Source organism: Pavona decussata, unplaced genomic scaffold, assembly GCF_977016875.1.
Source record: "Pavona decussata unplaced genomic scaffold, jaPavDecu1.1 SCAFFOLD_468, whole genome shotgun sequence".
Lineage (NCBI taxonomy): Eukaryota > Metazoa > Cnidaria > Anthozoa > Scleractinia > Agariciidae > Pavona > Pavona decussata.
The window spans coordinates 2,471,162-2,533,488 of NW_028145806.1; the positions used below are offsets into that span (position 1 = coordinate 2,471,162).

Sequence of the window (62,327 nt, forward strand, 5' to 3'; positions counted from 1 at the left end):
GTTTGAATTCCGGTGTCTTTCCTTTTGCGGGAGAAGCTCAAACAGGTTCAGTTCAGTTTTCTGATGCCACCCTCACGGCAGACACCATGTGTAGTGGCTGGCAAACCGGACAACATCCCAACTGACTGCAACCTGGACAGCCTTTTCGTTAAAGACCTCCATACTTTGTACAGTCAACTGAGCTCTGTGGTTATCGAACAGCTACAAGCAGCCCGGCCAAATGCACAATCTATTGACACCCCATCCCCTGTTCAAAATGGCAGTGACAACACAGAACTACAGCAACAACTTCAACAGCTTACAGCAACAAATCCAAGACCTGCTAAGCCACAACTCTTTGGACAAAAGAATGATGTCCGAGAGGCAGTCAACCAAGCTGCTGTGAACGCCTTCACTGGTTCTTTGTCTTCTGAGGCTGTTGTGCCAAGGAGAAAAGTGGAAAGTGAGGGCAATGTTTGTTCTATGGTCCAGGAAACCTTAAATTCTTTGGCTGCTGACGGCGCAAGCGAAACTGATACCAACAATATTTCCTCTGTATTCCAGCAGACTTTGGATTCAGTACACGAACTCCCACCCAAGCTTGTGAAGGACATCCTCTTTGGTGAGTTTATGGAACTTTCCAAATTACTGCCAAAGAACTTTAATTTGCTACAGCCTCTCACCCTGACTCTTGAGAACTCTGTTATTAGGGTAAATAAGACCAAGGTCACTTCAATAACTAACATAGAGGAATGGAACTTGGATTTTACATCTGATATGGGTGTTATTATTAGAAAGCACCCAACTTTTGCCGCAGAATTATTAGAATACCTGTCTTTAATTTGTTATGCTGCTTGTGTGTTTATGACGTCAAGTTTCAACAAAGGCTGCTGCTAACAAGTCCATTAGGTGGTCAGTCATAGACAGCTAATTATGGCTTAAAACGTTTACTGTTGCCCCTTCACTTCTAAAGGAAGAGCGTGTTTTTTTTCCAGTCAGGACCCTCATCCATGCCAAGTACAGTTGGGGGGAACAAATTACGTACTTGCCACAACTTCAAGAAGGGTTTCTCATATGGCAGGACCCCCTATTTTACCTAGGGATGGCCCTTTCACAGAACGCTTTTTTTTCACAGAACACTTAGAAAACCTACAGTTCTGACATGTGACTACTTTATCCTTTTTCTCCCAAACAGGACTTGCACCCACTTTTCCCATGAATGAGGATATCTTGATAAATTTTTCGATTTGCATGGCTGGTTCGGTTCAACACAGTACCATCAAAGATGACTTATCAGCCATAACGCATCACCATTCCAGTCACAGCTATGATCTAAACCTATTAGCTTTTCTTTGCCTACAGCTCATTCTCCATGGAATAAATGGATCTCAGGGAGTTAATTCCAAAACTCGGAGACCCATAGCATTGCATATATTAAATTTATTTTACAACTTCTGAAATGTCAAATATACCACCAGCAAAGATTCGTTAATGGTTTGGGCAGCTATGAAACTTGCCTTTTTTCGGTTTTCTTCATATTGGGGAACTTACCCGCGATTCTCACTTCAATTCTGAACGTCACCTTACATTTTCAGACTTGGTGTTCATGCCTAAGTCTTCACCTGTTCCGATTAAGGTTTCCACAACAGATCCCTTTAGGAAAAGACTATAGTAATTGAAGGGCAAATTCCCATTTGTGCCCTTTATCTGCTATGTTGGCTTACTTAGAGTCCCATACTCCATTTCCCACAACAGGGCGCTTATTTACTTTTCAATCTGGTTCCTTCCTTACTTGGGGCAGATTAACAAGTGAGACTAGGCTTTTACTTGCAAAGGGAGCACTTAATTTAAGCAAATTTGCTGACAACAGTTTTCGTATCCCCACGGCTACCACAGCTGCCTTGGAAGCTACATCATATGACATCCTCGAAGTTATGTACAACAGTGATGGGTGATATTGTCTATGTATGGCCAAGGCTTAAGGGGAGTGTAGATATTATATCACAAATAGTGAAACTAGCGGAATTTCACCCTCCCCCTTCAGTTGGGGAATTTTCGTGCCTCAGGCATGTATTTGGTTATCTCCATTGGGAGTACCTTTCTGTGTACAGTCGAATCTTTCCAGTTTAGCGCAAAAGAATTGGATTCCTGCAACGTCTATCTCAAGAGCCTTAGAGTTCTAAAGGGTGCCATCACAAATACTTGAATTTTTGAAATTATGGGATTTGTTTGTATATTCGGAAAGAGCATGATGAAAAATGCCTACTTGCCAAAACTTTGGGGCGAGATACAAGCTCTGTTATGCCCTGATGACTCCATACAAATCCTTTAAGGTAGCTAACTACAGCTTTTGTACTGTTTGAGCTTTGATATGCAAGCGCGCTGCCCAAGGCACGCGAAAGCATCACGCGCGAGCAAAATCATGCGAGCCAGCAGAGGAAATCCCGCAAGCACAAAAACAAAATGGCGGCTCTCGGAAAAATTTCCTGGTATTCCATGGATTGTGTTTGGGCTTGATAACTGGAAAAAACGTGTTGTCTTATGGTTGCCGTTCCTTAACAGCCTTAAAGCCTTTGCAGAGTTGTGATTTTGCGCCAAATGTTTGAACACGAAGGCAGCATGCACTCACCAGTTGGGGCGCGCACGCTGGAACCCGGGTTTTTCCGGGACAAGCGTGCGCAATGGTCTTCTCACCTTAGGTCACAATAACTATTTTTTCTCCCTTAATTTCTCCAAATCTAGCCGTACAATCTATGTTCAAATTTTTGCTGTTGACAGAAAACACTAAAACGGAAACGTGAACATTTCTTAAAGAAAATCTGTCAGAAATTTTTTTAGGAATTTTCAAATCAGGCAAAATTTCCCAAATTTTTCATTTGCCAAATTTCTCCCTGATGGAATTTCGTGTTCTTCCCTGTAAATACTTATTTTTGCCCACATTCCAAATCCTGAAATTTTGAAGTGGGGTTGTATGGCTAGATTTAGAGCCAAACAACTCTAAAAGGTGTAGTTTCCAGGCCCCCACTAAGACTCATTCTTTTGTATTTTAAAAAAACTGTAGTTAGCCACCTTAAAGGATTTGTATGGAGTCACCAAATGTGCAGATCGCTAAATTACAGCATGTACAATATGCAGCAGCAAGACTTGTTCTTGGCATTGGAAAGTTTTCTCACATTACACCGGCACTTTATGAGCTGCACTGGCTGCCAGTTTCTTTGCGTATTGACTATAAGATTTTACTTTTGACTTTCAAATGTATTTATGGCCTAGTGCCAACTTATCTTAGCGATCTTATTAGTATAAAATCGAATTCACTATATAATCTTAGGTCTACTGGTAAGCCCTTATTGGACCATCCCAAGGGAAAGATGCTTACAACATTGGGAGCAAGATCATTCTCAGCAGCAGCTCCTAATCATTCTCAAATGAGCTACCTTTGGAGCTTTGTCAAGCAACATCACGTAACAGTTTTAAATCTCGACTTAAAACCTATCTTTTTAAGAAGTATTTTTATAGTTTGTAACTTAGTTTATTGTATTCTCACCGTAATGTATTTTCGTTTTCTTTTAAACATATGATTGTAAAGCGCTATTGATCAGCACATGTAAATACGCACTATATAAATTGATAAATTATTATTATTATTATCATGATTTAACACTTTTTGAGCATTCCAAATTGAATTTCTGACTCAAAATTATCTCTATTGAATTTATTGTACTAAAAAAAAACTCCACGAAAATTCCTGTTGAGGTTTTTCTGAAGTTTGATTGAAGGCTTTCTTTCACTACAGAAAACTGTAGTAAGCCACCTTATATTTTGTCAGTTCCAAACGTTAAGAACTGAGACAAAATTAGAAGGATTTGTATGGAGTCATCAGGCATAACAGAGCTAACACCTTGCCCCCAAATTGCAAGATGCTGATTTTTGGCAAGTAGGCATTTCTATCATGCTCTTTCCGAATATACTAACAAGTCCCATAATTTCTTAAATTCATAAGTTTATGTGACGTCTTCAAGTTAGAATTCTATTATGGCCGATGAACAACCACCAGCTTTCATTAATCGTTCTGCCGGTAGATATTTCAGAGGCCCTGCCCACGCCTGCTGCTGTCCCTGCCACTAAAGGTGTTGAGAAAAACCCAGCCAACGGTGTAGTGGTCTGCATAGCCTCAGGCAGGTTGAGGGACCAGCAAACTTTAAATTCCTCTTGTTCAGCCTGTTGCCGGCCATTAAAATTTGATTCGTGGTTTGTTTAATTTCTTTTGGATGCTTGTTTTAAGCCTCATAATTCCATTTAATCGGTTGTGGCCAAAAGAACTTTCGTTAGGTGCTCAGTTTAGGTTTAGTATAAATTTTCATTGTAACCGTATTTCATCTTTCTTGTCTTCCACTCGGTGGTAACCGAGAGGTTGTGGTTGGGTAATCTCTATCGTGGACGTGTTTTAATTTGCCTGTCTTTTACACTTGGTTGTGGCTGAGAGAAATTATTTGATGTGCTCGGTTGAGGCTGAGTATAAATTTGTATTGTTGCCGTAATTCATCATTCCTGTCTTTTTCTCAGTGACGGCCCAAAAAAAATTGTTTACGTATTTGCTTGCGGCCGGGTAATTTTCTATTGTGGACTTTTTCCCTGTATTTTTTATTATCATTTGTGGCCATGAGAAATAATTTTTTGTGCCCGGTTGAAGCCGAATAATTTCTCTTGCGGCCAAATTTATCTTTGGTGTCCTTCGGTGTTAGCCAAGAGAAATTATTTAATTCATTTTCTTTTATTACTCTTGGCCGGGTTGAATTCGGTCTTTTCAGTTGTGGCCCCGCTTTGCATGTGTTTTGTTATTTGATTATGCCATGCCTGTGAACTCTTGGATTCTTGCCATTACCAGAAATTCGAGTCATCGATCATATTTCATCCAGAACAGTGTTTAAAGATGGCGGACGAAAATTACACAGGTTTGTATGGGAGGAAAATCAAATTTCGATATAACTGAATGATAAGCAAAGATAATCATTTCGCACCGCTCCTAAATGCAAGTGAACTTCATAAGGCTTCAAAAAATGTTTTTGGCTGGATCGTTTTCGAAATGAAAGTTCGGACAAATTAAGAGACAAAGTTTACCCTAAAAAAGACCCCAGATGTCTCATATCTTCTCAAATGTCTTGAAATATTACTCACCCAAAGCTCTACTTTGGAGCTCAAATCTTGCTTGAACTCATGTTCCACTACTCTCGACATCTTCGTCTGAATATAAAGCTTCAGAAACTGGCCAAAAAATCCCGTAAATCGATCGGCAAGTTTGGACAAATGAGCCGCTTTAAAAGGCAATATTTGCATTTATTTCCCCAAGATGCAGTGATGAGAATAGAGCCATAACCACACAACGAGATGGACGATATGAGAGACGTTTTTACCTCGTTTTCCTTCGTTGTTTTGACAGCCATTTTGTAAAATGTAACCAGGCCTTTTCAGGTGTAAGTACGTTGTTCATGAGCACCGCAGTTGACTGTTGACTCAATAAACAAAGAATTTTTGATCGAATTTTTAACCAGTCCCAAAACTGGAAGTGGGGGTGTACATATTCCATTTTGCAATGAAAATTGAAATATTATGACAGTGCTATAATAGCTGCAACTCCTTTCTTTACTGAATATTTAGGTTCAACCATGTCTGATTTATTCAGCAAACGTGAGCAAAGAAAAGTTGATGCTAAACTTCGAATAAGTAGCCCTGCAAAAAATTAATGTAGCCGGCAGGATGTTGACGAATCTCAGATAGCCTTGTCAATTGAGATCTCTTATTACCTTCTAAAAGAATGGCAAGGGAAAGTTGACAAAAGCGATCCTGAAGCGACTACCCCTGATTACATCAGTCTAGTTAATGAACTGATCCTTGGTCACTGCCCAAATCCACCACGCATCAGGGCAACACATCAGTAGCAACTTGGCCAAAAAGGCAGGAACTGTAAAAGCCAAGTACAGAAATGCCAAGAATAGCAGAGAACGGAATCAACTTGATCAGAAAACTCTGAAAGTCAACATTTTTGAGCATGAGCTTGTCTCAATGGAGGGAATTGAAGATGAACTTATGTGCACAAGACAGGAGATTGAAGAGTAAAAAAGAATGGTTGTGGACCTGGAAGGGAAAAAGAAACAGCTGGTGACAGACAAGAATGAAGCATTGAAAGAAAAGGATACGTACCTGAAGGAAAAAGATGAAGAAATAGCCAAGTTAAAAGAGAAAAATCAAGCATTGATTAACCACATTGAAAACCTGGAGGGGAGACTAGGAGAGGTGGGATGCACAGGGAAGAAATTGGGTGACCTTGGTCCAAGGAAAAGATCCAGGAAACTAGAAGAACGTAAAAGTAGAGCAAAAGTGAAATTATGGTTTGTAAAATCATATGGGTTTGAACTGAATTGCCTTAAGGGTGTGGATACCAATCAGGGAAATCAATACACAATTGAATTGGACAAAGAATACTCCTCCACAGCCAATACAGAGAAAGAAGAAGATGACAAATTGGAACAAGTTCTATATTTACTAGACAAATTCTGTGCCAGTGATGAACTTTATCATGAGTTAACTATGATCTGCGATGACCTACTGAAGTCATATTTAATTGAGGAAAAACGAAATCAACTGAACAACATCTGCAGCACTGAACCTGTTGCTGGACAGTATCCAGGCGCTCAGATCTCCTTCACGGAAACACTGAAAAGCCATGTCAGAGAGCTTCTACAAACAGATCCATCACATGATATGACGGAACCAATCAAGGTTAAGATAAGTGGTGATGGGGCAAAAATGTCCAGAAGTACTAACTTTATGATCCTGTCTTTCTGCCTACTTCAAACTGGAAAAAAAAGTAATGTCCTCAAAAGCCAACAGAACTATTACAATTGTCAACGGTCCAGAGAAGTATGAAACCCTGAAACAATCTTTCTCATCAACCATCAATAAAAAATCAACACTGTCTTGGAAACTGGCTTCATTGAGGTTGATGGGAAAAAAGTGAAAATTGAAATGTTTCTGGGAGGAGATTACAAATTTCTCCTCATGGTTATGGGTCTTAGTGGTGCCACATCTACTCGTGCTTGTCTTTGGTGCCTGATACACAAACTGGATAGATGGGACACCTCAAAGTCCATTGAGCACTACCAATCTGTGGAAATGAAAAGGACCCTGGCTCATATTAAATCCATGCTCCCCTTAACCCTTTTCCATCCAACGTCACACATATGTGACGATAAATACCGCTGGAAAGATTTAAGCCGCAGAGTGCTCATTAAACTCAATTTATCTCTAGAAAAATGTTTACCTCTAGAAAAATGTGTTTTTCGATGTTTTCAGTGCAATTTTGATCGTTTTGAACTGGGTTTTCGCTATTTTCATTGACTAAAATCGCAAAAAACTTTTTGGATTTTCGCGGGAGCTCAAAAATCAGCTGTTCCAATATGGCGGCAAGTTGTGGCAGCGAGGGAGGAGGAAATTTTCGTCCGGAGAACGTTGATTTAGTGTTTGTAGACAATGATGACATGCCTTTGAGAGCCGTAGCTTGTGGAATCAACTATCTAGACAGAGACTCTGATGAAGAAGTGGACTCTGACTTCTACCAGATGGATTCGGAGGAAAGTCAAAGTGAAGAGTCCGAAGATTCTGAACAGGATACTTCAGAACCACATCCAGCTTGTCATCGAAGACTACCGGTACCTGCTCCCGCTGCTCAAAATGATTGGTAAGAAGACATAATTCGTCACGATGAGCTTCCTTTTAACGAGCCGACTGGGCCCAAATGACTAACGCCAGGTAATGAGCGACCAGTTGATTTGTTCCATCATTTTATCAATGATAATGTCCTTGAGCTCATGACAGTACAAACCAACCTTTATGCTGCCCAAGAACGTGCAAAAAAACCCTGACAAACACCATACCTAATGGCATGATGTGACCAAAGATGAGCTTAAAACATTTCTTGCCTTGAATTTGGCTATGGGACTTGTAAACAAGTCAACACTTGTCAGTTATTGGTCAACAGACGAGATTTTTTTGACACCATTTTTCCAGAAAACTTTCCCAAGGATCAGATTTACTCAAACACTGAGATACTTACATTTTGTTGATAACACAACACTTGCTGGTAGAGGCGAGGAAGGCTATGATAAGCTGGGCAAGATACGCTCATTTTTACACCGTGTTATTGGCCGATTTCAAAATGTCTATTCACCAAGTCGTAACTTGTCTGTTGACAAAACGTTGATTAAATTCAAAGGTCGTCTTTCTTGGAGACAATTTATGAAGGATAAACCTGCCAGGTTTGGGCTAAAATAGTTTACTCTAGCGGACTCTGCCACTGGTTATGTCTTGGACATTATAGTTTACACTGGAAAAGAGAATGCCGCAGACTCTAAAGGCTTAGCGGAACGTGTCGTCCTAAGGTTGCTTGAACCATACTATGGATTTGGCTACAACATTTTTATGGACAATTATTATTCATCTGTTGGACTATTTGAGAAATTATTCAACAATGGAGTCCAAGCTTGTGGAACATGTAGGGGTGACAGGATTGGCTTGCCAAGAGATGTCACAAAAACAAATTCAGATAAAGTTAAACAGTTGAAGCGTGGAGAGGCTATTTCTAGGCAAAAAGGGACTGTAACATGTGTTACATGGAAAGACCGGAAGCCAGTAACTCTTTTAACGACACTGCCAGCATCAGTAGACACAGTTTCTGTCAAAAGAGCTATTAGGGAGGCAAATGTGTGGCAAAGAAAGGAGTTTCAGTGTCCTGTACCGATACGGGAATACAACTCACATATGGGTGGGGTCGATTTGGCCGACCAGAGAACCACGGCATATGCTAGACTGATAAAAGGGTGGACTTGGTACTTGAAACTGTTTTACCATCTACTGGAGGTATCAGTTCTTAATGGATATGTTTTACATTGCTGCATTAATGGCAAGGATACATGAATGATGCAATTTCGACTTGACATAATCCAGGGACTCCATGGGGGCAGAACCTACAGGCGTGATTCACAGCAAGTTCCAGCTGACCCAATATTTCGCAGGAATCTTAACTTGGGTCACTTTCCTGTCAAAACAAAGAAGAGATGTGCATGCAAGGTGCATATTCAGAGAGTGTTAACACCATACAAATGTGGATTGTGTGACACTTACATGTGCCCCGCCCCTTGCTTTGAGAAATATCATACTACGGATCAGTATCTCTTTAATGACGAGGAATGTAGCCTAGGTGCTCCAAGACTAAACCCACAAGGAGCTGGTAGGCTTTTAGGTCGAGGTAGACCCAGACAAAGAAGACAATAGCCATGAAATTGAAGCTGCTAAGAACATTAGCTATTTGAGATGTGACTTTGCCTAAAACTGCCTTGCGTACAAGGAATCAATTACTTTTAAGGCATGTCGCAGCAATTGTACTGCATTTTATTCAAGTCATGTCAGTTATTTTTTCTAAATAACATGTTAGCTTAATGCAAACTACTCATTGGCTGCTGTTGGAGTTGTTTTTGGTGTGCGAGCTCAATTTATAGTAAAGTGCCAAATTTTAATCATTTTTTAAAGCAAATTATGCTAATTTGCAGGTCATGTGACCAGTTCATTGTAACTCTGACATTCTCATCTTTCCGATTTTTAGAAAGACATATGCTCGACATTTAATTTGATATATAGCAATTGGAATTTGGTAAAATATAATCAGAGTTGCAACCAAATGAAGATTGTATGCTGTTTTTCAAACAAATTAATTACTACCCCCCTGGATGGAAAAGGGTTAAAGAAATTCTCTGTCATAAACCAGCCCCTTTTTAATATTGAATTGGATCATGTCATTCTGGATGAACTTCACTTGAAGATAAGAGTCACATAATAATTTAAATATGTTCACAACTAGGCCTTGAACATCAATATATAAATTCTCTTTCTCTTTTAGAAATCTGACACTAGCTGCTGCAAGCACATCCTGAATATGACCTCACCAATTAAAAATTTGTTATGTATGAACTTTAAATATGACACCTCTAATTAACAGAAGCCAGCTGTGTTCACGAATATGAAGCACTTATGTAGTTTAATAAACAGATATGTATACAAAGGGTAAAGATAATTTATACCTGATGATTTCAATACGCAGAGCCTAGTCCAAACTTTAGCACTGCATATGTGTTCATCAAAAACCACCACCCCAACCCCCACCCGCAAACACACAGATACCTTACAGAAAAAAAGGGAAGAAAGTGTATGTAATCACATTTATTGATATTTCCAAAAACAATATAACACAAGGCTACATGTTTGTGTTAACCCATTGACCCCTGCGAAAACAAACAAGAACAAAAGCAACATGGGTTGTAGCAAGAACCAATCCCCTTTCACATTGCAGTACTCCTCAGAGGATTTACCTATGCACAATTTGCTCCAGCCTGTGGTAAAAAATGTCATTTACCGCTGAGAAATAAGGTTTTCTTAAAAATTCCTAGGAATCAATGGGATATCATTACATTAAATGGAAGATGTACATGATCTTAACTATCTTCTAAATTATTCGGAACTGACAGATATATTGGAATGTTTTTTTCTATCTGCTTTAGATACTAAATCGGTTGCATGCCTTTCTATTAACAGTGAAAGCAACCTTTTCCATTGGCGACATTGGTGCCTGTGTAATCTCACCATTTGACACAATGAAACGTTTCTTGGACATTTTGAGCGCTGATTTTAATTTTATTGGAAAATTTACAACAACCCCTTCGCCAACCTGGTTTAGATAATAATGCCAGAATTGGGGGAGGCAAAACCTACTAAAATCATCTTTTTCATAAAGCATGGATACCCATCACCTGATAATCTTCCCCGACCGCTAAATACATGTCTTATAATGTCATGATCAATAATAATTTCAGTTGAATACGTGGCTTCCACAGCCTTGCATTAAAGAACACCTAAAATTGCCTCAATGAAAACAACAGCTGCAGCTTCTAGCCTTTCAGTGCTGATCTTTGGATTTGGAAAACCCCTGCGAGATTTAGGTGAAAGAAAAACCAATCAAAAAAATTATTCAATATGTGTTTAATAACCAATTATTAAGGGTATCAGGGCAACATTCTGCAGTATTTTAAACGCCAACTTTCACAATTTTATTTAACCTGATTAACTCATCAGACAAGTGAGCCGCAGGCTCCCAAGAACATGTCCCAACGGGCCAGTTTTTCCATTTGACAAGGTACTCATCTCCCTGTATTAGATTGGAATTAAATAAATTCACTTTAGTACTGATTTCAGCTAAGCCTTGAACTCCAGTTTATACCCACCTCATTCGCTGATTTTCACTTGCTTATAAGTCTCTCTACTTCATACAACTATGCTCCCGGTTTAAACTTCCTTTTTCGTTTAATCACAGGCTGTAGATCCACTGACGAAAGGTTATTAAGCGCAGCGTAATCTATTTGCTTCGATCTCTCTGAGCGCGCCATTTTGTTTTGGCAATCTGACACCACCAAGCATGCTCTGTAGATATTGGACAAAACCGCAGGCATAAAGTATCGCGTGAACGAAATGACTCGGATTTCTGGTAATGTGACTTTTTGCTAAGGACACAAATATTTTCTATTCATCAAACCACCCAGAGCAATTACAAAGAGTTATAAATGAAGAACTTAGAAATGTTTGAAAATACTGTGCAGCAAATAAGCTAACAATTAACTTCAAGAAGACCCATTATATGTTAAAAACTTCGCCAAGGAAGAAAGTTGATGTTCAAGATTTGGCGTGTGACATAGAACAAAAATCTCAAATCAAATACCTGGGCGTCTTTATCGATGATTGTCTAAGATGGGATGCCCAGCTCCAGTACATTAACAACAAAATAACAAAAAACATTGGAATTTTATAAAAACTTAGATACTATGTCTCTATGAATACGCTTAAACAACTATACTATACACTCATATATCCGTATCTAAATTACAGGTTAATGAGCTAGGGTACTTCATGCCAAACAAAATTAATGGACCTTTGGGCAGAGGAAACAATTCCATTTTCTATGGATAATGTTCAAAAAGCTGAAGAGAAAACATCAGTGTAGAAGACGCTAAAAATACAACTTCAACAACAGTTTTTTCCTTTGGCAGTTCCGGCACTAATGAAACGCTCTTTCTTCCTCGATTCCTCGTTTATCTGGTACTTTATTTCACGTTGTTGACATTTCTGCTCTGTTTCTAAGTACAGAGGTTACAAACATCAACAATCCCGTGGACGACATGTTGAATTAGCAAAATGTGCATGCTCACTTACAAATCAAAGCCTTGCCTGGAACAAAATAGCCTTGCCTAGAACAAACCAAGCCAGGGTAAAACGATAAACAATCCTTGCCTAACCAAAATGTTAGCTACCCCTGCTGGTTTTCATCATTGCCTAGCCTTTTGTTTTTGTAGTGTATATGAAGTTTTCCATAGTCCATTGTCCATAGTCTTATTCTCCATTCATGATGTAGTACAACACTACATTTTCAATACTCATCAATTTCAACACAAAGAAACCTTTCCACAATTGCTACTTGTTGGTCACTTTCCAAATCAAGGAGGATGCACTCTCTACTACAATAGAGCAGTGCTTCATTTTTGGTCCCTTGCCATAGATTTAAAAGGCTCTTGAAGGGGAGTGCAACTTCTGAAATGTAATCATCATCTTCCAAATTAGCCACAGCCTTTTCGATAAGTTCCATTTCTTGCCTTGTCAAGAGAAGGTGTTTGTTCTGTAATCCACCAACTAGAATGCCTTTGTTACAATGGTCTGTCTGACCAGCCTGGCAATTGCAACCAGACTCTGAAAGGAAAGTCAAAAGTAGTGAAAGTAGCAGTAGTGGCAGTTCATCAGCTGTAGATCTTTCTGACCAGTCTGGCGATGTGCTGGCAGTACTTGGCGAGGACTCTAGTAATGACGAAGAAGAGGGTAGTTATAAAGGAGACCCCAGCAAGGAAACAGGTTTGATATTTTTGATTCTATACTATATATGTTTTCCATCCATATCTAGTTGAGTTTGTTTTTCTTGGGTGTTCTTTCTGATTATGGCGTTGTGAACTCACAGGAAAAATTTTGGATTCCCAAATTGGGAAATTTCTGTAAATTTTTCCAAATTTGGGAAAATATTGGGATAAAACTGGGAAACAATTTCCCAAATTTGGAAAAATTTTTTAAACTTGTACCAACCAGCTTTTACTTCACAATTAGGGATTTTTTTGGGAAAAAAAATAAACTATCTTTTCACAACTCAACTTTGGGAAAATTATGGGATTTTACCCAATTTTGGAAAATAAATGGAACATGATTTTCCTTCTCTGGGAAAATATTGAACAAAAAATTGGGAATTTTTTTGATGAGAAAAAGTAAAAATTGCTATTTTGGGAAAAGGTTGGGAAATCTTAAGACCATTCAACTTTATCCCATATTTATTTCTATTTGGGACATGATTTTCCAGAAATGGGAAAATATTGGGAAAACGGTTTTGGAAAATTATCAGATTTACCCAAATCTAGGAGAGAATTGGGACATAGCTAGCTCAACAAAATCGGGAATTTTTAGTTCCCGAAAAGGTCAAAGTTACTGTTTTGAAAACAGATCGGGAAAGTCAAAAACTAATTCCAATTTTCCCCTTAGTTATGTATTTGGACATTATTTCCCAAATCTTGGATTTGGAACAGTTGCTAACCGGCTTCAGTTATTTGATATGAAGCTATTGGTACAAGGGTATTAGAGGTGCATTTATGCAGTACAAGAGAGAGGAAAAACAGAAGTAAAAAAATTCAGACACACGTGGTGTTGACTTGTATTATACATTAAATTATAATTATAAATGTTTCATTATGGCATGTGTTTATTCCGTAAAAAGAAAGAACTAGGCATAGTGAATTTATAATGAAATTTATAAGGATATACCCCAAAAGACGAGGTCTATGAAATTTGTTTTGTGAATGGCTCATTATCACGTTCCACATGCTCATGATTCTGTCATGACAGTCACTACTAATGAGACACAAAGATCCTCCTGATTAGTTATTTTCAAACTTGAAGATGCCCATAACTAAATAACCATATATGAGGATTTGGTAACCTAACGTCATTGCATTAAGTCCAGAAAACACTGTGTGTGCCAAGAAACAGTGTTTCTACCACGCCTCCCTTGTGTCTCCCTAACATACAGATTCTTGTGCCTGCTACTTTCAACAAAGAAAAATACATCAACTGTTCTTTGACAGTGGTCAATACTTTGGACATGGCCAAACCAAATATTATGCAAATGTTCCCCTTGAATAGACAGCATATCTCTGCACTCAATATGAACTGCAACAATGATGGTGTATGACAGCTGTCTTGCTTGCCTCTGGTAGTCAGCAACAGAATTTACACCATCATCACAGTTGTAGAGTATAACCTTTCTCTTGACACAGTCAAGTGGGAATAACAACTGCTCAGAACCTGGTTCAGCCCTGACTTTAATAAATCCACTCCAGAAATCACTTGCTTGACTTCCGTCCTCTGTAGTAAGAGGAGGGTAACTTGGCCCAACTGCCAACAGTATTGCACGTTCCGTTCCTTCACATCTGATAGACAAAAAGTTGCATATCAGTAACATCATCTCATGGCCATTGATGTCTGCTATAACATTCTCTCATTTGTAGACAACTGATCCCTGATATCCAACGTCAGACAGGAAGGCTTTACTTGAAACAAAGGCAACTCTCTCACAGAAATACCCAGTGTGTCTGCAATTTTGACCCTCTCACTCAGTGACAGTGATTTGAACTTTGACATTGCACCCAGTAGAAATTGTCTTCGAGTTTGATGTTCCTTTTCTGATTGCACACGGGCAATTTCAGCTGAACTGGCAAATCCCTGAGAACACAAAACAGATTAGTGCAATTTGTAAAATTAATATGTTCTGAAGTGGCAACTTATATATTATCATCATCAAATGTCTTCTGCCAATGGTTAAACGTATTACAGTCGGTTGTAGATATTAAATTTTCAACTTCTACCGTGTACTGTACAAAGCCGTTTTGGTATTCTACATCTTTACTTCCATCTATGCCATTGGAAGAATTGATCAACTGATCATATGAAACTGGTAATCCACAATGATGACAGAGTGCTGGCAAAGTCCAAGTGCTGTTAGGGTCCCAGAACCACTGCAGTTCAGTCCATCGCTCACCATCCCAGAATTCACATTTTTCTGGATTGCTGCTTTGGCAACCAAGCCAGTTATCACGTGCGTTCCAATGGGACATTTTTCTACACATATCAACACTTTTAAACCAATTCTTCACTTTTGTGCTGACGCCTAGGTAGTAGTATTTTAGATAGCCTTTTCTTTTTGCAATAAATGCACAAGTCATCCTTATTCTCCAGGACGCTGTATTTTCCATTGTAAACAAATTTCTTACTAGTTTTTCCATTTCTTGTTTGCTCCTTTTCATTTCGACAGATGCAAATAAACAGTAATTTAGCATCTTCGTATCCCTCTTCCCTTAATAGAGTCTGCACTGAGTTCCAGTTTCTTGGCCACAATGTGAGCAAAATTTCACGATCTATATTTTCTCTATTATGGCTGGCTAATAAAAGAGTTTTGCCATAATTCAAAATGTCCTCAAACGTTTGGCAAGACGATCCACTTTCCTTGACAATTATAAGAGTGTCTACAACGGGATTAACCACTAATTTCCTCAAAGGGTTGGGCTCCCTTTCTTCAGGTTTGTCAGAAGCATGTTGCTGAATTCTTGCTCTCGGCAAGCTGGTACAGCTTTCATCGTCCTCCTCATCGGTACCATTATTGCTGTTGTCAAATTGCATACCTTCAATATGTTCATCGATCTGGGTTTTCTCATCTGAGAGGCAATCTTCAGTAGGGTTGAAACTACATCCAGGTAGAGGTTCGCGAAACATATCCAATATGGACCGAGTTTTGGAAACAATTTGGTTTTCTTTCCAGTGCCTAAGTTCGGTACCTCTATCCACTGCTTGTCCATTGCAGCTTGAACAAGGGCAGTGAACATGACGATATGACTTATCACTTCAGGAGCACTATGTGATGCTACTTCTTGTCCAAATTGGATGACTTTTTTCGCTACTTTCCATATAGTTTGCTGCCATATCCGCCATATTGCCTTTTGTGAAAGATATATCCTGTCCTAATAACACAGTGGGCTCAGAATCACTGTGCTGACACCATTTTTTGGTGGGAACCCATAGCCAACTTTAGCCAATCAGTTAACGCCTTTCAAAAATGGGCCAATCAGGGGCCAGCGTGGCTGGAGGGTTTGTTTGCACGCTTAGAAAATAGGCACCATTTTCTAGAAGTTGCTTTGTGGGGTGTTGACAGGAATTCTTGTTCAAAGATGAATGAGGAAATAAACGTGGAAAATATAACACTAATAAGTTCTGAGGAAATAAATCAAAAGTTAACACAGCTCTTCGACAAAGACATCGCCTAAGCATTTGAAGGTAAGCTTGTGTAAGTCTTCTCGAAAGATGCATGCCAATCCTGTGATCGTTTTGTAGGTTGAATGAATTGTTAATTTCACTTTATCACCCATTATTATCAATATACGTGGCCAAATAGAAAATCGGCCTCTTCAAAACACACGCTCAGCGGGCCGCAAAAGACTGACAGCAGGCTGCTAATGCATTATCAGCCCTACAGCTGATTGGTTCTTGCTTCATCATCCGATGGATTTTAACCAATTAGAGTAAGCCTAGTGTTGACGAGGGAAAACCATTCATTTGTGAAACTCCGGTTTTTAACTGCAGTTTTTTCAGTCGTGGAATCGTCTTCGAGCGAAAACTGAAGGTAATGGAAGAAATTAGCAGTCAAAACTCAGATTTAGGGCTAGAAGATTTGGACAAATTAGAAGCAAAACATCAGGTGGAAAATACAAAGAGAGCCACTGTGTGGGGGGTCAAGAAATTCAAGAAATGGTGCGACAAACGAAAGCTGAAAGTTGACTTTAATTAATTGTGTAACACCGGTTGAGCTAAACGAATTACTGCATAAATTCTACGCTGAAGTTAAATCGGAAAAAGGCCAACCGCTAACACCAAGTACTCTAACTGGTATTTGAGCTGCGATCCACCGACAATTGACTTCAGCTCCGATAAGCAGGAGTATGAACATTATGCAAGACAGCGAATTTCTTTCAGCGAACAAAATGTTTGAAGCCAAGTGCAAGCTTTATACAAAAGAGATGAATCCTAAACCCACGCACAAATCTGGGATAGTAGCTGGAGATATGCTGAAGCTTTGTGGTTACTTTTCTGAAGGTCTTGACTCAAATAATTCTTGGGCAGATCCCAAGCGACTTCCACAGTTTGTGTGGTTTTCACTTTGTTTTCATTTTGGTCGCCGCGGAAGAGAGGGCTGGCGAGAGCTCTCTAAGCAATCATTCAGAATAAAAACAGACAACTCTGGAGCCCGATATGTGACAGAAATACAGACAGAACAAACAAAAACTATCAAGGAGGGTCGAAGCAAAAGGACCAAACTTATTCTGATGTACATATGTACGAGAACTCGGTCCGGTGGGTTCATTCGAATTCTACATTAGTTGTCTTCATCCAAGCTGCCAGGCTCTCTTTCAGACTCCTAACCACCACTTCAAGAAAGCTGAATCAAGATGGTCTCGAAATGAACCGTTTGGCAAAAACACTATTGCTAAGCTCATGGAAAATATTTCTTGAAGAGCTGAGTTGTCAGAGAGATACACGATCACTGCATTCGTGCCTCAACAATAACAGCTTTATATCAACATGGAGTCGATACTAAACAGATTTGTGCGATAACGAAGCACAAAGACGAGAGGAGCTTCAGTCACTATATTTCTCAAACAACGGCAATGGTCCAGGCTTTTGCAAGAAGCGTTTTATGGACATCCGCCCACACAAACCTCTCAAGACTCACGTTCGTCAACACATTACGAAGGCGAAAATACCGGCAGGACTGGAGAAGTCACTTCAGTTTCACAAACACTGCTGAATCATTTTCTCTCTTTAGCCCAGCCATATCCAAACTGCACTCAGCACATTCAAATCGGAACTATGAACGTCTATCATGGGGCAGGCCCTTCTCAACCTACTGATCACTCTGATTGAAAACCTGCCAAGCGCCGTCGGATAATTATCGAAAGTGACAGTGATTACAACTGAGTTTCCGTTAACTTTGTGATGATTCTGTTACCAGCATAGACATTTTTAAGGTTAACTTTGTGATATGCTTATTATTTATAGACGATTTTAAACATTTTTTCGGTAATTTTAAATAAGTTCACTGGACTGAGTTGATTCTTTAATAGCTTGTTCAATCAACACTTACATGATGATTTGTAGTGACTTTGAATTCGTTATTCACTTAGCTTGTATTATTAAAACTTGCATTCTTGATATCATTTGGCCTTGTTTGTTGATAATAATGATAATGAAATGACTTTTTAAGGGAATATTGTTTATTTGCACCCTTGGAGTGTCATTTGCGGCCGTTGCGCGCAAATAAACAATATTCCCTCAAAAAGTCATGTTATTCCCTTTATTATTTGATGACAGAAGAAGAAGCAAACTGCCCTTTAGCCATTGCCGATCTCTTAAACAGAGATGCTGACTCCCCAATCTTCGTGAAGCTGGGGTTAACTTACGGAAAAGCCTTGCGATTCAAACAAGAGTTTGAAAAGCTGATTCCGCCATCACGCGGAAAGAGAAGGAACGTTCTGACTATGCTATCGCCAAGCAGTGCTAAGCCTTCAATGGGTGACATGGCCACATTTTCGCCAGAGCTCAAGCGTTTATACCTTTCAAAGTGAGTGTTTTGTTTTGTTCTCAGATTACCTTGATTTATTGGCAAGTGGAAATGTTATAGGAGTTATTTTTGTAATCCAATGGTGGCCATGTTTGCTAAGTTTTAGTTTCGTTGTGCTGGCATGTAAGCTCATACAGTTTGACTTCTAGCTGTCAGGCCAGGCCAAGGGTTTTATTGGGTGTTTTTCTATCAAGGTATATTCGGTAATTCTATTTACCAAAAATACAGGTGTTCTGCATTCTGTATTTCAATTGAGCATTTTACAGTTGTGTGTTTAGTGACCTGGCCTTGGATTGGAAGCGAGGCTGGGGGTGACCTTGTTTTGATACAAACCTCGCTGCTTTTCATATGTAAATGCAAACTAGTTAGCATAAGAACAGCATGATCTGCATATGAAAAGTAGTGAGGTTTGTATCAAAACAAAGTCAACCCCAGCCTCACTTCCAATCCAACGCTGGGTCACTTAGCACACAACTGTAAAATGGCCTATTATAATTTTAGGTATTTGTATAATTGATTTTGTATTTTTAAGATACACCTGTATTAGTATCCCATACCAGGGGATAGAAATGGGGTATATTGATTGGTATCCATTAATTCCCTTCCCTCCTTTAAGCTGGCTGGGACTGAACCTTTTGTTCACATTCGAGCTATTTTTGTTTCACAGATTACCAATATACTGCAGTGTTATTACATAATTATCCTGTAGGTAGATGAAATTCAGGTTGAGTAATTTCAACCAAATTTTTTTGATTCATTACATTTCATTACCATTTAAAACAGAAACAACGAAATTAAAATAACAAACTAGATTGAAATCATTTTAACCAACTATGTTTATCTGTTGAGTGTGCAACAAGGGAAGTCCTGTGCCCAAGTTTTACCGTTAAAATTACACTGTTGTAAGGGACAGCAGACCCAGTTTCAATTGGAAACAATTTGGTATTAACATCCCAATAAAACACATGAAATAATCACTGAATTAGCAGCAAATGTTCCTTGAGGAATTTTTTAAAGATAATTTCGAAAGTCTTATTTCAGTTTATACAGTATTGGTCAAATGTCTCTTGCATCTTCAACTCCTTTACATTTTTTGTAAATATTTACAGACGTAAACAAGTGGGAGTGCTAGTAAGTGAGAACTGGAAACACAAGTGTCCTAAATTTAACACACCAGAGAAAAAAGCTGAGCTGGATCAGTTTGCTAAGAAGATCTTTGATGAATGTTCCCTGCCTGAGGCTGGCTTCTTAACTGATGGTATTGCTCAGCATATTAAAAGCTTCTTCAGTGAGCAATGGAGATTCCAGAAAAACCAAGAAAAAGGTATCAAATGCACATATACCTAGTGGTAGATATTTCCTTCACTCATCTCATTAGAGTAAAATGCTGTGAATTTCAGGGTTGCTTGGTTGGTATTTAATAAGACATTGCAAGATTTTAATGAGAGTTGTCCAATGACTGATTGTAATTGATTTTGGAGTTTTGGCTGTGCACTCAACAGCTGCATAAATTTGTTTGTTTAGGAATAACTAACAACTATTGCAAACCTTTTTTCAAGTTGTTAGTTAGCAGTAGGTAGCATCATTGCTTTGACGTGCTATTGACTGGTTTTCATTTTGCTAGTTTGCAGTATCGCCATCTCCATCAGAGTCCAGCTCCAGCAGCGAGGTAGAATTCACACCTCGACCCAAACTTCCATCTATGGTAAGCTACGGCAAGAAACCTTCGCAACCATCAATTTTTATTAATTTTAATAATCAGATGCTCTTGGTAAATTCTCAACGAATTTTCCTTGGGTGGCCTTGCTTGAAGTAGTCGCACTGTAATAAAGGGAGCTACCTTATAAAGTAAAACATGGTATTGATACATATGAAAACTTCTGTTAGTAGTATAGGATATGAGGGTCCCAGCGCATTTCCATAAAATTGCGCCATAAAATTGAGCCATAAAATTACGCCATATTTCAGAGCCGTTTTCAAGCCAAAACATAACCAAAACAAGCCCACAAATAGCAAAAGTATTGCATTCGTAAAGCAAACTGGATCAGCGCATTTTGGTTAAAAGAATATTTCCCAAGGTCAAACCCCCAAACTTGCGCCAACGAAATTGCGCCAAATCCTAGAGCCATTTTTTTATAATAATAATATGGCCGCCGCACTCTTGCATCATCAACGTTTGTTTTATCAACAACCCCATAATTGGGATGAGTATTCAATCTGTGAAGCATTTCTGAAAATTGCGCCATATTTTGGATTGTATTTCAGAGCCGGCTTCAAGCCGAAATATGGTCAAAACAAGCCTGCAAATAGTAAAAGTATTGCATTTGTAAAGCAAACTGGATCAGTGCATTTTCCATAAAAGGTTAAAGAAATTGCGCTGATAATTTTCCGCGTAATTAACCATCAAATTATCATCATATGGCTCAGGTGAAGCGATGATGGAGTCACCGCTTTTAATGGCATCGTTTGAATCGTAGATGATTTTTCCATTCATCAAAATATGTCAAAGTCATATTTTTAGTTGTTCCATCACATGTATATGAAATTTTTTTTCCATTTTCATGAATAAGAATGCTTCCATAATGTGCCCTGAAAACAACCAAATAAAAATTTGTTATCACAAAAACATTAGTATCACAAATATCACGTTCTTCTAGTCGAACCGGCTTACCTGAATATATCAGATTAATTGTTTTCGGATCTCGACTGTATAAACAGATTTTACAAACAGAAGTTACTTTACCATCATAATAAAATTGCCGATATGTTCTTCTTTTTTTGCAACTATGACATTTGGTTAACTGATTTATTACTTTGATGCATGGACATATATCCTCCATTGGATAATAGCTTATAACCTTCTTCATGTGTTTTTCGGCTTTAATTGGAAATTTTATGATATATTTATTTTCCATTTCTTTATAATATTATATAGTGATATCTCTTTAAGCTATTTCGGAAAATTTTGTACAATATATTCGTATACATTTATAGTATGATTTTTTCAGCCGATCAGAACTTCCATTTTTCCACCAAAATTGTTTCTTAAATCGATTTGGAAATCAATTTGGTTTCTATTTTGGAAGCGACTTTGGAAGCAACTTTCTCGGAAATGATGTAATGCAGTGGGACTTTCCCGCTCGCGTCTAAATTTAGTCCATTGTGTTTAAGGTCATATGACAGTCGTATGATTTTATCGACCAATCAGGAATTGTCTGATGCATCAGACAAGGAAAAATTATTCGTCATGATAAATTTTGCTGATAAAGTTTACTCACAAAGTTTGTATGACTAAAGCGGCGAATCGGTTGTCTGTTATCGAATATTTTGAAAGTCATCCAGTTGTAGCAATACCTTGGACGCATGAAATAGACTGTGTTTGTTGATATGCAAAATGTGAAACTGTTTAATATTTAAACAAGAAAAACTTCAAAATAACCCCTTCCAGTTTCCGACGCGTCAGAAACAGGGTTTTACCACCAAGCTACAAGAACTTATTATGGACAAGACACGGTTTTTAGCCTTCCGAGGAGATCTTGTAAAGCTATGGGATTTGCTTAAGCAAGGATCTCAAGATGTTGATTCACTTTTCTCAGAGTTGTGTGCGGTTTACCCTGAACTAACAGATAGAGCTGTGTTGCCTGATTTGGTTGTAAAACAAAGAAAGGATCGTTCTGGGGAAAATGTTGAGCATATACGGCAGAAACTGAAAAAAAAGCGTACAAAGTCGAGGGAGATTTATGGATTACAGTAAAGTGAAAATAGTATTAGATAATGAAGAAACATGTATTGACATTAAGAAAGCTTGATGACGCGGCGGCTGATGCAAGAAGACGAATCGTTTATTTTTCATGCTTACAGGGCCAAGTGTTAAAAAGATTGAAAGACATATCAGGAAAAAAGATGTCACAGCTATTGAAGTTGACTAAATATTCACAAAGTCACGCTTATTTTTTGATAAATCTTTTCGAGTTATCTGATAAATATAACAAGTTAATGTATTCTGATTTACCGATTAGGTTCTTCAAGAACAATGTAAAAGAAATTGCAAGCATTTGTGAAAGTGAGAAGGTATTTTTTCAACTGTAGTTTCCGACGCGTCGGAATCATGTAAATAAATCACCTGCCCTCACATCACTTAAGCAATAAATCCTTTCTTTGTCAACTCTCGCCTGATAAATGATTCAAGATCGATTATGAGTTCTTTTAGTTATTTTTCTTACACGTATTAAACAATATTGTGTACAATAATATATTGTATAGTAGAATGAATTGTGATTTATGTTCAGCAGAAATACATGAAGGTTTAAAGGATTTTGAAGAGTCTTGTCCTTTCTGTTATGAGCAGTTTAAAAATCGTCAGCCGAACGAACGCGAACAATGTTGTGATAATGCTCATATAATTCTTGATAGAAGTTATTCAGTTTGTTAAAATTGTGGGCAAGTTGCTGGCTATAAAGTCGTAAACAAATATGTTGATTTCCGAGAAAATCTTTATCGCTTTCGTAAAAAGAGCGTTTACAATCGAAAATATCATCTTGAAAATATAATCGATGATTTATTGGCAGCATCGATTATATGTGTTAATTATCAACAGAGGGTAAAAATACATCGTATTTTCGCCGAAATAAATAAAATCCTTCCCCATATTAATGGAAAAAGGAAACGTATTATCAGTATAAAATTTTTATTAGAACAAATTTTAAGCACCATGGGATTAGAACACAGTCCGCTTGTCCGTATAAAGTCTAAAAGAACCTTAACAAGCTATAAAGAATATTGGAACCAGATATTGGATTCGATTGGTGGTGAAATAGGTCAGTAAAATAACTTATCATACATCCTTGCTTGTTTATCAACAATTGGTGTGTTGTCTAAAATATAATCATCAGCATGTTGTAGTTTTTTCTGGATATCATCATCAAACTCACCACTTCTAAGGATTTCTTTTATGGATATTAACAAGTGCCTGTATTTTTGGTAGGCGTATTGGCATTGGTGTGTTTTTATTTCAACATTTTTATTCTTCATATACATTTGAATGAAAACTGAAACAGCAGTAGCTGCAACGAGAGATACGCCTGAAGTGGGTATACTACTGAATACACCACCACTAGCAATAAGTGCAGAACTAATGTTACCGATTAATTTCCATTTTCTATAGGATTTATAAGGTTTTTTAAAAATCCACATTTTTCTATGATAGGTACGGCAATAAGATTTTAATTCATCAATTTGGTCAGATGTTAATGTGTTGCTGACGTGGTTAAACTCTGTTACATCAATCATAGTCTTTTATAATTATTGTTACACAAAATTTTATGATTTTTTAAGAGCCTCATTGATCGTGCTGATTATTAAAGGTTTTATTTTAGTACGCATCATATTCTCCAATAGTCCTTTGATGTCAGAATCCAATTGCACCAAAGATTGTCTTATACTATTGTTAATCAGTGGTTTGATAGTATCCTCTGTGTAGCTCTGGAGTTGACTGAGAGACATTGCACGATTTGGTTGTGTTCCATCTTTGATAATCAGATAACGGTCTTCTGTGTCAAGGTGGCTGTCATCATTGACGTGAATTGGTTCTTTCCATATGATATCTTGCTACATTTCATGTATGACTGTATATTCAATCTTATCTCCATTTTCATCCAATATATGGTTTCCGTTTTCATCTTCAAAGTATGGCATTATTATAATATTAATGTATATTAAGACTGGAATATTTTATTGTGAATTTTACATCACCAATACCAAGTCCACTTGAAAGACGGAGCTGAATACTATTTATTGAATTAAATTTTCGGTTAATATTAACAGTGGTAATAAATCTGAAATTAAATCGTGAAACGAAATTTGTTGCTCCTGCTAAATTGAAAGTAATGGAAGAATTAGTATTTATTGTTGGTGAATAAAGATGGATTTTTTCTATTGTGACTTCATTTGTGAAATTTAAATAATATCACCAGTAACATTTTGAAAAAATCCATTTCGTACACTTATTTTACCACTTACATAAATTTCATTTGATAGTTGTTTTATCCATTTTTTTGTAACGGCGTCGTTATCATCTGTAGGATTAGCCAAATTTACGATCCTATTATTATTCATATTAATATCAGCGTACATCTCATTTTTCAACCCATCATAAACCCTTGGATCAACACTATCACTCCATCCTTTGATTCCATAAATAACCAAGTATCCTTGTGGATTTTGGACTACAGCTCTACCATGAATTACCAATGCTATACGATCAGGTGTGGTTTTGCTGTTGTTATTAATCTGAACAAGAAGTTTGCCATACGTGTCGAATGCTCGATAGACTTGTTTGTGAATATAGACAGTTGTTCCCTGAGTTGACAATGATACATTGGTGGATTCAGGCCAATAGTATTCGAATATCATTGTGAACGTACCAATGGGTAATGGATAAATGTTGAATGAGATACCGCTCCGATAATCATTAGACCCATCAGCATCCTTAATCATTGTGATTGAATATGCTTTCTTATTTTGGTGAGCAGATTCTCTGAAGTTTTCAAACCCATTTACCCTGATATTATATTCTGAAGCTGATTCATCTGTATCGTACAGGTATTTGAATTCGTTTGTTTTGTGACTGCTGATCAAATGTGATTCAGCAAGTTTATCTTCAAAATATTTGTTATTTACACCGTCTTTATCATTGGCTGGCTCTTTAACATTTATCAACTTATAACCATCCAAATTTAAATCACCAGTCATTGAATTGCTCCCATCTCTTCTAAGGGTGGTGTAAAAAGTGGTATTAACTGAAGTTACAACAGTATTGATAACATTGGTATCTCGATCGTCAACATAGTTTTTATCAGCTTTGAGATTCAGCTCGGACACCCGAGCAGCAGCTGATGGATCTTTCGATAATTTCAGAAATTTAATTACATGACCACGCATGTCTAGATCACCACCCATTGCAGCAGGATTTAGACGGTGAAGAAAGTTATGATCAACGTAGTATTTATTAACAGCATCAGTATTATCAACAGGCGGGCCCATATCTTTTATCCGATGTTGATCCATATCAAGATCACTATTTGAAACTTTTTGCAAATATTTGGTATCACAAAAACCCAAATTAACAGCATCATAGGTATTTTGTATATTAGCACCAAGATTGGTGATTTGTTTATTACCCATATCAAGGTTACCAGTCATTGGTGATGATCCATCCTTTTCCAAATAACCTGATAAATCAGGTGATGGTATATTTTTAACAGAATCATCAACGTACTTTTTATTCGCTGCTTGATCGTCATTATCAGGTTTCAAAACATTAATATCAAAAAATGTTTTCCGCCCGGTACTATGTTGTTCTGTTGATGTGACCATTATTTTGCTTTTAGCTCGCCCACCATAACCATCAAAGTTTTGCAAATCTGGTATATGAAGATGAATGTTTTCATAAGACTGATGCTCAGTCATTAATCGAACATCATTAGAGATACCAGCATTGTCTGGTGTATCTTGTAAATATATGCTGTTGGTATGAACACTGCCAGTATTGCTGTAAATTACTGCTTTATTATTGACGACTGTACCTGATTGTGCTCTATCCAACAATTGAATTTGACTATTTATAACAGCATCATCAGGATTAGTGCCTTGTTTGACATTAACCATTTTTTTGTTTTCTAAGTTATAATCACCATTATCTGTTAGTATAAAACCAACGCCTGGAGGGCCTTGAGGACCTTGTTGTCCTATTGATCCAGAACCTGATGCAGAAGTTGTTTCATCATTGAAAATTCCCATTATACTAATTGATTAGACTGTTCCGTAAAAGTTTCTTTTTACAGTCTTCATAGGTTTATCAGCATAGAGAAAAGAATATGGTTTTTTGGTGGCTTTAATATATGTTACCTTATCAACTCCCAATTCACGGGATATTAGACTCTGTTCATTATTGCTTGGGAAGTCGTAGACACAGAAATGTGAACAGTTCAACCTGATGTCCTTTGGCGTCTTGTAAAATGATTGACTAAGATAAATAACAGAGCAGTTTTTATGCCGGCCTCTTATGAAATAGTCAATTAATGGTTTTTGGTTTTTATCGCAAATAAAGTCATCGAACACGATAATCTTTTGTGATTCATCATCCATTAACCTCTCAACTGGAACTATCTGATCATTGCTATATAATACAACATCGTAACCAACACTATCTGATATATCAGTCAGTTTTTCAATCATATCTTTATACTTTGGTTGTTCAAGATTTTTTGCATAAAGATGTATCTGGTCATAGTATAATAATGGCTTTATAAGCATGTGATAAAGAAGATTAGTTTTCCCCGAACCAGAATTACCACGGATGAGCATTCGAAATGTATCATTTGGCATGAATCCATACAGTCGTTGAAAATTGTTGTTTTCATTTTTATTGTCATAGTTTGGAATATCCATATAATATTGTTTATACAACATTAGACAATAGATAAGGGTTTATGATTGATTTATATATGATTTCTGAAAGATAAGTTGAGATAAGTTGGGATAAGTTTGTGTAAGCAAATAGTAAAATGGACTTACAAAGATTAAAACAAATATCTGAAGCCAAGATTAAGGCTGGAATCCTTACTAAAGAGGTAAGAGACACGTTGAAGGAATATAAGCATAATAAACAAGATTTACAACTGGGTTTATCAGAAACGTTCAAACCAATAATTAAAGCTCATGATGAGACAAAACAAACAATTGATGACAAACAAGACAAATTGATCAAGCAGCTGCAGGAAAACCAAAAAGCTATAACATCAGGACTGGAGAACATTGAGATGTCGGTAATTCAAACACCACAACCAAAACAACCACAACAAGCAACAAAACTGCCGATTGGTTACAAACCAACTATGATGTCGTCTGATTTGAAATCGAATCTAGATGCAGGATTCACTGATTATGAGATTAAAATTTTAACGGATTATGATCTAATCCAACCAAGTTCATTGTTGAAAAAGGTCAAAGAAGGTGAAGAAGATTTTGAAACTTATTATGAATTAATCGGTGAAGACTTGAAGGAACTAAGTCGGCAAAAAGGTCGTTTATCGAAAACAAAGGAATTGAAAAATAAAAATAAAGATGAAATCGATATGATAACCAAAGAAATCAAAACGTTACAAAAATACAGAGAACGAATTATAATTATACCAGAAGGTCTCAAAACCCTCAGTGGTGAAGGCTTGCATACACAACCAAAACGGAATGCGTATAAGATAAATCAATATGGCCAGTATGGCGGCCTCATGATTGATATCCCCAAATTGATGGGGCAGTTGAGACTTGTTGCAACAAAACACAATCAAAAAGTGCTTGATAAGAAGGTTGATTTTGATACTATCGATCTGTTGACAAAGAGATTCAATTCGAAAAAGAAATACAGCGATAAAGCCAAAATGGTTTTCAATGAATTAAACCAACTGAGTGAAATTCCAATCCATAAAACCAGTAATAACTGCAAAAAAATAGGATCAGGAGTTGTCTATTTCAATAATATAAATGACCTACTTGACAGGATTGAATTACTTGGTGGAAGTATACTAGCTGGGAATAACTCCGTTAAAAATGAATTTTCACAGATAGCCCATAAATTGAATCAACTAGGTACGATTTCCAATAAGCAACTCATTGAGCTGTTGAAGAATTATGTATTATAATGATATATGCAAGAACGAGAAATAAAGATATCATCTGTTAATCGTCAAAAAATAGGCAGGAGTCGGCCTGAAGACTTTTCAATCAAGTTTAATCCATCAATCAATCTTAACAGTGATATGAAACATGAACTAGCAGTTAATGGTGTGTCAATGACTTATTCATGGCATAATGTCAATAATAAAAACAACAATAATAGAATCAAATACTCCAAAGACAGTGGAGCTAATTGGGAAACAATCACATTTGTTGATGGTATGTACAGTTATGATGATCTCAATAATTATATTACACAGGCCATCAAACAAAACGATGATCAACCAGCTAATGGTGTAGCTGTCAAACTGTATTTTGTTTTATCAAGTTATCGTGTAGTTGTCGAACTTGGAAACAAATGGAGATTAGATATATCCAATTCAAAATTCGGTGATCTAATCGGTTTCGAGCCCAAAATAATAACACAGACTGAATATAGCAGCAAACTTCCAAATATAACCAATAGTATTGATGACAGTATTAGCGATGGAGTATTAACAAACACACTAATAATGATTCCAACAGATAATTTAAGAAGATCATACCCATTTACTTTTGAACCGAAAAGAGCTTTATTCAGTCCAGTGTCAAAAAATATCATATCCGAGATGAGAATAACGGTAACGGATGCATTAAACAGACTCATTGATTTAAATAATATAGATTGGTTTATGAGTTTAATTCTACCTTCAAGTTTTGTGTAATGAAATTGTATAATGAGACAAAGTGAATATAAAAGAAGATTTGACCCAGAATTGGGTTGTTATGTTAGAAAGAATATCTATGATGAATCAATTGTTGGAGGGAATATATTCCAATCAATTGCATCAAAATTATTCAGAAAAACGGCAAAAGAATTAGCTAAAAAAGGAGTTAAAACAGCAGCTGAAAAGGCTGTTACAAAAACTGGAGAACATATTGGCAATAAAGCCGGAGATAGGATAGTTCAGTTATTGAGCAAAAAGCAACCTCCAATTTTGCCTCAACCAAAGGTGACAAAACCACTTTCTGATATGGAAATAGCAGATCGAGTGAATTAGATAATATCTGGTGGGAAACTGAGAAGGAGGAAAATTGTGTGATACAATAAAAATTGTGTAATATAATAGTATAATGAAATCATTCAGGAATCCAAAATATTTAGAACGTTATGAAGATGTCTTTTTTGAACTTGAGACACCACTGAATACTGGTGATCCAGGAAACAACAATTCTCAGAAAAAAACCGGATACAGGTTTGTGGTTGACAACACAGGTGGGGTGACACCTTTCGACTGGTATAATGCCAGAATCTCACTCGATTTTAAAGTGCAAACAATGGCCAATGCTAATTTAGTGGCAAATGATGAAAATAATATTGTAAATGGCTCCCATTCATTGATCAACAATTTCGATGTGAAGCTAAATGGTCGGAAAGTTTATGATTGCAATGATGCTAACCATTGTGTAAATATTAAGAATCTGTTGGAATATAGCCCAGATTATGCTCAATCAACTGCAACAAATGAGTTTTTCTATTTAGACACTTCCAGAGAACCTCGATATCAAGAAGCTGCGGTTAGTGTAGGAGCAAAAGCCAGAAAAACACTTTTGGGTACTTCAGTCAATGTTCCCACAGAAATTTCTCTAAATTGTTATTCATTTTTTGAGGCACTACGAGATGAGCTTCTTCCTGCAACAAGGTTGGAATTAAATCTTGAAATTGAATCTGATGGAAATCTTATTTGGAGAACAGGCGGCGCTGCCTGCCGTGTTATGATAATGAGGATGCAACTGGTTGTGCCAAGAATAACTTTCAATTCAGAAGGACAGTTATTATACATTGATCAGTTTATGAAACCGCATAAATGGACCTATCTGCGTGAAAACATTGAGAGATCCAATAGTACACTACTAAGATCTGGCACATTTACAATATCAACTGGCATCGAACGACCAAGACATGTGTTTGTGTTCATCATCAATGATGCAAATGTCGATGCTCAAACAGCCAATCCTTACTTGTACAACACATTCAGTAGCATATCGAATAATAATAGAGTTGTCACTAATGCCCATCTTGTTGTGGGAAATGGTAATGAATATCCAGATGTTCATTATACACCCAGAACTGATATTACACGTGTTTACCGAGATGTGCTCAAGTACGTTCATGCTAACAATGAATACAGCCAGGGGACACTTTTGAATACATCTAATTTTAAATTAATATTCGGGTTTTTGTACTTCGACCTAACAAAACAAAAGATGGATATCAGAGATGGGACAACCAAATTAACTTTCCATTATGAACTATCAGGTGCAGCAGCCGCAGGCCATGCTTATTCAATTTATGCCCTCACTTTATACGAACAAGATGCTGAACTTGTGCAGAAAGATGGGAAATTACTATTTCGCTAAACAAATTATCTACACATATCATATACAAGATATGACAAGCTATCATTCACATGGTGTAAAATTGTCTCAAGGACAAAAACAAAAATTAGCAAAAGCATTGAGAAATAATTCAGCAATAACAATCAGATTATCACATGATGAACTAAATCGACCTGACCAACTTATGTTAACCAAAACCCAAATAAATAGATTACGAAAGTCAATGGAAAATGGTACTGGTCCTGATATCAAAATATCAAAAACACAGATACGAAAAGCAGTCAAAATGGGAGGGAGCCTATGGTCATCATTATTCAGTCTTGGTGCTGGGGCACTTCCAGCTGTAACAAGTCTAGCTTCGAAAGCTGCTGGTCCACTGGCTACTGGAGCATTATCCGGTCTTGCCAGTCTTGGTGTTGACAAGATATTTGGAAAAGGACAGGTTGGTGAGTTCTTAATTCCACAAAACAAAGTTGATCAATTGATAAAGTACAAAGATTGGTTGACAAATGAACAAAAGAAACAGATAGTCAATGCAATTCATACTGGGGGACAGATTGTTATTAAACCAACAAAGAGTCAATCAGGTGGTTTCTTGGGTACATTATTGGCTTCAATTGGCGTTCCTTTATTGTCGAATGCATTGACTGGTAAGGGGTTGCGAGTGGATAGAGAAAGATCAAGACAGTCTGTACCAGTTTATGTTCCAAAAAATACCAATGGTGGTTTGGTTCTTCCGGCTGATTATAGACCGCCTCCGTTTTATGGTACTTGGAAACAACCCATAGGTATGGGAGTAAAAAAAAACCTCCAAAAAAGGAAAAGGGTTACTACTGGGAAAAAACAGTCCTTTTAAAGGCATCCCACTAATCGGCGACATATTGTAAAATTTATTAATAAACCACTTAGCAATTTCGATCTAATTAATTGGGTTAAACAACTTGGTATCAAATATTTTAGAGGAGTTTTCAGCAAAGATAAATTACCGACATCCATGATAAACAATGAAGTGGGAATCATAAATCTTGATGATTATATCGGATCAGGCACACATTGGATTGCATATCGAAATGGAAACAAATATGCTGAATATTTTGATAGTTTTGGATTGTCCATGCCTAAAAAAGTGGTAAAATATCTTTCAACAAGTGGTAAACCTTTGATATATTCATCAGATGAAATTCAAGATCGAGATTCTGTATTATGTGGATATTGGTGCCTCTATTATTTAATTGAACGTCAAAAAGGTAAATCAATTCCAGAAACAATTCATAATACCAATTTACATTTGAATACTACTGATAGTGATAATCATGAATTCATAATAAATTATTTCAAAAATATTGTGTAATATATATGTATAAATGGTAAAATCGTATTGTGTTAAACAGAAAAAATCTACTGAATGTGTCCGAACAAAAAATAATCGATTAATGTTCTTTTGTACTTGTGCAGAATGTGGTATAAAAAAAACCAAATTCGTTAAACAAAATCAGGGAAACTAAATAGCCCGCACACTGGGGCGGGCATTATGGATACATTAGCATCAACTGGTACTGATATGTTTCTTCATCATGGTATTCCATGGTTGGGTAAAAAGGCTGTAGAAATGGGTAGATATTACGGATCTGAAGCATTGAGAAATCCCAAGCTACAAAAGAAGGCTCTTGATTATGCTTTAGAAAAAGCTACTCCTTTTATAAAGAAGACAGGTTCTGAAATGCTTGATCAATTATCTACTAAAGTACGTCCTAATAAAAAATATGTCACTGACAGAAAGGATCTCGATGGGGGCGCTCTAGACATACAAAAACATCTTTCCAAACTTGGTGAATTACATATGAGAACTCCATCTGGTAAAAAATACAATTATTGTGGACCCGGAACAAAATTAGAAGAGAGATTGGCATCAGATGACCCCAAGTATCGAGAACCGATAAATAAACTAGATGCCATTTGCCAACAACATGATGTAGATTATAGTAACGCTCGATCATTATCTGATAAACATGCCGCCGATGATGTAATGCTTCAAAGAATATCTGAGATACCTTATCGTGAAAGACCTTGGGGGACAAGCTTAGCTCAAGCTGCAATATCCACAAAGAAAAAGCTTGGACTTGGAGCTTCAAAAAACTCCAAAAGCCGTCGAGTAACTGGCAAGAAACTTTAGCTGATGAGCTGCATAAACCCATAAAGCGTAACTTTACTTGACGGCGTGTTATTGTTAATCATGTTGATGAAATATGGGCTGCTGATCTTGTTGAAATGCAACAGTTGAGTAAATGGAACAAAGGTTATAAGTATCTTCTCATAGTTATAGATATCTTCAGTAAATACGGCTGGATTGTTCCGTTAAAAGATGAGAAAGGTGAAACTGTAACCAAAGCATTCCAACAGATTTTCAAAGAAGGGGATAAACCAGAGTATCTATGGGCTGACAAAGGCTCAGAGTTCTACAACAAACATATGAAAGACTTACTCGATAAACACAACATAAAACTCTATTCGACAGAAAATGAAGAAAAATCATCAGTGGTGGAAAGATGGAATAGAACAATAAAAACCAAGATGTGGAAGCAGTTCACTGCCCATGGCAATACAATGTATCTGGATACCCATGTTGTTGAAACAGTATAATATGTCTAAACACAGTTCAATCAAAATGACACCAACAAAAGCCAGAAAAAAGAAAAATAAAGGAACTGTTTCCTTTAACCTATATGGTGATATGAAGCAACCAAAATTGCCTAAGTTTAAAGTAGGTGATAAGGTCAGGATATCAAAGTATAAAAGAAAGGTATTTGATAAAGGTTATACACCAAATTGGACCGAAGAAGTGTTCATTATCGATAAAATCCAATACACCAATCCGATCACTTACAAACTGAAGGATCTCAATAATGAAGAGATACAAGGCAGCTTTTATGAAGCTGAATTGTTGAAAGCAAAACAAGAGGTATTCAGAATAGACAAAGTCATCCGGAAAGATCACAAGAAAAAACAAGCTTTAGTGAAATGGAAAGGATATAGTGATGATTTTAATTCTTGGATACCGTTGAAGAATTTAGTATAAATCGATGCAATTTTGTTTATGATAATTCTTATTTTTATTCAACATGGTTCTACCATACCTACATACAAATGTTCTATTCGACCACTTTTCTTCATCGGTTAATAGTCGCCGTCTTTTTTCTCCTGTTCTTGATGATTTGATATAATCATCAGGCATATCTTCTTTGTCCACATATTCAAATTTGTAAGAGATGCCATTCTTTTTTGAAATTCCAGTTTTGCAGTGGTTAGTGCCTTCGCAAACCATTTTCACTATCCCTGCATTAATACCAATATTTTGTTGAACAGCATACATACTATCATAGTATGTCACCTCATCGGTACTACAATCGATGGCTTTAATGAATTTTTTATTGATATGATTATTAACCACAAACGAATAATCACGATTTTTTGCTGCTTTTTTATTATTCTCTTTTTGGGATAATAGTTGTAAATTGGATAAACGATTATCACCTTTGATATCATTGATGTGATCAATCACTTTTCCTCTCGGAATTGTCCCATTAAAGCATTCCCAAACAAAACGATGAACATAATATATTCTTAACATTTGACCATTTTTTCTAACCAGACATTTCATATATCCATTACAACTTTTATCACCCTTTGATGGTATTTTATTATCAACATTTATGATACTTCCATCATCAGAAGCGGCATACAAATCATAAACTGGATGTATTGCATAATTTTTATCAGATATTTTTATACCGTGTTGACTCGGTTTAGTTATACCACGACTCATTATAATATGTAATAGTAACATTTCTTTAAACCATGTTAACTGGAAATAGAATTAAACCATAAATCTGCTTAAAAATAAAATTTATGTATTATTATAATGATGATTGTATTACCATTAGATCCGATCATGAATGAATTTCATTATCATATGATCAGAGGGTTGCTTAATTTAATTGAGCAATTTTATAATGCCCATATGCATAACTATTCATACCATCATTGTGAATATACCTTTTGTCATCAAAACATGATAATGAAACTTTGTTTAGTAAACAGGTCTTGAGGATATGCAAATCACTTCTGATTGTTTTCATGTTATGATACATTTGCTCGTTGTTGAATAATATATTTTTGTAATCCTCATGTTTAATTACTTTTTTTATTATGCTTTTAGCAATTCCTTTAGCAGTTTTATTGTTGGTGCCATCATCTTTGGTGTATGAATACATTTTACTACGTAAACCGATGAATTCTATTATCGGTTTGCTAGCCGCTTCATCTTTTAACTTACCAATTCCCTTTTTATTACTAGCATCATAAAATGGACTATCTGCTGGATAATCACTGTTATCAAATTTATCTTTATCATTCCAAAAATCTTTGTAGGCATCTTCTGTTCGAATTTCATACGTGAGAGAATCAGTGTCTGTAAATAATAATTTCGCTCTATTGCCGTATGTCCCCTTAATATAATTATAATGAAAATCATATATTAGTGTTTTACTTATATCCAAACTACACATCCCAACATATGCTGGCCTGTTTAGGGTTAATGTCTCTTTGATGTTATGAATAGCCACAAGATTCTCATTGAAAATTTTACTGGATACAAAGGTTGGTTTTGATGTTAATCGAACAAGTTTCTTTTCATCTGTAACTAACCTTACATCAACTCTTTTTCTCAGGTTTTCCATGGTTTTTCCAAATACACTATTATTCATCAGTTTGAAAAAATCTTTTTCAAAACTATTTTTTGCATTAGTTCTTTTAACCCTTTCTCTGCTAAAGGCGACTAATGTCGCCGTTTTAGAGGCTACCACTTTCAAGATTGGCCACGTTCTCAAATCCAGAAATCTGGTTATTATGGTCTACTAATAGTGTTAATTAGTAAGTGTTTTAGGCTTTAAGAGCAAATAAACTGAGTTTATCTTCCGTTTGCCGTTCCATATCAACATTTATTTTCAAGCAAAACCAAAAATGCCCGTTTTCTGCGGCATCAACAAAGCTGAAAAACACACATCTTTGCTTCCAATTTTTTAATTCAAAATCTCATTTTAAAACCAAAATTCCTTCATGACAGCAAACCTTAATCTCATGACTAAGCATTTATTTCCAATTTTGCCTCTCACGCGTACAGCTGTTCGAACATCAGCCATTTGATTCGAGCCACTTTTCAAAGCCCGTAATTTCCCCTTTGCCGTCCGAGTTGCATTCTGGCTAATTACGATACAACGACGAGATGGAGGTCCCGCCATCTTAATTCAGTAGTTTTTTTTATAAGTGTCGAGCCACCCGGTCCTACTGGCAAAATATCGCACACATCATTTTCTTTGCAAGTCAAATCTCCCCCAAATTGCCTAGGTAGGTCCGAGTATCCACCCACAGAACGGCCAGAGAGACAACTTCACTCGTGAGCCACCATGACTCGATACGAACACTTTTGGCGTCACAGTCGCTATGAAATCATCTCTCACCTCTGGATTCTTTCAGAGGATTACCTCTACTCTCCATTCCAGCTTTATGATGCCAGCCTGGGAGCTTCTGCAGTGCAAAATGGCCCGAAAGTACACTTATAAACTGACAACTTACCGATTAGAATGTGTTTGTGCTCGCGAGCAAAACAACAACGGTTCAAATAGGTGACGTCACAAAAAAACTTGAGTCCTCGTTATTGCAGAGCAGCGAACATTTCAAAGGAGATCTTCATATAGGACAACTAAATCCGTTTTGGTCATCTACATCGAGATAATTGTCCAGAGAGACCAAGAAATTTGGCAGTGAAAGGGTTAAGAGTGTTGAAATCTATGTATTGTTTCAACCATGGAGATTGATCAAATTCAAGTACTCTATGAACCTTGGTTATTTTCAAACCTAGATCAAGATATAAATGCAAATTTCTATAATGTAATACATAGTTCCGTTTTTCAGACAACGGAATTAATTGATGAACTTGACCAATTGAAATATTATACTTTTCTTTTATCAACCTGCAATATTCTGATAACATATTCTCTTTCACGCATACTTGTTCTGGTGCCAGTGGAAAATCATTATGCATATCATGTAGTACGTTTGGATAATCTAAATCAACTTCTTATATTATTCCCTTCGTTGATTCTTTCTCATACTTCCTTATATCTAGCTCTTCAATCTGCTTCTCTGATAACCATTTGAAACCTCCTGTTGGAAGACATTGAGACACAGCACATCCATATAAATTATTTGCGTCAAGATACATGATATAAGAAGATGGTTCTTTTTCATCATACTCTTTCATATAGGGATTATTTGCTTTTCCATATCGATTAGCAATGTAACTGGTACCACCTCTTAGACCTTTTTCAATAAATTGTAACATATCAATATCAGTCATAAGTTCTAATTTGATACCAGTCATTTTTAACATAGCATCCCAACTCAAACCTGGACTTGTAAAATAGTGACATGGATCTAATTTGTAATATTCTAAACATGTCTTCCTAAAGTTTTCAAATACATCTGCCAGCAAAAGGATATCACTATGTAAATATAACTCATGATAATAACCCATATTTTTCATTTTAAAGGTTTCCCAAACCTTTTGCGCATGGGCATAATGTTCATCAGAAATATGCTCATCACTTAATTGACTATAAAACTCTTCTTTTGATGGTAATTTAGAATCATTAAACTTTTCAAAACTATCCATGTAATCATATGGGTATACCCCTTTCTTCACCATTAAATTAATATATTTGTCCTTTTTGAAAAACTCCCTTGTGAATTTTAAAGCCTCTTTCGGAAGATTGTTAACAAGATTCGCAAGTGATTGACTCATGAATTTAAAACTATCTATAAACACTAAACTATTCCCCAACATAACAGCCATATATTTTTCCATGTTATTTGGAATGGCATTGACATTCATTTGACACTCCTCACCTTTTCCATTAACATACGTATTTTTCTTCACAATTTCACCAATCTGTTGCATAATAAAATGACTATCATATCCCCTTAAATTATGGAAAACTACTGGTATCTTGCCTGTCAGTTTATATGATAAATTACAATCTTGATGCGCTGAACCTCTGAATAATCCTGTGATGTGGCAATGATCTCTGACCCTTATATCCCCCTCTTTGTACACCACATTACAAATATGACATTTGTCAGCTTTTCGGAATTTTAATTCGTCTACACTTGTCATTTTCAATGGCTTGTTGAATTTGTATTTAATTACACTTTTACAATATCGAACTTCTTCCAGCATTCTTTCCATGAATTTATAAACAGCATTTTCACCTCTATAAAATTGAACATCTTTAGTATACTTATCATCGTAACAACAAACACCCTTATACCCATATCCACAATCTGTATGCTTTTGATAAGCATCTGTATACGATTTATTATTATTCTGTTGACAACCATGTCTCTTCTCTGTTAATGCTTCAAAATCAGCATAAATCACAAATGGAGCAGGTAATTGCTTCTGATAATGATTATACTTTAAGATATTGTTATCTTTGCTTGGTATCCTAATAGCTTGCTCTCCATTTATTACTATACAGTTCAGTTTATGCCTATCAAGCACATCTTGTGTGCTGAAACATTGTAAGCAATGCATGCAAAAATGCTTCTTGTTTTTATGCTTGGTCTGGTTAAACATGAATCTATTAAAATCTTTGATGTAAACAAAATGTTTATTCTCATTTTCAGATATAAGCAATAATTCGATATGATCTTCAAACTTTTCTTTTGAGACAAATAATGGATATGGTTGCTTATTCTCATAACCAAAAACATTGATATTGATTTTATTTTGTAATTCAATTTTATTTATCTGTTTGATGGAAACAGGAAATACAACTCCATCATAATTCAATTCACTAACATATTTTCGGCCAGATTTTTTTATACGCTGCGGGTCTTTATCCATTGGACAAAGATGTCTCACATGGCACCATCTAAAACATTCATTGTCTTTATTCTGCAGATTAATTAATCCTTTCCTATGGTGTTGTAATTCAATTGGTAGTTTCAGATATGATGAACCCTTTGTTGGTTCATATTTAACAATATTCAAATAATGATTGTTGATTGATTTGATGATCCATCCTGAACCCTCTGATATCCATTGAGCGATCTTATTCAAGATTTGTTCTGCAGTTAATTGCAGCGCTTCAGCAATTTCTGTTTGGTTGATTATCATTTGAGCCTTACTGTTAAAATAAGCCGCTTTGGATATAACTTTATCACCTGTTGTCTTCTCAAATGCTACTTTCAAAGTTTCAATAAACTTCAGACCTTTCATGGATTTTAATATGTTTTTAATGGACCATCCAAGTTTCTGTCTAGTTTTTTGTAATTGAACTAATGGGTCTTTTTCATCTATTATATTAACCTCATATGATTCAGTAAAACCTTTCAAAGCTTTATTCACTTGCTTTATTTTAGTTCGGGGAGGTGGAACTGGTGTAATAACATTTTCCTCATATTCTTTAACCATTTGCTTGACACTTCTACGTGGTGCTGGAATAGGACGTTCCATGATTTTAGTACGTGGTGCTGAAACTGGTTTGTTTCGTTCAATTAATTTCTTATTCACGTCTATTAATTGCTTCACTTGTTTTGTTAATGCAGTGACATCTTCATTTTGCTTTAAAATGATTTGCAATAATTCAGATTTTGATAAATTTTCCATTGAATTATATATATGATTAGATTTTTTTTCTGACAATTTCTCCATAATATATATACGCGACTTCTCTTTAAGCCTTTTTGTTTTTTCAAAATTTGCCAATTTTCAGAAAGGCTTCACAGATTCAATACTTTTACTATTTGCAGGCTTGTTTTGACCATATTTCGGCTTGAAACCGGCTCTGAAATACAATCCAAAATATGGCGCAATTTTCAGAAACGCTTCACAGATTGAGTACTCATCCCAATTATGGGGTTGTTGATAAAACAAACGTTGATGATGCAAGAGTGCGGCGGCCATATTATTATTATTCAAAAATGGCTCTAGGATTTGGCGCAATTTCGTTGGCGCAATTTTGGGGGTTTGACCTTGGGAAATATTCTTAAACCGGTTGTTACCGGTTTTTTAACCAAAATGCGCTGATCCAGTTTGCTTTACGAATGCAATACTTTTGCTATTTGTGGGCTTGTTTTGGTTATGTTTTGTCTTGAAAACGGCTCTGAAATATGGCGCAATTTTATGGAAATGCGCTGGGATCCTCATATCCTATACTACTTCTGTTAACATTATTACTGTAACATAAGTAAAGATGAGGTTTATCTGCACTTAAATAATACAGCGTTGCTATGAAAGATTCTCTCTTTTGATATATATAGAAAAATCATCTTTCATCCTTTAAACAGCCCAAAGAAAATCAGTCAAAAGCTGCCAAGGGAAAAATGCTTTCTCCTGATAATTCTGAGGTATGCACTGGAATACTGTTTTTAGCATTTCATGGCAGAAAATATATATAACTAGAATTAAGAAAAAAAATTAAAAAGTATCAAGTCTCCAGCACCAAGCTGTTATACCCACAATTTAAAATGTTAAGGATTTTCACGAAAAAGGCAACTTTATGCAGCTCAAATGATTGGCCTATTAAATCTCTCCTTGCCATTCTCTTAGTAAATTTAACAACCTGGCAGGTATAGCTTACATTTGATTGAAAATGCTACATTACTGAGGTGATAATCCCATACTGCACAACCAGAAGTATAGTTTAGGCCCGGCTGCCTGCTACAAATTGTCAGTAAATAATACGGAATCAGGGCACACTCCAACAAAGCCGCCTGCTGAGTATTATATTATTATGTTAATTAGCCTGCTTAGCATTTTCTTTTCTGCACAACTTTGATTATAATCAAAGATGTCAAAGTTCTTAACTGCCCTCTCCATTATCAGCCAGCATAGACACCAAATACATTTTTGAAGTAGGTCTGAATCCTTGTTGCATGATGTTAGGATAATTGTTTGGCAAATCTGTCATTATAAGCAAGGTCATTTGATAAAGGCTGTACTTTTTGTATTTAGGATGAAAATGAACTAAGCTCCACTGATACTGTGCTATTAAACTCAGACAATGATTTGTCAGGAAATGAGCAAAATGAAGCCTGCAAGGAATCGTTGTCAGCTGAACCTGCTTCTGTGAACAAGATGACCAAAAAGTCAGCAATGGTGATAGTAAAGGCAGTGACTGGAAAAATCCCAGAACGGGAGGAGCTTGTTAAAATTTTGAAACAGAGGTTTGAGGTTCTGTCCAAGACCTTGACAGCACTCAAAGTATCACAGATACTAGAGGTTACAGCAAGAAAGCTGATTAGTTTGAAATATGTTTCACTAAAAATGGAACCAGCTTTGGGGATATCAGGAAAAGTGACATAAATGTGCACAGAGAAATTCACATGTTAAATTTTGAATGATTGGTCTCAAAATTAATATGTTTCACTTAAAAAGGAGTCACCTGTCCTCGCTGTTCACAGGAATTGACCACTGCAAAGTTTCTTTGAATTGTTGATTGTGCACAAGGATTCATGTTATTTGTTTAAAGATACTGAGTTGAGTTGACATTAATTAACTTGCGGACACTTTATCTGAAGCATGAAGGTACTCAGTTTCCCTATGGTGCATGATTGATGAAATTGTTAATTATGTAAAACATGTTAATATATATATATACTAAAACAAATGAAAAACGAAAGTCTTCTTTGCTTTTGCGCTACGCGTTTCACCGCTGTTGCGGCTCTTCAGGCATAGCAAAGTGTGTTTATTGACTTATTACGTCACATATGTAATTGTAATTACAATAGTAATGGCTGTTGTAATTAGAAGTGCGCGCGAGCAATTAGCGTAATTTTAAATCATTAAGAACGGGTTTATATTTCGAAATAAAAAACCTGGATTTTTGAAAACATGGCTCCAGAAATATTGCCTTGTGTTACTTTCTCTTGTGAGATTTTATTTATTTATTTATTTTTTGTTCTTTTGATTCTAAGTCAATAAGAAGAATGTATAAAGGGTCATTAGCAGATATCTATAAAATCAAACTATTTTTCTCCCCCCCCCTCCCTCCCTCCTTGTTTTGCTAACCTAGCCCCACTCTCTCTCAAAAGTCTTCTAACCACGCAACGATTTGGCTTTGAATTCTGCGCGCGCTCTGAGATCAGAACTAAGTCATTAGACCTAGCGTTTCGTTTGGCTTCCTGAAGCAAAGTTTTCCTGAAGACATCATTAAGTCTAGTGAGGGAAGAAGTCTTACGAGTGCAGTTCCTGCCTCGTCTAATATGTTTGCTACCGGTAGTCCTCTTTTAAGCTAAACGGGTAATTTTCAGTTACTCGGGCTTGGACTATTAAAGGCTTGTATATTGTGGGCTTTGCTTGAGGAGGTGACAGTCTTTGGCTTTAAAAAGTAGGTCTTAGGGATGAGTTCTATTCAGGCAAGTGAAATTTTCGCGAATTTTTCACCCAGCCAAAGACTTAGTATATTTCTGTGGTGGAAAAGGGCGCTAACCCTTCCCTTTTCAAATGTTGATTTCAACATCCGGGTCTTAAGTTAGTATGGAAAACACTTGCAAGGATGGGCAAGGATTTTCTCTTAAAAAAGCGTGAGTTTGAAAAGCTATTCGATTATTTTTCACCCTTATAACTGTAGCGTTGTTAGGCTAGTGATCGATTAGTCGAGATATGCGATTTTGGGTGGTATTTCCGCTCTCGAGTTTCATAAATAGTTTCCTGCAGATGTTCGGTCGCCGTGATTCTAGTTCGCGTGCAGCATGAATCTAGTATGAACATAAAAAATCAATTTGAAACACTGTCTTTCTCTCAAGAAGCCGACCCTGTTGAAGAAAGCTAGACTTGAGCGCTAAAAGACCTGGTTTTGGGCGAGATTTTAGATGCGTTGGCATGGTTAATCATTGCTAAATTCTGACACATTTTGTAGGAAGTTCACAGGTCATGTTTCATTTCATGCAGATGTTTTTAATTAGTGTCATGTCTAATTCCAAAGAAAAGCCTCTTTCGTTTTTCTCTCCCATACTATTCTTTGACCTGCTTAAAATCTTGTGATAAACCCTAATTGAAGTCTTGTTAATGTATGTATGTATGTATGTATGTATGTATGTATGTATGTAATATTATAAAATAATGAATTGAAGACTTCATCGGCAGGAAAATTAGACGCGGAGTCAGCCAACATAGCTAAACGGCTCAAGTTAGACAACCGAATTGAAAAGCTAGCAAAAAAAGATGCATTTATCACCTTGAAAGATCACAAACCCGCATTCAACGACCACCCGACGTGCTGCCTCATCAACCCTTCCAAGTCTGAAATCGGTGTAGTTAGCAAGCACATCCTTGTTGAATTAACTCCGCCATAATCCGCAGCACACAAATCAACCAGTGAAAGAACACCTCCAGCGTCTTATCATGGTTCAACAGCTTAGAGAATAGAGAGACACTCTCATTCATATGTTTCGACGTATGTGACTTCTATCCTTCAATCAATGAGAAGCTGCTCTCGAAGGCTCTCGACTTTGCCAGTAAGTATCGACCAATCAGCAGACATGAGCGGGACATCATCGTACACGCAAAACGCTCGCTGTTGTTCAGCAATGATTCCACATGGGAGAAAAAATCTTCAAACAATCTTTTCGATGTTACCATGGGTTCTTTCGACGGTGCTGAAACGTACGAATTAGTTGGCTGCTACCTGTTATTCCTTCTCACCGAAAAGTATGGCCAAAACATCGGTTTTTATCGCGACGACGGTCTTGCGGCCTTCGACAAAACACCATAAGAAATTGAAAGGATCAAAAAGGAACTGTGCAAAATTTTTCGCGAAAATGATTTAAAGATAACAATAGAAGCAGACAAAACCAAAGTGAATTTCCTAGACGTCACGCTTGATCTGCAAAGTGGCAAACACTACCCATTCACAAAGGAAGGTAACGTCCCATTGTACGTACACAAGAAATTTAATCATCCACCATCTATCCTGAAAAACATCCCAGATTCAATCAACAAACGGCTTTCTGAAATATCCTCAGACCAAGAATGCTTTGACAACGCCAAAACCGTGTACCAAGAGGCACTCAACAAAAGTGGCTACAATTACAACCTGTGTTACAAAGAGTCACACAACGCTACGCAGCGGTCACGGAGAAACCGTCCAAGGAACATTCTTTGGTACAACCCACCCTACAGCAAGAATGTTAAAACGAACATAGGAAAATGCTTCCTTTCCCTGATTGATCAGCACTTCCCTAAATCAAACCCACTTCACAAAATTTTCAACTGTAACACGCTTAAATTGAGCTATGGCTGCATGAGTAATATCAAAACCATTATTTCCAGCCACAACAAAGCCCAAATTAATAAATCTGATGCCACCAATGATAGTAATTGTAACTGCCGGAATTCAAGCATGTGCCCCATGGACGGAAAATGCAATGACCACAACATCATTTACCAGGCCGAGGTGACAACGTCGACCTCAAGAGAGATATACATTGGCCTTTGTGACAAACCTTTAAGTTAAGATACAGAAATCATGTATGCTCATTTAGGAACGAACGGTATAAGCACGCAACCGAATTAAGTAAATACATTTGGAGTGTAAAGGATAGGAAAATTATGTACAACATCAAATGGCGCAAGGTAAAACAGGCCCAATCATATTCAAATGTAATTACCACTAGCCTTGTTCGTCTTCAACCTGAACAACAAATGGCAAAGGCCAGGCAAGCAAATGCACTGAAGAGTCAGGAGTCCCAAATCTCCAAATATTATAAGGCATTACTACCATTCCCCAACACAATCATACCACATAGGTATATCGTGAGATACCCCAGAGAATATCAGGGACATCTCCAGGGCATCAGCGATTTCCTGCTCTGTGGCGAAGGTGATTGGTGGAAGCATGTTGTTGCTGGAGTGGAGTTCCTTGATGGCATGGATCATCTTAGTTTCAGACCCCAAGGACCTTCCCTGCACCATTTCAGGTCAAGTAACCTTAAACTAGAAGAACAGCACCTCAAACAATGTTGGGATGTGTGCCTCGCTGATGATGCCATCAAAATTCCCCATAGAGTCATCAGACTATGTGCAGATAATGGTGATTGTAATCAAGTGATCAATACTAATGTTTTGAATCAAAAAACACCTCAACAAATAACAGCCCCGTCTCAACAGCTACACCTGAATACAAGGAACAACATGAAAGAATATCAAGTCCTGATTGCCATCAGCCTAACCAGATTACAACAAAGCTGTGCAAGAACATTGCAAGAATTCTAGGGGAAACAAATGGTATCTTATTGTTAGATAGAGCACGAAAGGACATGCAGTGTAACCCCAAAAGCCATTTTTACCACAAAAACCTTCTTGCACAGATGCAGACAAAGATTTTGGCAAAACACACTTCTTTGATATAACGGGGAGAAAGAGTTTTGCCTAAAGCATGACTTTCATGTACCATGTTTCAATGATGTGAAAGAAGAAAAGAGACAATACTCCATTTACAAGAAAGTTCTTTTATGTAAGGAACTTCTCAAACATTGGAAGATCACAGTTCATTTGTAGGAAAGTTCCAATGGCTAAAATACGGGGGTGTCAATAAAAGCTGGGCCCAGAGCGGGCCGTGATGATGGTTTTGCCCGCTTGTCAGTCTACAGGAGTATCTCCACCATCAGTTTTCAATTAAAGTAGTTAAAATTGGCCTCTGTGAAAACCAATCATAATAAAATTATAATAAATTTGCCCCCTGCCCAATGGCTTGGTGAAACCCCTGAATTGCAACCCACAAAAAAATGTAAATAGTTTTTCAAGCCTATGAGAAAACTGTAAATCATATAAATAGATTTGACTGATACATGTGAAAGTTAGCTTGCCCATCTGTCTTTTTCTTCTGTAAATAAACATAAATAAGCTTAAACTTTAATACTATATGAATATGGACAATTGCACACATTGATATTTAAGCTTTTGCTGCTTGAAACAGCGGCCAAAAGCTAATTAACAAAAAATCTTGTTCAGGCTGCATTTTACGAAAGCCTTGGTGTATTAGAATTCCAAAATACAGGCAATATTTGAGTTAAATTTTGAGTAATGAATTATCTTACAGAAACTGGAGAAAATGAGGGAGGCTAGTCGGGAGAACATCGAAGAAAATGCGTGTCATCGGCCCATAAATAAACGGAGATAAACTTGTAAACCAAAAGCATACCACTTCAAATGGTTCATTGAAAAAAAAAATTATATATACAAATTTGTAATTTTCCAGACCTCCATGAAAACTGCTAGCGCAAAATAGCAAAAAAAATAAGCACAACTAAATATATTACCCACATATACTCACCGTATGTCGTTCTAGCGCTGCCGTGATCTCCTCCAAAATATACTTGAATAACCGGAAAAAACAGTTGCCATTATATAATCAGAGCCTGCGAAGTGACTCCAAGTTACCTTCATGAAACCATCATCCAAACCGAAAGAGCCCGCTAAAACACTGTCCCAACAACAACTTATGGCACCACTGGAACTGCCATTTTTTTTTTCAAGCTGGCGAAAGCTTGGCAAATATGCTAATTACTTGGTAGTTACGCCCTCTGAAGAAATCGAAGCCATGCCTTAATTTTCTTGAGTAAACCAATCAACAGCAGGAAGTTTAAGATACCGAAATGCTTAAGTAACACTCCGGCTGAGGACGATAGCAGCAACGGCAACGGAATGTTTGGAATCCTTTTACCCAACCGCAGATAATCGGCTTAACTAACTAAAATGCAGCAATCTGATTGGCTAAAATCTTCAAAAAGGCGATTTGTCTCCGATTTGTCTCGATTTAGCTGTCGGAAATGCCGAAAATGGATTCAATAGGACACGACTTACTGTCTTGCAACTTCGTGCAAAAATCGTATGTGGGGAACCCGATGTTTTCCGCCCACGAAGGTTCAGATCCATGAAGTGTCATACTACAGACGCGTGGAAGCCATTTTGTGAGCTCAAGTTGGCGTGGTTTTTTCCCTTTTATTCCATCGGAAACGTACTAAAATTTGTAAATATCCTATCTCAGTTGTAAATAGTTGTATATAGTCTTTTTTGTGTGTGATCTTCAAGTGATTTTCCCATGCCGTTTTCTGCATCATGTTGTTGTTCACGCCACGAAGAGTGGAAGCATGGCGAGGTCGATTCCAAGAATCTGCGACTCTGCACTCCTGAGGAATATTCGATGTTTGTTCCAGACCAAAGATGGAAAGGCCGTAAGAGGAAGATTTGTATATATTGTCGGTCAAGATTGGAAATGGAAGCCAAGTGTAGTAGACTTGAGGTAAGCTAAATTTTCTCTATTTTCAAAAATTACAGTGCATTGCTATGTCTCACGTAAGCTTTACAATGCCCATTGTGATCCTGCAAAAGGAACACAACTGATGTATGTTCCGCAGTATTTGTGGCGAATTTTCTTTGTTCGCCTGGTCATTTGTACACGCACCAGTTTTTGTAGCAAGTACAATGCAAAACAACTAAATAAAAATAAACATAAACAAACGAACAGAAGAAATATTTTTTAAGATGATTGTAGTGATTTGATATCCATTGGAATAGTTGGATGACGTCACATCCGATCATGTATATAGGACGTATGATTACCTGATTAAAGATGATTTCACAATTCTACAATGGCGACGAGGGTCAAACTTCGACAATAGGGATTTTTATCGCTCGTAACTGAGTTTGGACGGGACCGACTTCAAGATTCACAATGGCTATGAACATTCAACCGATGCCTGCATTTGAACCACGTAGTGATTCAACCAATACAAGCGCACAATGGACCCAATGGCTCAACCGCTTTAATACCTACCTTGTCGCTGCTGACATAACAGATGCTACTCAAAAACGTGCATTACTTCTCTAAGCTGGCCCTGAGGTATATGAAATTTTTAAGACGCTACCAGACACAGGAGAGGCCAAGGATTTTCAAAAAGTAGTTGATGCCTTGACGCATTATTTCGAACCAGACAAGAACCGAATTTATCAAGTGTATTTGTTTCGTCAAGTGACCCAACAATCCACTGAGTCAATGGACGAATTTCACACGCGTCTCCGGCGATTAGCAAAATACTGTGAATTTACGGACATTGATTTTGAAATCAAAATGCAAATTGTGTGCAACGGAACGTCCACCCGAATACGCAAACGAACTCTCCGGGACCCAGGCTATTCACTAAAGGACATACTCATTGATGGTCGGAAAGCACAAACTAGCGCGGTACAAGCTAGTGAAATGGAAGGACAATTTCAACGTCAGTCAGTAAATGCAGTCCCCACAAACCAGCGAAAATGTTTTCGCTGTGGCTTTGAGTTTCCACACGAACGTCGGCCATGCCCGGCATTGAATTCGGTCTGCGCGAATTGTGGAACTGAAGGCCATTTTGCCAGGGTGTGCCGTAAAGATAAGACATTCCCCGCGAAACAAAGACCTGAACAACCTCGTGCGCGAGCAAGATCCACGCACCCCCCAGACAAGAAATTTCAACAGAACATGCAGCAGGCCCGGGCTGTTCAAGAGGCCGAACTGAAATCTAGTTTCGACGACAGTAGCTCAGATGAGAATTATGCTTACACGATAAGCCAGGATAACAAACCAACCCTCAAAACAACGGTTAGAATGAACAAGAATGATGTCTCGTTTCTTGTTGATACTGGCGCCACCGTTGACTTAATTGATTCTGCAACGTATGATCGCTTGAAAAGAAATGTACCCCTCCGGAAGAGTTCAACAAAGATTTATGCTTATGGCTCGAAAACGCCTCTACCTTTGAAAGGTCAGTTCCAAGCAACACTTGAATCCAAGAAGCGTTACATGGTTACACAATTATATGTTGTTGAGGGCATGGGCGGCAATTTGTTGAGCGCCAAGACGGCTCAAGATTTAGAGTTAATTAAACTCATTAATACTGTGTCAAGCATTCCAGGAGTTACTACAGATTACATGCCCAGCGACGACTTGATGAAAGATGAAAGTGCACCGCCATCTTCAGACCTGACACAGACATCCATCAAGAGTGAGACACAAAGTGCCGCCACGTCAAGTGACCCCCATATTCAAGAGATCCTAAACAAATACAGCACAGTCTTTGAAGGACAAGGAAAATTGAACAATCAACAAATTGGACTGCACATACGAGATGATGTCAAGCCAGTTATTCAACCCCAACGCAGAATCCCGTACCATATGAGAAAAGAAGTGTCACAGGAAGTACAAAAACTGCTAGAACAAGACATCATCGAAGAAGTAGTAAATCAACCAACTCCGTGGATCTCTCCGATCGTATGCACGCCACAAAAAGACGGGGGGACTCGCATATGCGTTGACATGCGAGAAGCAAACCAGGCCATTGAACGGGAACGACATGTCATGCCAACCTTACAGGATTTCAAGGCAGAGGTCAACGGATCAAAATTCTTCTCAAAGCTCGACTTAAAACAAGCTTATCACCAACTTGAATTGGAGCCGGAAAGTCGCTTCATTACAACATTTTCTACGCATGAAGGCTTGTTCCGATACAAACGCTTGAAGCACGGAACTTGCAGCGCTGCAGAAATTTTTCAAAATGTCTTAGAGAAAAATCTCAGAGACATTCGAGGCGTGAAAAACATTGCTGATGACATAATTATCCATGGCAAAACAAAGAAAGAGCATGATGAGGCCCTTGAGAACTGCCTAAAACGTCTAGCAACACTCAATCTTAAGGTCAAAGGAGAAAAGTGTTGTTTCCTGCAGAAAGAAATTAAATTCTATGGGCTGATATTTACTGCTGAAGGCACCAAGCCAGATCCCGAACGAATCAGTAAACTGGTCAATGTATCCCGTCCCACAAATTCAAGTGAGGTTCGCAGTTTTCTTGGAATGGCAAACACCTGCCATGAATACATTCCGAACTACGCAACAATTACAGTGCCACTTTGAGAACTAACGAAAAAGAACTCTACCTTCGAGTGGAAGGTTCCACAGCAGAAAGCTTTTGAACAGCTGAAGAAAAAGCTTACCCAAACACCAGTTATGGTTTACTATGACACTAACAAACGAAGCCTTGTAATCGTCGATGGTTCGCCTCATGGGGTGAGCGCCATTTTGGCACAAAGGGACCAACAAGGTCTGCCGTACAAAATAAACTCCTACGCCAGTCGAGCCCTAAGCTCTGTGGAGAAGAGGTACTCTCAAACTGATATTGAAGGACTTCCCTTGGTTTGGGGCATTGAGCACTTCCGCATGTTCCTACTGGGATCAGAGTTTGACGTCATTACAGACCACCGAGCCTTGGAGGCCATCTTCAACAACCCACGGTCAAACCCTCCTGCCCGCATAGAGCGGTGGATGATGAGGCTTCAACTATACAACTTTAGAGTAATCTACCAGAAAGGACTACTGAATGAGGCCGATTACTTAAGCAGACACCCGACTTCGACAACGGAAACGACTCCGAACGAAGAGCAGATAGCAGAAGAACATGTCAACTTCATCATTACTCACGCGATCTCCAAGCACATGACAATTGAAGAGTTCAAAGAGGCAACTGCTCGGGATCCCGTTCTGACTAGAGTAAAACAAAGCATGCAAAGTGGAAGATGGGATGATCAAGATCCCGAACTCAAACCATACACACTATGTGTTGACGAACTAACACTCAACACATCAGAAGACATACTCCTCAAAGGTACGCGATTAGTAATTCCAGCAGAATTGCAAGAAAGAGCAACCGCACTCGGACACGTTGGTCATCAAGGCCTTGAGAAAACCAAGAGTCTGTTGCGTGAAAAGATCTGGTACCCAAACATGGATAAACGGGTACATGAAATGATTGACAAATGCGTCGCTTGTCAAGCAGTGGGACCAAGCAGCGCTCCTCAACCAATGGAGCTCACACCCACTTCGGACACTCCATGGGAAAGCGTCGCAATAGATTTCTACGGTCCCATACCCCAAACTGGCGAATACCTACTTGTCGTGATAGACAAGTACTCAAAGTTCCCAGAGGTCGAAATAGTCAATTCTACTAAAGCAAGAGCGTGCATACCGAAACTTGACAAGATCTTCGCAACCCATGGCATACCAAAGAAACTCAAAACCGATAATGGCCTCCGTTTAACGGACATGAATACGAAAGATATATGAACGTCCTTGGCATTGAATGGCATACAAGCACCCCACACTGGCCCCAAGGAAACGCTAATGCAGAGAGCTTCATGAAACCACTCGGAAAGCTGATGAAAACTGCACAAATCGAAGGAAAAAAATGGAAACAAGAACTCCAACGATTTCTTCTGAGTTACAGGTCTACTCCACATGCTACAACAAAAGTCGCACCATGTGTTCTACTGTTCAATCGAACAATTAGGGGACAGTTACCTGAATTAGCGAGCAGGAAAGTTCTCAACAAACACGCGATTGCAAAGGAGAACATTCAAACAGCGAAACACAAAAACAAAACCTAGTACGACCAGCAACACCGAGTGCAAGAATCAGCCATACAAGAGGGTGACACTGTCATTTGTCTACAACAGAAGAAACACAAACTCACGCCCCGGTTCGACCCGGAACCACTCACAGTTACCACAAGAAAATACAACATGGTCACCGCCGAAGCGACCAGTGGCCGAACAGTCACTCGGAATATCTCCCATTTCAAAAAAGTAGATAGGGAGGACAGTGATGATGAATGCGGTGACTTACAGGCGGAATCCGAACAAGAGGAAAGGGAGACGAGAAAATCCGAGAGAATTCGACGACCGATCATGAGATATGGTTATGACTTGTAACACGTGTCCATGTTCCAATCAGACGCTTAGACAGGCCAAAACAGTTATGACTATGGTTTAAGTCAGTTTTGTGTTCGGTTTTTCTTTTAAAAAAAAAAGAGGGGGCGATGTAGTGATTTGATATCCATTGGAATAGTTGGATGACGTCACATCCGATCATGTATATCGGACGTATGATTACCTGATTAAAGATGATTTCACAATTCTACAATGATGATACCAAAAAGGAAGCTTGCACTGTATTTTATGAGTCAATGAATCATGAGTCCAACTATAAGTCAGGTCAGGGTAAGCACTGACAATAGTGATTAGGGTGAAGCACTGACTCGAAATTGTTGGCATTTATTTGGGTTGATTCATGACTCAAAAAGACATTGGCTCATTGACTGGTATACAAAGTGAATTCATAAAAAAAACATTTTGAAAACTGAGTATTCAAGACATTAGCCTTATACTGTTTACATGAAGAAAACGAAACTCCTGCTCTGGTTTATATGATTTTGCACTCACCGAGGTGAGCAACAGGAGTGATTATTTCAAGAATTATTTGTTGGAAGCTCTGCCATAAACATCTTTTCTTTTGTCATTGCTCCAATTACAGAGTGACCATTTTATCTTTCCCAAAATAATAATGATAAAAATGGGCACAACTTTAATGAGAGCGTAGATTGTACCAGCTTACTAACTTGCACAGTAGATCCAAAATGAAATTGTTTGGAATCCTAAACTAATTTTGATCTTGAGACAGAATATGGTGTTACATTGGTGGCTAGCTGGAAGAAAATAGTTAAATTATTATATTCTTTATTGGGTTAAGTCATGAAGTGACAGCATAGCATAAAGCAAAGGAAAAGACTTTGATTTTTCTGATGATCTGATGATCGCTTAATGCGTGAAACTCGAGTAACAACTTTCTGTCTTTTCATTTGTAAACTATTTGTTTATCTCTTGCTCTGCCTGTCTATGCATAGAGCACTCCAAAGATAAGTGAAACAATCTCAATGAATTACATGTATTGTGAATCATCCAATCATACATGTGTTTTTTTGTTTGTTTTGGTTGGGAGAATTTATTTTTTTGGTCAAGTATCTCGACATTTCTAGAACTCATGGTTGTAGCTCTGGGTTAGTTGTTTATACTTTTGTTAATGCTTCCCCTTGATAATATTTTTTGACATGTTTCTTCTTGTTATATTGTTTTTGCCAAGGATGTTTGCTCCAGGCTTGAGGAAGATACTGCAGTGCCAGTTACAGAAGTAAATGATGATACTCAGAGATTTCTACATGTACCTGTATTGCCTGCATTAGCCACATGTGAAAAGCATGATCAAAGTACACAACGACCCGTTGTTCCTTTAGTTCCCTATAAAGACCAAACTGAGCGTGGGCAAAGAGAGATGAGGGCTGAACTGATCTCCACAATCAAACACATGGCTCTCTCAAATGTGCTTTATGAAGAGAGTGACATGTCGCAATTTATCAGTGACGTGGTGAAGAGGAAAAAGTGGACTGCAACATTTGGTGTAGATAACTGCAGTGCAGAAGGCTGTAATCCAATTCTGCAATCACTTGTAAGAGATTACAAGGAATGTATGTCAAAGGAAAAGGCAAAAGAGGTTCAAAAGAAGGCAGCAGCTCAGAAGGCCAAGATTTTGATTGGGTCTTCTCTAAAAGACAGTAGATTAACATTGTCAGGTGACAAAACTCCGGAGGAGTTTAACAACAGGGTTGTTGCTGCTAAATCGGTTGGAAGAATTACTTATTTTGCAGACGAAAGGAGGCCGCTGCTGTCCATTGTTGCAATGGAGTACCCTTATCGATTTCTGCAAGAGCAGTTTGGTTGCTCCCCAAACACTGTTACTGCTGGAAGGGTTCACAGCATCCTCTTTGGTCGTGGTGGGACACCGCCATCAAAGTTCAAGTTCAAACGGCAGTGTGTGAGCCCATCTGTTTTGGAGGAACTGTCAGAGTTCTTTATGAGGGATGATGTCTCCAGGCCTTCTTCATGCAGGAGCATAGTTGTTAATGGTCATGAAAGTCCAGTGAGATACTGGAAAGACAGTATCAAGAACCTTGTTAACCAGTACCTGCTGGAGTTCCCTGGTGGTGTAAAGCGAACATACATTTACAGCCATCTACCACCCAGCTTCAGATCTGACACAATGTTGGCAGGACTGTGTAACATTTGTGATGACTATGGTCATTCAAATTATGAAAAGCTGCTATCCTTACTGAGTGAAATTGAACTGAAAGTAGGTGTTTCTTTGAAAGAAGAGAAAGCTAAGGTGTTGAAACATCAGCGGTTTATGAAAAATCAGTTTAGCAAAGTTGCTGAGAGGCACTCTTCTTGCCTCGAACTTTGCATGAGACATGCCTTTGGATCATGCACCGAGTCTCATCCAAGCTGCTGTTCTGATGTTGTTGCCTTGGCAAAAGTAGAGAAGGTTGCCAAAGACAACATAAACAGGGTGGCTGACACTGCTGCAAAGGATAAGCTGGAAGAAGAGCTGAAGGAGGTGATGAGCACCCATGCACTGTATGCTAGCCACCTGTTGAGGACAAAGCACCAGGCAGACTACCACAGGTTCCTCCTCAACAATCTTCAGCCAGGTGATGCCATTGTCATCATTGACTACAAGATGAAACTTGAACTTGGTGTCCGTTTACGTGAATGTCAGCGGGATTGGTATGGCAAGAGAGGGATATCACTCCATGGCCTACTTGTCATAGCTCAAGTGGATGAACAAACAAAGGTCAGCGAGGTTCTTGATTTGGGGAGTGACGACACTAAGCAGGATTCGTGGTTTAGTCAGAGCGCGATGGATGTGGGGTTTAGATGGCTGGAGCAATCCTTCCCTGGCTTTAGAGTATACTTGTTTTCAGGTAAGCACAGTGCTTTAGTAGGTTGTACTTGCAATTACTGTACAAAACAGTTACTGTACTTACAGGCCAAAATGTGAACGTGGACACCTCCATTATGCATTTACACTGTAGCCTTGTTCCTCTGTGCATGCACTGATAGGTGCTGAGATTGCACAAGTAGCAAAACATGATTGTTTAGAATGAACATGTTTAAAGGAAGCTTTTTTCCATCATATTAGTCCTCTCAAACATCCGGACCACATGAATAATTCAAAATATCACATAATATTCCCATCCTTAATAATAATATTATTGTAACTAAAGTGACAAATGGAATTTGAACATTTTGTTACTGCAGTCTTATCTTTCTTGTCACCCAGGGTTACTTTCTCTGTGGTACTTGCATCTACTGAGGTAGTTTCAATCACACTTACGGGTACATGTAAAGCAAACATACATATTTTGATCATGCTTCAAAGTATGAGCCACTTTATGTGATAAGTTTTCAGAGTGAAAATGTATTTCATTCGAGGTCAGACAAGTGTGAAACAAAATACATGTCATGTCAGACCACCACCGCCACAATACTCATTGCGTTCGAACTGAAGAGGCTGAGTCCTTGTACTCAGTGGCCATTGTGCGAAACGACCTGTTGTGGTCAATCTTTACTTACTGAATTGAGTCATGGTTATACAATACACAAAACTAATTCACGCAGACACTTCAAATTCAACTGACGTCGCAAAAAGATATCCCTTGTGCCCCTGGCTAAAAACGAAACGAAAAAAAATAATGCTAGGCTGGCTCCCTGGTCAAATATGGCCAACCTCAATACCCATAACAAACATTCGAATGTACTCAATAATCCTTGATTACTCCTAGCTTTAGCTTCCGATATATACACGGTTACCATGCAGTCCATATATTTTACAGAAAGTGTTGTCCCAACTACTGTACTTCATTAATATGTTCTCAGTAACTGAGTAACTTGTTTTGGATGTTATGTTTTATCAATATAGATAATGGCCCTCATTATCATAACTCAGGCTTCCTGCTTTACCTTTCTGAAGTGAATGCAGCATTCAACATACACCTGATCGAGTACAACAATTTTGAAGCTGGGGAAGGAAAGTCAAAGCTAAACACTCACTTTGCTCATGTGAGCCATAAGATAGTGCGTTGGGTGAGAGTTGGAAACAACTTGGAGTCGGGAAGCCAGCTTGGGGAGTTAATTGGGGTATGTGAATTGCTTTTGTGTTTTATAAAATGTTATTATTTCAAATTACCAAGACTTAAATTATTGATTAAAAGTGAAGCAGATAAAACTACTGTACATGTGTATACATGTATGCATTTCATTTCCAGTTGTTTTATTTTATTTTATTTTATTTTATTTTATATTTTTTTTTTGGGGGGGGGGAGTGTCAAGTGACATCAATTTTGTGTAGTGCTGTTGGCCATAAAGAATTAGTTTTACAGTATGATACCAAACATTTTGTGGACAGCAATATACTTGATGATTTTTAAGATTTGTATTTATTATATATTGAGAATAACAAAAATCATTAGTGAAGATTACTGTGTTGATCGAAAAATAACTTCCCCCACCTTAAACTATGACAGGAAACTAATGGAAACTACATCTGTAGTAAGGGGAAATTCTCTCATTTTTCTCAGTTTTGAGAGTTAATTTGTTTATACTTTCTTTTTTCCTTTTTTTGCAGTCAATGAAGAATGTCAAGTGCCGGAAGCTCCTGATCAACAGAAGCAAGGCTCCCGATAAAGTTGGCACTTTGAAAGAGATTTCTTTGTATGGAAACTTTCAGTTTCCCACATCTGGGTCTTACAGTGGAGGTCTTTTAGCCAGATCCCTTACTGGAATGGGGAAGGAACTGAAGAAAACCAAGCTTCAGATCCAAAGCTTTGCCAACTGCACCCATCCAATTGCTGGAGCAACCGGTGCAAGCACCTCAGAAGAGATTTGTTGTGAAGCACCCTCAGAAGCCCCACATGCATCTGAAGAGTCTTACAATGTTCGGTTTGTGCAACATGCTGCTGCTGAGCGAGTACTCCCAGTGATGGTGGTACCAGTGCAGGAAGAGGGCATTGTCTCGTATGCTGTAAATCCTGGTTATGCCCTGAAAGTTGGCGGAGCAAAGAGAGTGCTGTTTACTCTAGAGCAGAAGGAAGTCATGATTGAATTCTACAATCGTCAAGCCAATTATGGGATTCGAGCAGATGCTGATGACTGCATTGAAGAGATGAAGGCGAGAGGGTTGAATCCGTTAAGAAAAACCCAAATCACAAGCTGGTGGAGCAGTTATCATCAGAAACGAAGGAGAGGAACTGAGCAATTAGCTGCAGACCTACATGTACAACAAATCCCTCCAACTACTGTACCCACTGTTGATTCAACTGCTTCTTCCCCAACTGCCACTGCAACCATCAGTTCAACTGCTTCTTCCCCAACTGCCACTGCAACCATCAGTTCGACTGCTTCTTCCCCAACTGCCACTGCAACCATCAGTTCGACTGCTTCTTCCCCAACTGCCACTGCAACCATCACTTCAACTGCAAGCACTTTCCCAGTTGCCACTACAATTGCGAGCGCAGATCCAACAGCTTCCACCACGAACTTTGCCACAACTGCTACTAGTTCAAGCGTCCATACAGTTCCAGTACTGGTTCCAGCATTGACAACTGGTGTGGTAGGGAGTGATGTAGCCCCTGGAGTAACTGAGTGGTATTTCCCCCTCAACATGTCACAATCAACAATTGACAGTCGAAATGGAAGCAGTGCGTGTGTTTTTATCGCCCTGAATTTTGGTTTGCTCTTTCAAAAATGTGGGCTTGATAACACTTTGTTGGGACAGTCCATAAACTTTCATTGGCAGGCTGCCCTTGAAAAAGCCATAAGAGATGGAAATCAGCTACATGATGAGCTGTTTGATCAGGAAGGAGTAATTGTGACTGTTGAAGAGGGCATTGAGCTGGCAGGGGACCAATGCCAAGTTAGACAGATTTACAAAGAGTACAATGTGTTTGGTGCTAACCCCCTGAGTCAGTTGGAAACTGTCATTAGTACCTTGTTGCTGCAAAGATCTTCTTTTCATGTTTTAATTGTAAATGCAATGGCAATGTTGATTATTGTTGACAATCAGGGTACACTAATTTTTATTGATTCTCATGTACATAGTTCGAAAGGGGCAGTTATTGCTCGCTTTATCCTGGATAGGCACTCCCAGGCTAGGAATTTTTCAGTGTGGCTCAATGGAATGTTGATCCAGTCGAGAGGGTTGGGCCTATCAATCTGTTCCATTTCTTCAATTTCGTATTCATGAAAGTTCTAGTATGACAAAGAGAACATTTCTCTATTTGTTGAGATTTTTCAGTATACATGCATGAAAATAACTTAGTTTGAACAGCCACCTTGATATGATCCAAACAGTAATCTTTTGGGTTTTTTTTTTTCTCTTCTTTTTCTATCATAGTAGCACTGTTTAAAAAAGGCCTACAGTGTAGAAATAGGTTCTTTTGCAAACAAGGCCTGTAAGTGTGTTTGCATTGGAAATAGTATTGAATGAATGTGGTGGAAGTGATCATATTTTCTAGGTTTTTTTTTTTTCGCTTAGCTTTGGATACTTAGGTGAGAAAAGAAATAGAAACAAGTGATTTTCCAACATAAACAATCTCATTTATTGTGTAAATGACCATGGCTTACCTGTACATGTAATTATAAATTTATCTTTCAATATTCCAGGAAAGTGTCTCATTTGTTGACCTTTCTTTTTCTTGAAAACATCATGTTTCTATGATTGCGAAGTATATGTAGGAAAGTTGTTTTTTCCTTTTTTGGCAATGAAAAAAAAAATGTACAATGTGGATTTTCCATGGAGTGATTGGTATCAGGTTGTTTCGCTACAAGGTGGTTTCGCTACACCATTAGGTATGAAAATGTGATTACTTCTTGTTCTTAAAGTGAGCTCGGGTGAAAAATTATCTTAGCTGTTCCTGCACTTTGCAGTGTTTGCGTGGGGAGTAAATTGAGCTTAAATATTAGAGAATGTGCCAGTTTTAAACCGAAGCAACTTGACTGAATTGCAGTGGGGCGAAACGACCGGTAAGCGAATGATTAGTTATATTGAAGATCAACTTGCGCGATTATCCTCCATTGTGTAACTTGTTCAGTTACAAATAAAATCTCTTGACTATTAGAACTACCAACAAAACTAAATGAATGTCTGGTTTGAAGCGCTTAAATTTCTAATTCCCGGATTAAACAAGCTAATACAGTGAATCGCGAATTGTGCGAAGCTTTTTGCCATCATTTGACAAAATGGTGGCCTTTATGCGCTGAAAGTCTTCTGGGGTTACATGCAGATATCTTGCAATGATTTCATGGTCCATCTCCATTCCTGCAGCAAGGCAATCGATGCCATATACCTCAGCAGTTGCTTTAGCGATAGCGAGTTCCTTGGATAATTGTCGGAAGTCCTTCCCGGTTCTTAGTTCATTACCGACGTGAATCTTTTTGTTAGACGGTTGGTTCTTTCCATATAAGTGACGGAAGTACATTTTCTGTGTAAAAAAATAAAGACAGAACACTGAGTTATGTGGTAAAATTCACCAAGTTGACAGCTTGAAAAAAAAAAATGCTTTTCTACCGTTTAGGGCGGGCATGTACTGAGATTTGTCGCAGCAAAAAGAAAAAACAAAAACAAGAAGAGGCAATAAGCGCAAGCTGCTCTCAGCAAATTTTTCAACCTGGTTTTGTTTATGCTTGTATTTACTGTCGTTATTGATAACCAGGCATTAGTGTACAAACAACAACAATTACGTTGTCGGATTTGTGCATTCCACCTCGTCACATAATGAGTATTTCAGGCCATGTTAACGAGCAAAGCTTGGCTAGCTACAAATGAAGACAGTCTACAAGCCAGCTCTAAAACTGCTTTAAGATTCTGTCAACAGCCCAGCAAAACAGTCAAGCTCCGGTTCCAAATGCCATAACTCAACTATCTGCTTGGCCCTACGCTGCTTCGACAAGTTCGGTCTCTGTGCTGGATCCAAATGCCTCACCCAGTGGAATTCAATTCACGCCACATCCCTAAAGCTCAAGTGTTTGTGTTTCCGCGTCAAGAAACATGTTTTCGCAGTGTAAATTTGATTCAGATTTATTTTTTTGCAGCAAGTGAGAATTCTAATTTATGCAATCTGCAAACTTCAACATTCAACTGTCAAACTGTCAACTTTTTAACCAATCAAAACGAGAAAAGCTACTGACAATGTTCACGTCAATTTGAATAAAATCCATGTTTAAGGCTGTTTACTGTGTCTTTTCCCCTCATTTTAACCTGGCAATAAACCATTTTGGGGTTTTAGTTATTGTAAAAAAAATTGACCTCAGTTATTTATGCCTCCGTTCTCTTATTCATGATAACTTCTGTCACAACATTGTCAAAGTTTGCTGTGGAAATCACTCGCCTGCAGCTCACAATTTCCACAGCCACTTTCACAATGTTATGGCCCAATTTATCATCAATAAGAGGACAGATACATAAAAAACTGAAGTCAATTTGTTACATGTACTTCAGACGTTGTACTAGTTGTAGTTGTATCGGTAATGTAACATGTAAGTGGTTAGTTGTTTTAAGTGTTGTAAGTCAAGTTGTAGCTCAAAAAATAAATAAAAGAAATTAATAACTTTTTTTGGTATTGTTTTAAAGTAATTATTAGCTTTTGTTGTCAGATATTTTAACAGTGCCACAAGTCCCTGAACACCATCAATGTTTAAAGCAGAACACATATCCTTGACCTCAATTTGGTCATTCTTGATGAGATATGGCCTTGTCACATTTTTATGAAGCCAAAACAGCAGAAGAAGAGGTTAATCGCGTTGAAAACATGACACCCAAGCCCACTCAGTGCAAAAATAAATGGCCTACGGAATATTTAAAAAGTGGCAAAGGCACCATCTGGTAAAAGTACACATTGTTGAGGTTGTTGGTTTATTCAAAACTACGATTTCCATCAAGTTGAGTCATTGGAAGCACCTCTGGTAGAGATGAGTGCGTTGCCTCTGAATTTCGGGCTTACAAAATTTGTACCAACAGGTTACAAAGCCCTCCAAACAACATTTCCCCCAGAGAACCTTGTACAGGACGGCTACTGGTATTCGTCACTTTCTTGCAGAGAAGAAACCGGGTGAGGATATAAATGCACTGAGTACATCTGACAAGAGGTCTGACTTGGTGATTTTAACCAGAGCATGCACATAGTGTTTAAATTATTCAGTTAGCACTGCAATGAACTTTGTTTCTATTTTCTAGGTTTGATATTTTCCGAAAAGTACTTGACACTGAAATGAAGGATCCAACCAGGGAAGCAGTGGCTCTTAAGAAAATTAAGGCAGAAAAGTTGAGAGAGATGGGTATTAGGGTGACACCTAGTATTTATGTACCAGCTGGCCACACCTACACCTTGTAAGGCAACGCAATGTGGCAACTCTTTTGCGTATTATCCAACAGAAGGTACTACCTGGCTCATTAGTACACACGGATGAGTGAGCAGCCTATCGGCAGTTGCAGAGAAGACCTGGTTTGCACCACAGAACAGTAAATCAATCCCTGCATTTTACTGATCAAAGAACCGGCATCCGTACTCAGCACATGAACAAGTTCAAGAGAAACAAACCTTGACTTTCTCTTTGAATACTTACAGGAATTGATGTGGCGTAGCTGGTATGGCGAGCCTCACCCAAATGGATGCTTTCCCCAATTGCTTAGTGATATTGTGGAACAAAATCCTCTGTAGTAAATACAAACAAAATAGCGTAGAATTTGTGAAAGAAATCAGCTTGTCTTTAGTTGTTGCAGATGTGTGCAAGTTTCTGATAAGGTCTGGCAAATGTTAGAATAGTATCCAGTTAGCATTTTGGCCGTAAGTTTCTGAGAAAACCAAATCGCAGCTTTAGAAAATTGCCTTAAAACAATGAACTGGCCTGCTCAACAACAGCAAAGCCACTTAACAACAAAATTGAATTACATTTCAAATGTTAATAAAAGTTTTAAGATTTCTTCAAGTCCTGTGACCGGTTATCTTGCAGTTTCTTGTCCATCACTTCTCAATAACTGTCACTCAAAAATTTGCATGGACAGGCGCAGTTCTGTGGGGACGGTTTTGTGACAAATGGAGTCAATGTTGTTATTCATCTGTTCAGTTACAGATCATAGATGGCCTCGATTTTGCTGAGGAAGAGGGGATATTAAAGGGTAGGATAGTGTTGCTGCCAAATAATTCTTCTGGTTTTTATATTTCCTTTCTAGACTTTAGAGTTTCTTTGTTGTCAGTAAGTTTAAGTTTTTGTGGTGAAACCAACGGATGTTTGCCCACATACAAGCAACAAAACAATGCATTCAATTATTCTATCTATAGTCCTTTGTAGTTGGTTAGCTTTTCCTTGAACGTGTTTAGGAAAACACTCAGTTGTAATCAATGTGTCATCGTCTTAAGACCAAGTAAAGTTCAACGTCAACGCTGTAAAATTCCTAATGCAGACACTGAAGTAAGTCTCTTTACTCTGTGCATGTTACTGTTTTTATTGCCTTTTTTATCAGATTAATGAAGTTTTCACGTTAACTTTGTAGTAGTTTTAGTGCTTAGTCTA

The 62,327-nt window shown here is 37.8% G+C and overlaps 1 protein-coding gene, 1 long non-coding RNA gene and 1 pseudogene across 2 annotated transcripts; 2 read left to right on the top strand and 1 right to left on the bottom strand.

The window, feature by feature from the left end:
- Window positions 1-10,696: 10,696 nt before the first annotated feature.
- Window positions 10,697-12,440, bottom strand: LOC146450458 (uncharacterized). The gene is made up of 2 exons (XR_014860327.1): window positions 11,307-12,440; window positions 10,697-11,230 (listed from the first exon to the last, which is right to left on the bottom strand). It is a non-coding gene; the product is annotated as an uncharacterized LOC146450458 (long non-coding RNA).
- A 26,000-nt stretch (window positions 12,441-38,440) lies between these two features.
- On the top strand, window positions 38,441-41,407 carry LOC146450459 (uncharacterized; annotated as a pseudogene).
- A 5,283-nt stretch (window positions 41,408-46,690) lies between these two features.
- Window positions 46,691-58,204, top strand: LOC146450460 (uncharacterized). The gene is made up of 4 exons (XM_085100496.1): window positions 46,691-47,307; window positions 53,008-54,682; window positions 55,681-55,898; window positions 56,386-58,204. Exons 1-4 carry the CDS (start codon window positions 47,107-47,109, stop codon window positions 58,000-58,002), a joined length of 3,711 nt encoding a protein of 1,236 aa, XP_084956622.1. The 5' UTR covers window positions 46,691-47,106; the 3' UTR covers window positions 58,003-58,204.
- The last annotated feature ends 4,123 nt before the right edge of the window (window positions 58,205-62,327 follow it).

Bases quoted from the DNA above. Each gene is read 5' to 3' on its own strand.
- LOC146450460 (XM_085100496.1), top strand. From the start codon at position 47,107: ATGCCGTTTTCTGCATCATGTTGTTGTTCACGCCACGAAGAGTGGAAG. The intron at 47,308-53,007 runs GTAAGCTAAATT...GTTTTTGCCAAG, and splicing joins CCAAGTGTAGTAGACTTGAG to GATGTTTGCTCCAGGCTTGA. The intron at 55,899-56,385 runs GTATGTGAATTG...CTTTTTTTGCAG, and splicing joins AGCTTGGGGAGTTAATTGGG to TCAATGAAGAATGTCAAGTG.